The sequence below is a fragment of the Opisthocomus hoazin genome, chromosome 5, assembly GCF_030867145.1.
Source record: "Opisthocomus hoazin isolate bOpiHoa1 chromosome 5, bOpiHoa1.hap1, whole genome shotgun sequence".
Classification (NCBI taxonomy): domain Eukaryota; kingdom Metazoa; phylum Chordata; class Aves; order Opisthocomiformes; family Opisthocomidae; genus Opisthocomus; species Opisthocomus hoazin.
In genome coordinates this window covers 87175666-87245589 of record NC_134418.1, presented here as the reverse complement: position 1 = coordinate 87245589, position 69924 = coordinate 87175666, and the positions used below count along the sequence as shown (strand labels likewise).

Genomic DNA, 69924 nt, shown 5'->3' with positions numbered 1-69924 from the left:
AAGCCTCCGGAACCCTGCACAGGGCTGGACTGATACAGGTGTTGACAAAAACTGCTGTAGCTTTTTTCCCGTAAGGAGCCAGACACCCTTGTTGACCCTGACGTCCGCTGTTAAGGCCGTTGGCCCGCAGAGTCCTTTGAGGGCACAACTTCGTATCATATCTTTCTAGCATCATTCTGATTGTCTCTCTGATTTCTGAGCCTCCAGCTCACATTGCACCCCAGGTACGACATCTGACCCCATAGTAATTTCCCTGCCACAGACCCTCTGAGCTTTCACAGTATCACAGGGCTCCAACGTGCCAGAGACCCCAGAGCGGGACAGTGAATACATGCTAGAGAGGCCGTGCAGCCGACAGAGAAAAACCTGCCTCCAAAAGCTGCATCTGAAGGAAACAAGTGGACTCGTACAGCAGGTGCCCCTGATCCCGAATAGGCCTTCAAGGGATGACCATAATAAAAATGTAAGATAGCACCTAACAGCTGGAAATGCAAACACACATGCAGGCACTTACGTAGGGATGCAAGAAGTGACGGGAAAAAATCAAAATGGAAAAATGCGGTTTCTTCAGGCTGAAGTGAGAGAGAAGCAGCTCCTGTCTTTCCTGTGCTAACAGTGCTGAGCTGTGCCATACAGCATGTCCCAGCTGAGGATCCAGGCAGCAGCTCAGCCAGCACGCTTAACCAGATTTTCCACCACACCTTCGGGCTGCAGCACACTGTCATTATATCATGCATGCCTGAAATATCTCAAGTAAAGCCAGGATGAAGGAACCGAGGGACCTGCTTCTGACTTTGCTCGCTTTAGTGAGCAACAGCTCTGCGTGGTTTCTGGGGGGGCTGTTCTGGAGCAGCGAGGCCAGCCAGCCCCAAGCCCGCAGGAAGATGGGCGTCCTGGGGGGGGCACCTCCCTGCTGTCTCTCTCTGTGAGCAAGCCCGAGCATCTCTGCAGAAGGACTGAACCCTTACAGGCCAAGAACGCCGTTCTGGTGCACACAGGGCCTTTCCTTAACTGGGTTCAGCCTGTGGCACAGGTGAGACGTGTCTGCATACAAGTGTGGGAGAGTGCATGCATGTATACTGAGATACACATGTACTGCTGCTTAATTCCCTTGCAGACAGATCTCAGATTCAGAAGGACAAAAAAACCTCAAGCCCGGACAAATGCAGAGTCCTTGGCCAGTGCAGAATCTACTGGGCTTGGGGAAGTAAAACTGCAACAAAACATGTATGTGACTTGTATGCAACCTGAGAGTCAGCCTTCAGAAGCGATGGGCACTGCGCACACCTTGGGTAAGCTTCAGGGAGGCCAAGCCCACCTCCTGTACACGTGGCTGCACTAAAACAACAATACACGGCCTGCCTGTTCTGTCACCCCTGTTCCAACTGGCCCCTCACTTCACAACACTTTTCAACCATTTCTGAAAAATTTCAGGTTCTTCCCATTCCTGGAGAAAGGGTCTGGGGATTTCAGAGCTCATTCTTTGCCCAGCCCAAGTCACAATTATTAACGTGGCTTACTCTCCCAAGACCCACACAACCACCTTGATGGAAGAGCATGAGTCTTTCTATAGGACCGGCCCTGTCATTTGTATCAGGAGACAATGTTCTTGCTCTTTCCTCATTCCTTTCTCCTGAGTAATACCTTCTCCTGTAAATAGACATGGGAGGGAGGGAAAAAAGGAAGCCAAGCAATTCCTTCACTGCCTCACAAAATGTTAATATTCCCAGAATATTTGTTTGGGGCTAGTTCGAGCCAAATCAGATGGTTCACTCGACCAGGACCAAAGCCTTATCTCAACCTGCAGCTGGGCTGTCACAGTGCCTTTTGCTCTCCTTTTTGCAGCACATTCAGACCACTTGTAGCTGTCTGGCTGCAGCCCTGTAAGAAACATGGCCTGGCTGCACAGCTCACCCCTTAGAGCTGAAGGTCAGGCAGCACTGCAGCAACACTGCTGCATCCAGTTTAGGCCAGCAGTAACTAAATGCTTTGGCATCTCCAACTGGAACCTGCTGGTGCACAAAGCACTGTTCTCCTCCTGTTTCTCCAAGTCTAAGCCAGCACAAAAGCAAAACTTATGGGACCGAAAGCATCTGCCTTCGGCACTAGAGCAGCCTTGCGCTGACATGCAGAGGTATCATCCCTGACTCTGCCCGTCTCTTCAGTCTCCGCCTCTCCACTATCGTATCCCTCTTCTGTGGGCTGGCCTTACAGTGCTTGTTAGTGCTCCACCTCAGAGGTACTTGTCAGGTGGCATCACTGTGACCCTACCAACTCTGTTCCTGCCTTCTCTGCTTTTCAGTGCCATCCAGCCCTGGCTCAGAGTCTTGACATGTTTCCTCCACACCCAGACTCGCAGCAGTTCTTCACTGTCTCCTGCTGAAACCGAGAGCCCATTTGCATCCCGCTTCTGTCCTCCCAGCAGGGCTTGCTCCTCTCACGCACCTCATTCCTGGAGCACACCTTAAGAAAACCCCAGTGATCTGCACACAGGCACAATCATGGGGGAAACAAAGAACAAACCAACATCAGGACTCGTCACACTGCAAACTGCCCAGGTAAATCCAAGCAGCTCCAACACGAGTGCACTCATCTACCTGTACTTTCCTGCCTCCCCAACAAAGAACTGCATAAATCTCTGACAATACTTGTTATTAAGAGCTTTGGCCTTTACAGCAATCACACTGTATATTTATTTACTAAGCGGTATCTGTTAAGCACTTACACTGGAGACGAGTAGAGCTGCCAGGCCTTGCTGTCTCTTACAGTGGTGAAACATTACCGAGTTGGCAAGAGGCGACAGGACCAGATCCACAATTGCAGAGCAGTGTTTTCAATAGTCTTCAGCACGGGCCCAGCTCTGCCCTGTTGAGATCAGTGGGAAAGCACCACAGTTAGTAACTTCAGGGTGTGCTCCAGGCTTCTGAAAATTAACCATGCATTTCAGCAGGACTTCTTCTTCCGTCATCTGTGAAACTTGGACCAAACTATGTGGTTACACTGCCCCTGTATTTTGCCTTAAAGGATCCCAAACTATTTATAGTCACTTGCGTTTTACTTTGAGGTGTGTTTGGGTGGATAAGCAGCAAGGACAAAGCCGTACACCTAGGTCACCTTACCGTAAACAAACATATCTTCAGATCATGTGCAGCACCAAGTGAATGAGCAGGCAGGCACCTGTGCATACCTATTTTGTGTTCTGTCCCCACTGGGCACCCTGGAGAGCTCTCACCTCACAGCGGATGTTCCCCTGTGTGCTCGCCCAAATGAAAGCACACCCAAAGATAAAACCAGGTCAAAGAAAATGTCTTCTACTCAGAACAAAACTTTCTGTTTATTTGAGTGATTTCTTCATTTTACAAGAAATGATTTTTTTTTTTTGTAAAAATTAACTTATCATTTTTATAATAAATAGAAGATTTTTTTGATTGAAAAGGGTGAAATTGGACCTTTCTGCAACATTTCTTTCTTTCTGGACTAATTTCAGGGATCTGCTAGACAGCCATTCTGATCAGCAGACAGCACAGCAGTACGCTCCCCAAAATACCTCCTGCCTGTAGCCACGGTCAGCGATGAGCAGCTAGGCTTCACCAATAACCCTGTTTGCTGGTCCTAGGGCAGGACTTCCCCTGCAGAGTCTCCCCACGTGAGATCACAAGGTATTCAAAGGAGAGCACCTGAAGTACTAAACTGCGTTTCTTCACCTCTAAAACAAACACACAGATCACACCCGTTGTTTCGCATACCAGAACCTTCTCACGTGAACTCCAGTATCTCCTGCAGCCGCGTGTGCTAACAGCAGGGAGGTCACTCCGGGTCCTCGCCGCTAACGCGTGTGCCGCCCATCACATCGGCTGCACCTGGGACAGGGCTCACGGCAGGCAGGTAAGGAAGACCAGCACAGACCAGAGCAAAGCATCCTTTTGTCGACAGTGACAGTGGCCATTTTGCAAACTCCTAAAGAGAGCCCTCACCCTGAGAAGTTGCCCCTGTCTACGGGCAGAGGTCAATGAAAAAGTGATGGCAATAGCCACATACAGTTTATGCATGTAAGAACAAGCTCCTGATCACATTGTCTCAGTCAGGCTATGGTTCCTCACTGCCCCGACAGAAGTTGGTAAGTGCCACATCAGACTAAATTTCCTAATTTTGCTCCATGTCCCACCAACGGGAAAAGCAGAGAAATCCCAGACGGCACCTCTAATATTGTAGAGCAAAGGAAAAAACAAACAAGAATCCCCCAAGCCATTGTCTCTCCACTACAGGCTTTCCAGCGCAGTTCTCAACCACCTCACAGATCCCTCTATCTTCAGCCTCTGAACAGCTGCTCTTAAAGCAAAATCCCTGGGTCGCAGACGTGAGACTGTCTCATGACAGTGGAGACAGAGTTTTTGTTTCGCTATTTACACTAAAAGACTATGAAGCACCAGACGGGCAAAGTCACCTCTATGCCTGTTAACTGAGTCAAAGTGACAGCCAAAGCAGCAGGCAGGTCAGATCTGTGTGCAAGACACAGAATCACAGCACGGCTGGGGTTGGCAGGGACCTCTGTGGGTCACCCAGCCCAACCCCCTGCCCAAGCAGGGTCACCCAGAGCAGGCTGCACAGCACCGCGGCCAGGTGGGTCTGGAATATCTCCAGAGAAGGAGACTCCACAGCCTCCCTGGGCAGCCTGGGCCAGGGCTCCGTCACCCTCAGAGGGAAGAAGCTCTTCCTCGTGTTCAGACAGAACTTCCTCTGCTTCAGTTTGTGCCCGTTGCCCCTTGTCCTGTCGCTGGGCACCACTGGAAAGAGTCTGGCCCCGTCCTCCTGACCCCTACCCTCCTGATATTTAGAGGCATTGATAAGGTCCCCTCGCAGCCTTCTCTTCTTCAGGCTGAACAAGCCCAGCTCCCTCAGCCTCTCCTCGTAGGGGAGATGTTTCAGTCCCCTCATCATCTTCGTAGCCCTCTGCTGGACTCTCTCCAGTAGCTCCTCACCTTTCTTGAACTGGGGAGCCCAGCACTGGACACAGTACTCCAGATGGGGCCTCACTAGGGCAGAGTAGAGGGGGGAGGAGAACCTCCCTTGACCTGCTGGCCACACTCCTCGTAATGCACCCCAGGAGACCATTGGCCTTCTTGGCACCCAGGGCACACTGCTGGCTCATGGTCAGCTTGTCATCCAAAACACAGTAGGTCCCATGAATTACCAGGGTTTCTCTAGTTTGTTCCTCCTTTTCTGCTGGGAAATGGTGCCCAGGCAGAATGTGAGGCCTCTGGACATTTGCCCAGGATTTCTAGATGGCCTATGGATGAGTCAGGGCATTAGATCTCCAGAAATCACAGCCATGTCTGCGACACAGGTACAGACCGCCAGCCAGACTATCCGCTTCTGAGTCACGGTGAGAGACAGTATCTCTGTTAGTTATTTGGCTCTCATCTGAGTTCTATGCTCTTTAAATATGGCAGAGTGCCCAGAGGACTGGCCTCATAGCTAGACCCCAAAGAGAAGAAAGAGAGGTTCTGCTTTTCCTGCAGGGCAGAAGGGACTGGGCAGTTTGCTGCAACCCAGAGCCCCTGCAAGGACAGGAGGTGTCCGCGCGTAGGCAGAGGTGTTATTGCCAATAACAGCTCTTATTTTCAAACTGCCCTTTGTACTTCTTATTCTACTCAAGAAGTTAATTATTCTAGTTTATGTTCTAATACCACCAGCTTTGGAGTTTTAAAGCCTTGCTGGTTGTCTTTGGAGAGCTGGTGATGCAGAGAAGGCCTAGGCAGACACACCTCAAAGATTTCAGTAACTTGGGATCCTGCCACAGCTGCAGAAAGTCTGTGTCTTGCTTTTGCTGTGCTGTGGAGACCCAGAGGGACACGCGGAGGCCGTTACTCCCCGTGCCCGTACAGTATGCTACAAAGATAGGAGTTGGTCTCAAACCAGCAGCAACTTTGAGTGTTTTAAAATCTCTGTTCCTGCTCTGAGGACATATTTCAGGCAAACATGGGCTCCCAGGTCTTGGGCCATCTGCTCCAGCACTGGGGAGGCAATGGAGAGGGCGAGAAGAAGGGCTCCGGAGTGCAAGGCACAGAGGGGCAGCAGGGGGAAGTAGAGCTTGCTGGAGTTGGCTTTTAACCGCTGTGTTGAGAACAGCACGGGATGGGCACGGCTGGTTGGCCCAGCACAGCCCTCACTAATGGCACTGCACTTCAGCAACGCATGTGATGGCGTTTCTTTCCACGCAGACAGTATGTGCATAGCAGCAACAACTCAACGGCCTCAGCTGTGACTGTTGCCGGATCCATACAGGTAGCTGACCTCTTCCAGCCACCACCCACAGGAAACAGGATATGCCACAGCCTTCCCAAGACAAACCTCTTCTCCCGGAGAAAGAAAGCAATTTTTGCAGGACTCCACTCAGTCTCTTTCCCCTATGGAGTAAGCTGCGCCTTACAAAGACTGCAGCTATTACAACACAACACCTGGTGGCAAATGTCCCGTCACCCCCACCAGAACGAGCCAACCTGTGAAACCCAAAAGGACAACAATCTGCTTACAACGATCCAAGCACTGCAAACCGTTTGACAGCAGCACTGGCCACTGCTCCTGCATGACTTAATTTTCTAAGCAGCTTGGGACGTTAGGGGCTAGGCACCACCCTCCCTGCTCCGCCAGTAGCTCAGCAGGTATCAGGCGACTGAACCCTTCGGAGCTTCAGGTGTCGGCTGCGCTGGAAAACTTTACCGCAGCACTTCCTCTCCGTATTTAATTCACAGACAGAAATAAAAGATAGCATTTCTGTCCTTCTTCCTTTGGAGGCAAGCTAGACACAACACAGGGACACCAATCCACCTTTTGCCTGCCACCTTTTGGTCTGCTGCCCGACACCTTGTCGTGTCTCTATCTCCCCGGCTGGATGCAGAGCAGTCCCTGGCTGCACAGCACTTTGCTGGGTGCTTGCAGAGTGCAGGGACCAAAAGAAAAGCCCAGGATCCTGCCTCTAACAGTGCCCAAAAGCACGGGCCGTGGGACAGTGCAAGTACAGAGCACCGGGCCAGAGAGCCTCCACCGTTCGGTTTCTGCCATTGTGTGTCTCGGGGTCATCTTCAGAGGAAGGCTCTGCTTTTACCTCCGCAGTCAGCACCTTTCACTGGAGTTCTCCTTTCACTGGCTCTTTGATTTTAAAGCCATTTATATTCCAAGCCAATCCGTACTAAAAATAGGATTCCTTACTAAGAATGGCACTGGCATTACTCACTTTCTGCTACGTTCTCCTCTCACGCTACGTCGCCACACCTCCGGCTGGAGGAGTGTGCTGCAGTAATCATCCACAACTATGTGCTTCTGTGAGCAGGTTTTGTACCTCTGCCATCCTTTGGAAGCTCCCACTGTTTTTTATTTCATGTGCTAACACAGTTCAGTGGCTTATCTCCCTTCAGATCCTTGGGGCACACCTCTTCCAGACTGTATACTGACAACCCAACCAAGTGGGAAAAACACACAGGAGGTACAGCCGTCCCCTGTCCTCCCCCTTGCACTTCGGGCCAATCTGCAGTTCTCAGCTGAAGGGGATGCTGTTCTTACTTGCATTCAGGAGGAAGCAATTTGCTCTCCCTGGAAGCTACTGCATCCTCTGGCTTCGACAGTCAGCTGCTCCACTCAAACTGCTCGTCAGCCACCAGCAAGGAGGCTTTCAGGCTTTCCTGGTGGGAGGCACACCTTTCCAGCTCAGTTTTGCCAGGCGCTAAGCATTTCTGCAGGGTATCGCTCCTCCTCAACATGTCGGGAAACTGAAGGGTGTGGGAGGTGGGAGCTACCCCTGGCCAGGTCTAGCTGCGTAGCTAAATGAACCCTATAAAGGGTTTTGTTTTCTTTTTCAGCATTTTTTTGAGTTTTGCACACCACTTTCAAGTGCATGAACGTGTTTCCTCCTGCCACCCATGTCAGAGGTGCAGCCAGTGCCAGAGCTGACTGTCATGTATTTGCTCTGATAAGGGGTTAAATATGCACAGGTAAACCTGGGCGTATGTTCATAAAGCAGGTGGCAGTGATACTTTAAAGGAGGCACCTTTCTTTGTTCCCTTAATGATTCATTCATTGGGAGTGCGGGAATTAACCCATATAATTTTTTGCTACTAAGTAGATACACCTCGATCCTGAAATAGTGGATGGGTGAGAACCAGTTGCAGAGACTCTACACATTGCCCTGGTAGCACAGAAAGAAACAAACCCACAATGGTAGGCTGGGAATAAATGACTGCACAGCATTTCTTATGGCAAATTCTCTTTACATCCTGTTTTCCAGTGACTCACCAAAAAACCTGCGGGGCCGTAGCACACACCTCTGAGAAAGGCCTGACTTGACTGAGGCCTGTAGCTGGGCCCTCTCTTCGTGGGGCTCAGCTCTGACAGCTGGAACTGCACACGGGTGGAACTGATACGGCTTAGACTCAGCAGTGAGCACAGGCAGCCACATTTTGGTTGCACCAGCACTGGGAGGCAGGTGTGAGATTGCATCAGGAAGCCAGTATGAAAAGGGAGGCTGGCTTGCCAAGCCTGGCTCAGTGCCCCCTTTGTAAGCTGAAGCTTACACCTCATCAGCTGGGAGGTGGAGAAGAAACAGACTTCTATTTAGGCCACCTCACTAACGGAGAATCTGTCTCCCTCCCACCTAGCTAGAAGAGGAAACAAACCTTTCTGGGAGGCTGTGCAGAGTGGGCTGAAATCTCCAGACTAACTCTTGCACTCTTAGTATCTTCTGATTTTGTTGGAAGAACCTTTCAGGCTCAACGAACCAGAGCTGATCGGCCTAAGGTTCTTTACAGAGGACAGATCAATCCTGGTTCACCCAGCAGAAGTTATAAATTACACTAGCATCTGAGGAGCTGTGCGGGCTGACGGAAGCATGAGGCAACGGTCAATGCCCTGCTGCTGGTTTCCTACAGCTTTGAAAAGAGGTCACATAGCGCTACTGTTGCCAGTGTGATGAGGTCTTGGTTGCTTAATCTCTTCAAGGTAGGCTCCGTAGGGTGAGGTAACACCCCAGATACTGCAAAACCTGTCTGCATCTTGCAGGCACCTCCAGCCAACCTCCCCCTCGCAGCAACAGCCAAGAGCACGCTGCTTCAGACAAAATGTGGGGAAGAGCTTAGAGAGTGCCAGCCTGAAGGAGACAGCAAAGAGGTCCAGGAGAGGCATCACCATCACACTGCTGTTGGGCCAGGACATCAGAGCGGTGCTAAGATGCTAATGGGACCCTTAATGGTCACAAGTGAATCAGGAAAGTTAGAGATGCGCACACAGAGCTGAGTCTCATGGGACATCCTGCAACTGCCAGGGTCTTGGCCATGCCAGGGATGAATTCCCTGCTTAGCTGTGCCGATTCTCTGAGAAGGCGTCGTACATTCCACAGATCTGACCAAGGGTGCTGAGAAAGGGATGCTTAAAGGTGTGAAGCACCACCAATCTCAACTTCCTAAGGAAGAAAAAGAAGAGGGCTGGGGTTCCTGGGGAAACACACTGCAACTCACAGCTCAGCAGGGCACATGCGTTGGGGGGAGCAGCTATTCACACGCACAGCAGTACCACGCTGCCTACAGGACAGAGACTACAGCAAGAGCACCAGGAGGCCATACTCCAGGCAGGCTGAACCCTTCCCGGCAGGGCAGCGCGGAGAGACAAAACCACCTCCAGTGGCCCTCTCCCACCCACTGCCCTGTCACTGCACTCAGCGGCCCCAGCCACACTGGCCAGGCCTCTGAGCTGCAGTTAGCCACGTGAGCCACAGCAGCGTATCTGTGGGCTGCGAGCGAGTGTCCTCTGGGAGGCCGGGCAGACACGCCATGCCAGGTCACAGCAGAAGGCGTGTGGGCACAGCAACCCCATGCAAAACACTCTCATGTGTGGCATATCTTGTTTCTCCCCAAGACATCTACAAGGTCGCTGGCTTAGCCGCACTCATGGGTGATACCATCTGTGTAATCGATGTTCTCTGTGCTACAAAGTCATCCCAGATCCTCTGCATTGGAGACAGCTTTTCCAATAGCAATTAGCAAGGTAGAGGGGTGAAGCAGCAATTGTCAGGCTTATTTCTGCTTAGGTCATGGCATTAGTGGCAAACTGCCTCCCCCCCAACCCCTGCCTCCTCCTCCCCTGGTGACTTCACTTGGGGAGCTACTGTGCAGGAATATTTCATAAACAGGCCTGAGGGTTTGTCTGCTGCCTGTCCTACTTCCTTCAGAGCACCTGAGATCAGCTAGGCTGGAATGTCTGCCCATATCACGCTCCCGTGCTGCCTGGATTGGAGATGGAAACTTACCCACTGAGGCTGAAGATAGCTTCTCACTCATTGTCTCGGGCTTCCAGCTTGAGTCATGTTACATCTGGCAGATGGGCCTCCCAAATCACGACGCTGACTCTAAATATCAGGAGAGGAAATACAGTAAGTTTCGCTATTTTCAAAAGTGGTCAGGGTAACGTTTACTTCATACACTGAACTTCATCCCTTCTGGCCTTAAGGGCCATAAATGTTCTTGCTCAAAACAGGTAGGTGAAACCTTAGGTTCTCAGGCCATGCCTCCATGCCAGGAGCCAGCCCTTTGTGTAACACACCACTAAGCACCTCCGGGCACTGGGCCCCTGAAGGGACTGCCTCATCTAGTCCTCCACAGTACCAGGCAATTGTAGATACTTAGATCTGATGTGCACATGTACAAATACGTGTACAAAACGCTCTAAGCTCCTCCAAAGATTCATACTGAAATACTGTTAACAAAAGAGACCAAAAACTACAACAGTTTCCTCCCTGAAGCACCATCACTGATGGAAAGGTTCACAGTGAAGTCACGAGCGTTGATAACCCTGTACAAAGCAGTCGGTCCAAGACAGCCTTTCTGAAAGGCTGGAGTGCTTTCCATAAAGTTATCTCTCTCATCAGCTGTTAATCAGCACAGACCAATTGATTTCATCTTCCACTAAACCAGGGCCTGGCTCATCCTTGTTTTGGTAGACGTTCGTCTGTGACAGTTCTGTAGCCACGATGGTGAAAGATAGCACAGCTTGGTAGCATTTCTGGTGCTGTTTCACCTACCATTTCACTCTGTCACCGGGCTTGGAGCCCAGGGAAGGGTTAATCCCTTCCCTGCTTTTGCCAGGTAACAGCTGTTCTACTTTGAGGATCCCTGGATCACCCAGGTTTTGGTGAGGTAAGTGGCTGTCCTTGCAGGAGCTCCTGCGGGAGGAGCTTTGGGAAAACCAGTCAGGACTGGTCCTGCCAGCCCCGGGAGCATTCCTGCTCCCATGCTGATGCAACTGGATCCAATCTCCTGGCAGACCCGCTGGCTGCTTTCCAAAGAGCTCCCTCCAGACTGGCTCGCATGCTGAGCCGAGACTGGGGATGGCTGTGATGAAATTTAAGCAAGGGGACGAAAGGCCTTTGGCCTTCATTAAAGTTGTTCATCATCTTGATGAAGATAATGCTTGTTATTAATTGGATCCTCCCAAGACAACACGAGCTGCCTTGTTTTGCTGCGAGTTTACCATTCTGTGGAGCATCTCCCCAGCACCAGTGAGACAGTGGATGTTGAATCATAGTGTCGAACCGTAGCGCAATCGCTTGGGATGTGTGAGTGGGATTCATTCAGAGGCTGTTGTGCAACATCGGTGTGAGACAGTAAAGCACGGAGTTATTTTAGTGGCAACACTCATCCTACTCCCACTCGGGTCTCAGTGTGTAACAGCTTTATGTGACACGCTCTGCAGCAGAGCGTGGACTTAAATGCATCCTGGAGATGAAACAGCTGAGCGGTGAGCACGGCTTAAGTACACTCCAGAACCAGGTAAACCCAGAAACAGGGTTTTAACAGAGAGAAAGACGCAATTTCCAACCATGTGTTTAAACTATATTCCAGATGCACCAGGAGGGCCTTTGTTACCTATGTACATCTTCTGAACGAAAGCAGCTGTTAGCACAAGCCAAGATAATCTCGACAAAGAGAATTATGAAATCCTTTAATCATGTCTTCAAGCAGAATTTTTCAGGCCCCAGCAAAAGGATTGAGTCTTCTGCACACTGCTGTTTCCCTTGAGCTCCCGCTAAATCAATGACAAAACTCGCAGTGATGCTCCTGAGACCGAGATTAGACAGCGCTGATGGCTAACAAGGTCCCCCCAACAATGTTCACTGCCCCTTCCCAATTTTTCTTGGATACTTTTGCTAACAGACACACATTGAGTCTTGCACTGCTTGCTCATTAGCACTGCAGTAAGTGATTCCTTATGTAAATTGTGCCAGCCCACAGAAAAACCAGTTCAATTCCAGTCTGCACTGCTGGGATGGACACAGAACAGAGGAGAAGGTTTCCTGTATTTTTTTCTGTTTTTAAAAATAGAAAACCAAGGACCAGGCACAAAAGCAGTCACTGTGTATCTTCCACTGCAAGCAGAATTGCCCTCACATCTGCAGAGAGACTACTCCAAACGCAGAATTTCCCTGGCTACCTATTTGCAAGTGCCGTCACCAAGCTTGCGTGCACAACACCAGTTTCTGCACACCTAATTAGAGGTTTGAAACTGATAAGCATTTTTGTCTGCGGACCTCATGTCTTCTTTCAAATCTTAACTTCATCTTCTAAAGGCATGGCTATGTAGCTAATGGCAACATATCTTTTCTATGTCTCATAAACTTCAAGACTGTAAATGTGACTGAGAAAAATCAGTGTGTAGCCATGCTAAGGGGATCCTTTCCTTCTTAGTGCTGCTGCTAATACAAGCTGCTCAAAGACCTGGCAATGGTTTCTGGTTTTATCCACACCACAGTGTGCATCGCTGTGTCAGTGTCCCAGCAAGCCTGCAGACAGGTAAGAGGCGCTTGCTGCTGAGCCTACAACAGGCACTGGAACGCTGGCACTATGGTAAGAGCAGCACAGGGGCCATTCCCCACCATGACTTACTATGCCTTAATATTCCCTACACTCCAGTGGTGTGACAGAGATATTGGTTGGATTCAGCACTTCCAGAGCTCCTTCACAGGTGATAACAGAGCTCACTGGAATTATCCTAGATAAGCCTTTAAAGGGAAGTTACTATTTCTCCACGGCAGCGGTATTTGTTGGGGAGTCATGTAAAATCCTGTACTTCTTCTGGCCCATTTTGCTCTACTCTGCTACCCTATCCTTCCACCTCACTCCCTCTTCCAGCTGAAATCCCAGCTGCTACTGCCTTTTTCAGGCAATACACTAGTGCTTGCGTAGAGCATCTGAACAGGATTAAGACACATAGCTACTGTTCATGTTCTTGAAAAGCTTCCATCATAAATGAGAGAGGCTAAGACCTGACAGGACATTTGTTGCCCTAAGCCCTGGTTTGGTTTTGCTGCATTCTGCTCCACCCAAGAGGTGTCTGCCTTTCATCCCTGATGGTAATTATCTCTGGGCACAAGACAGGAAAGCACCTTTTGACTGGAAGGAGCCAGATCCACAGGAGGCAGATACGGAATGAAAGCAATGCAGACAGCTATCAACGGGAGCCACACTAACTCTCTGCCTATGGAAATTACATTTGAAAGTTCCATTTGCAACTCTTTCTACTTGCATTTTCTTTGTGCACCTTACCTCATTTCTGAACATAAACCACATTGCTTAGAAATGCGAGGGCAAAGGATGCAAGAGGAAGGGAAGTCTTGTGGCTAAAACCTGGGACAGCTACCAGGTTCAGCTCTTGTTCGACCCCCAACAGTTCACCTTACCATCCCAGCAGTGCAATAAGGAGTGAAATGCAGGTCTGACAGCACATCATACGCTCCGGATTGTTTCTGAGGTGCTCAGACCCTACACTGACAGGACCTGTGGACGCTCTAATAAAGACATTTTAAAGCATGTTCATCGCTTTAGACACCTAAGAGTCATTTCTGTTTCCACTGGTTTTTAACTAGTTACCTGCAGTGCTGAAGATATTTCCTTTCCTAAGCAAAAAGTACATAACTGATGCTGAAACATGGACCTCTATCTTCCAGAAAACTAGCACGTTCCAAGCACCACCTGTGAACTAATTCAGTCTGTGACCGCTGTCTGATATCCAGATACAAATTCATTGCCAGCTGTGTAAGAAAACCGGACTCAAAGAGGGAAGCTGTTTTCCAGTGTCTGAACCAGAGCATCAGCAGGCAAGAATCCAAAGGCAGTTAGAAGTAATGATGGCATTACCTGACTTTGTGTGCACGGCGCTGGGATGAGGGTATGACGCTGAGGTTAAGACATATTGGAAATGCTGGATTAGATCAGACTCTCGGACTGTTTAGTTTTGCTTCTTGTCCCAAAATGCAAAGAGAACAGGCTGCATTATTTCAGCCAAAAAATGCTGAGCTCAAAAGTGGCTTTGTTCTGAATTGTGTGCAGAAAGATATGTCTTTCTGGCACAAAAGATGCATGAGTGAAAATTCGTTTTTTCTCAAGAAAAACTGCTACTCTCCTTACTAGGAAAATATATTTCAAAAGCATCTCTTTACCTTAGACTTCAGATGTCCCACCTCACAGGTCTCCTTTGGTTGAAAAAGGCCCGAATCCTGCTTCCTTGGCTTTGGGCCTAGATCCACAGCAAGCAAACAATGGCTGTTTCCCTCTGACAGTCACAGGCGTAGCTGTCTCAGCCGAGCAAACTCGCCAGTCATAGGCAAAGCCAGACCTGCAGTCAGCGAGGATTACTCGCTCAAGGAAGGTGTAACCAGCAGAGGAACGATAGGTATGTACAGCTTTGTTCACAAAACGAGAAAGAATCAAGGTTTGCTTATTAAAGGCTGTCTGACGCTTCTGTCCTCTGATCTATCTCATGTGAACAGACTCCAGCACTGACACTGACAACTGGCCCTTGCTCCTGAGGCACACTCACTCACTGCATGCAGCTGTCACCAAGAATGGGAAGCCATCAATTCCCATCAACGATAGCGCCTCAAGAGCTGAGTGACTGCAGGATTGTTCACTGAAGCGAGACATACCGTTAGCGCACCGAGAGAAACCTCTTCAACAAGAGGCAAGCGTTTGTCCCAGTTAACAACCTTGCTTTCAGATATGTTTGCTCAGGTAGTTTACCAAAGTATTTGTACCGCTAACAGGCTAGGTAAGTATATCGATGTAAAAAACGCCCAAAGTTATTTTAAGAACTCAAAACTTCATACCAGTTACCGGAAGTGGTATGGAACAACTCAAAGGTGGATTTAGGCAAACCACTGCACAACTTCTACTCGCAGCCACTGCCAACACAAACACCTTCATAGATATCCATGTATATCCGGACAGACCGAGGAAAAGAAAACATCTTAAACTCGTAACTTTTCATTGCCACAGAGTAGAACTGGCCCTCCTATACTATCCAGCAGGCCAAGACTCAAAGCGACATCTGCTACTGTTCTGAGGGAAAAGGGGCATCGTGGGAGGAGGGCAGGAGGGGGGAAGCAAAGTCCAGAAGTAGACAGGAAGCTACTCTGGTCATAGACAACTGCAAAATACTCAAAATCTCCGTAAACAGACAATAGAGAAAAACACTGTGAGGAGTTACTATTTTTTTCTACAAAATGAAATAATTGTGAAGAACGAAACATTCAGGAGAGAGGAAGGAATTGTGCAAGCAGACATGACCCTCACATTACCAGAATTCCCGGATACTGACCTGGATATTGAAAATACCTTGCAAAATCAGTTGTGTGTGCACAAAATTGTGCAAGAACGTCAGGCTACTCTTCCTGGTCTCAGCTGAGGCAGGTACAAGTGACAAAGACACAGAAGCTCTCCTGTCAAAGCAACATTGCCACTGGAAGGTCAAGAAAAATCTGGAGGCATAGCTTGCTACTGAGATGCGGGACCAGAAACTGAGGTACACTTAGTGGAACTAAGGTAACTCCACTGTGAGGGGAGCAGGTTAAAAGCCAGATAATGTATATATCCTGAAGAGCAGAGCCGGCCACGTAGGATCACCAATAAAAATTATCTTTGGCCTTGCCCTGCAACAGATCAGATTTGCTTGTCACACATGTGCAGCATCCTTGGACAGCAAGAGACTTGCAGACACACAGTTCCACCCATCGGCCGTATTTTTGTTTTTTAAGCAAACAGCCCACTGGACACTGCACATCTTCATGGTGCTTGTGTATCAAATTCACATTAGGAACCCAGTGGCAAGCTGTTATTGGTCAGGGACATAGCTCAAGCAGAAAAAAACACTACTGCCAGCTAGCAAACACTATAGCAATGCTGGATGTGACTGACCCATAGCAAAAGTCTTCTCTAGGAGGGAGTTGCTGGCTACCTTATCTCTCAGAAAATGCAGCCACAACCTAAATCCTTCAAGGGGAACAAGACTTCTATGAAGCCTGCCCTCGACTGTTTCCAAACTTCCAGCTAAAGAGACTTGGCAAAATTCTTTTCCTTCCTAATTATTGATGAGTTCAAGTCCAAGTCAGGAGAACACCAGCTGACATGCAAATGTTCAAGACTCCAGCCTCCCAGAAATAGCTCATTTGGGCCTCTCCAGTTCGTAACTATCTATTTTTGGAAAATACCCTCCAGTCTGCTCAGTAATCAGCATGCAAAAGATACACAACAGACAGAATTTACAAGTTACACTAGCAGCTTCACTCCTGTTTGGCTTTCACGCTGGGGAGGGAAGAGGGAAAACAGCTCAGTTTTCCACACCAGCATTGGTTTAGCCTATCAAGTAGAAAACCTGGTATTTACCCCAGAAAGCAGACTAGAGATAGAAGAGTTTCGGGAAGAAGAGTCTCACGATGTTGGAATGGGAGTCGCAATCCATCCCCAGTCTCACTAGGCTACAGCTCAGTTACCACTGAGATCGAGCGTGTTTACTCCAAAGCAAAAAGCTTGGCATGACTTACAGAAACAGCTTTTCTTGCCAGAGCTCCAATAGCAAATGTCTGTGGAAAAGCCGCTCGGAGAAGTGCTGTTTACTTTGGTAATGAAGCAAGTTCCCTGGAATGAAGTCTTGCAATCTTCCCAAGAGATGTTGCAATACATTTACCTGTACCTCAGCTACATACCATACAGGCTGCTCTCAGAGGCAGAGGACTACCTGGCTAAGTCAGGAGGCCAAGGCAACTGTACCTCAGCTCCTCCAGACAGGAGTGCGTTCTACTCCTACACTGGGTACACAACTGGGGTCCTAACTGAAACTGCTGCTGCTTCTTTTCTTCTCTGCTTCAAGCTACGCCACAGGCAGCAACATTTCTTGAAGGCACTCTTGAGAAGAGCCTCAAAACAAGGTTCTTAATCATTACCTTTATAAGTGTGGCTTTAAAGCTGAACTCACCCCCTTTTTATTTTTTTAGTCATCTCTGAACTTAAGATCTCAGCTCACTGCTCGAAGTGCTCAGAGGGAACATCAGCATGCAGTTGGACTAATAACTAATTACCTGGGGAAGGAAAAGAAATTTAAGGTAGACTGTGGAGGCCAAGGCTCCCTTTCTGTTTAGGGAGTCAGTGGCCTGAGGCTAGTCTGCTTTTCCTCATTTACTTAAGACAGAGTTTCCAGCTGCTGTCCAAATTCTCTGACCACACAGAGATGAAAGGCCCTCCCCTCTTCAATATTCCCAGCTCTCAAGTCCAGTGCAAAGGGCTACTCATCTGCTCAAACTTCAGTTTGAGATTGCTTCCAATGAGGTGGCTCACTCCACCCCTCCCTAATCCAGTAACTCAAAGATTCCTTTGTAGTTGAATTAAATGAACTTCCTACTGAAACAGGTACTTGCATTTGCACATTTTGTTTACAAACAACTTGCACTCTGTGAGAACACCGAGCTCCTACTTCATGCAGGGCTGTAGCTCTTCACAGCCTTGCTTTGTGCTCTTAAGCGTTCAAATTCCTGCTTTGAGGAGAAACCAAGCTCTAATTTCAAGTGTTTACATGAGAGCAAGAAAAAAATCTTACCATGATTAGGTTATGTAAAAAGTTTAATTATAAAATAAATAAGTTTGTTATGGAAACATTAAATATTAAATACAGTAATAAATATTTACACATTTACAGATATGACTTGACAGTTAATGGTGTTTCTCTGCTACCAGAAGAGTTCTGCTCTGTGAATGAACACATTCACTCTCCAAGAAGAAACTGAACTCAGATAATACTCTGTGCTCAAGACTGAATGGACAGACAGTTCAAGAAACCAAGGACACTGGGGTCAGAAGAGTTTGAGGTAAGTTGAGTTCTTCACACCAGAAGATAGAGCACAGAGACCACTGCTTGCAGAGTGTCAGTGCATGAATTCTTCAAAGGAACAGGTTCTTGGTCAAGTTCAACTTACTGGATCTGATGTGAAGCATGGTATGCTTTAAGTGCTGCTTAAAGCAGCAGCAAGTACCCGGGTAGCAGAAGTAGCTTTACAGCAGATGGGTCCAGGCTGATCAGCTTGTTTGAGCGTGGATCTTCTCCTTCAGATACAGAGCTTCACATGTTGCATTTACTGTCTCAGCATCCTGAGTGACTGATTTTAACTCAGGCTATCATACACACGAATGGATAGCTCCACTCACAACCAGTCCTACTGAATTCAGAGGGATTACTTTCCACACATACAGTAACAGAACCCAGGTGTGGCTGACAAAGATCTGTCACCAACACCCTGCAAGTCAGAACTAGAGGTGAAGTTCTTTGAAGCCGGTATCAACAGCGAGCACAGTGACAGCAGAATTGGGTTTTTCATCCACTGAGGTCTATGGAGAGAAGCCATCCAGAGCTCTTCCCTTTTTAACTCTGGGAGAGGAAAGGGAATTTTCTCCCCCCATCCATTCCTGAAAGCCACAACACCTTAGGGTCTGAGCTGCCAATGGAGACTTGCTAACAGAAGAAAGTCCATCCACACTACAGCAGAGACTGATGCTCCAGGACCAATAGAGAGGGCTCAGTAGCAGTAGTCTTCAGCAGATCTTGATAGCAGGTCCTCTACCCCACCGTGGCAGCTCCTTCCACATCCCTGTGCCAAGATGTAGCGGTAACTGTCCTCCCCAGCAAGCAATTCAGCAGCAAGTGGCATGTTGACATCTCCTTGCAGTAGCCTCTGTCTTGATGAATCAGGGCTTAGCAGCAACAGCACCAGCCCACAGTGTCCAGGTGGATGTGTCAGGTAGCCAGAGGTACCCTGCAGCTTGGCAGTGGCCACATCAGAACTGTTCTGTAAGGGGCAGACCAGGCACATTAATCACCACCCAAGAGACAAGCACTCTGTGCTAGAACTGAGTCAAACCACCACCTGAGACAGGCAGGTTAAGTATGTGCGCACACCTGAGGACACCCTGCTAGACACTCTTCAGCTTCAAGCAAGCTTTAAGCTAAACACTCAGTTGTCACTGGACAAAGATTGGACAAAGTCTGTAGCTGGCATGCAACAAAGCAAAACTTCTGGGTTTTGCCAGAACTTCTCAGGACTATCCTCTATAGTTTCCTCCTTCAGCGTGCAGCATAACTCCTGTTCAGTACCGGTCCTTGAGCCTGCTGTTAGGTACACTTTCACTCGGAAGAGACCAACTTGCTTGCTCATCAAAATCCACTAGCTTCCTCCCAGGAGGGATCCACCTAGGTCAAGGAGCTTTAGTACTGGGCTGCTATGACAGTATGAAAGGTGACTGAGAGCCCATCTATGGTGCTCAAGAGAACTGGCAGCTTTGTCTTGGTCTACAGCCTCTAAGCACAAGAAACTTACTGATGCCTTGCAGAGAAGACAAGGAAATGGTCAGTGCTTCTCTTAGCAGGGGTGATGATCCACTTAGCTGCTGCATCATCTTCCATGATGGAAGTCTACCATGGTTTCTTGCACTAAACCTGCCTCTGCTCAGATACTAGGGTTTGGTTTTTCTTCATAGCCCACTTATCACAGTACAGCTTCCTATCCTCACTTTTCCTTTAAGACAGCAGCCAGAAAGCTAACAGCATTGCTGAAGAACTCACACAGCTCAGGTGGTTTCACAAAACCCAACAACCAAGCCGACCATTCACATGTAACCTATGTGTTTCAAGGCACTTCAAGTGTTAGAAGCAAACACCAGCTTTGCAAAACATGCATGCGATTTTCATATGGTAATTCCAGCCCAGAAGGACTGAAAGGCATTTCAAGTCAGCTTTCATACCTGCTTTCTCCTCGTTTACACACCAACATGGCCATTTCTGTTTTCTTGTCGAAGTTTTTTCCTTTCTTCTTTCTCTTCATACTGAGGACACTTTTTCCTGACCCTGTGGAATTATGGCATGTTAGAGGTCATTCTGAACCCTGACGTACACCCTGTTGTTAACAGCCCCCACATTGTTTGCACCATTTAGACTCATGTCCTTTGAATCCTCAAGGAACTCCTCAGTATCAGGAAGTTTCAAGCAAGCCAGTTTTTAAACATCTGGCATCAAGCAGTATCTGACAATAACATTGAGAAGCCCCCTGAGTTAGGCACTGGCATTTTCACCTCACAGCACCAGGGCTTCCTGGCTCCAGCCCAAACAGGCAGCAAGGTGAAGAGGGCCTCTTGCTGGAACTACGCAAAGCCCCAGGAGCCTTTCTGGGGAACAGCTTTTCCTGGTGCCTTGAGCAAACAGCTGCAGAGACCAGACTGCCTTCCTCCTCCCCACAGCAGAGCCCTGTGGACTTCAAGTATTTGAAGCCCCTGTTCCCTTGATGTGTCCCTTGAATGCATCATAAGCTACTTATTGATTTTCTCCCAATTTCTCAATCTTCTTTCTAGCAACTGTTCCAGACAGACCATCTAGCTTCTCTGGATGAAGACACAGATTAATGAACCTTGTGCTTCAAGCCTGTGAGGGTTCAGAGCACGAAACAAATGCAAATCCTATTCCATGGCTCACTCCAGAAACTAACAATGAGCATTTGCCCTTACAGAACTGGTTATCTCTCCTAGCAGCAAGGAATGAGGCAGCATTCAGATTCATCCCAGCATTCCTCAAGTTAAGATCTAAATATGAAGCAACAGTGAAGTGACAAACGCACACCTTGTTTCCTGAATTGCAGGAAAGCGTACAGCATGTACCCAATTCTGTTGATGTACTTCATCAAGATCTAAAATTAGACTGAACTTTTGAGTTTCACCTATAATATCCCAAGCCCTACTGTGGTGCAGCTGCAGTGTCAGAGCTGGAGTACTGCTCCAGTACTCCGGAAACACTGCAGCCGGGCTCCCCACGCTGACTGTCTAACCTCAGCACAAACTCCTGGCTGACACACTGGCAAGACGCAAAGGTACAGGCACGCATGAGCTGCTGCTGACTGCTAGTTAGCAGGCACAGAGAAGAGTCTGATATAAGGCCTGAAACACACACCCAGAAAAGCTCTTTCAATCCATTCACGGCAGGACCCCAGATTCTGATCACCCACCATGCTGAACTGCCAGCAGCTGGTTAGGCTGGAACGGTCACTCCCTCCACCTTAGCTATAAGCAGTGCAGTATTTGGGGCTAAGCGCTGGTTCTCCTATTTGCATCCCCCCAGTTTAAGTATTAAGCCCAGCGATCTCCACTAATAAATGGACAGCTGGAGCACCATTTCCTTCCCTCCAGCTGTCTCTCCAGTTGTTGGATAACAGCCATGCATGAGGCTGTTGCATTACTGCTTGCAGGCTTCTCCACCAAGCTTAGGGAAAGCACTGCCGTGTCAGCATTAATGCTCCTCCTCCACTCCCCACTGATGTTCTGCAGCCCTGTAACCATCCTGGTTGCAGCAAGAGCGGAAAGGCTCTTGTTCTAAAACATCAGGGTCCCAGGCTAGCCACAGACAACAGCATGAGGGGGTAAGTGAACACCGAGTCACTTAAGAGCTTCTCAGACCTTGCCTCTACCCTCAAGACAAATCTGAGCCAGGGTAAGACCAGAGCGCTTCTGGATGTCTTCCACACAGGAAATTCAGATGAGCCACGCACGTTCTGGGGCTACGGGACACAAGCCCCGCTCACATTTAAGCTATAGGAACACCAAAGAGTGTAATACTTACTGCACTATCACAATGATAAGTACAGTAACGAAGCTGATGCTTGAGAGCAGGACAGCTACCACTACCAACACAGTCTTCGAGTAGTCTGCCACCTCATTCTTCCTTTGAGTCTTCATGAACTGTTCACCACAGCGCTCACCAAAAAAATCCTGATGACACCTGCAAGTAAACATTGACACAAGTTCTTATCAGCTCCAGTGCTGTCTGGAGCCAAGGACACCCACACACATTCAAACCCAACTTAGACATCTTCAGAGTTTCCCATGAATCTCAAGATGCTCCCTTTAGAGTGGGTTCACGAAACGCAGTCACTGCTCTAGCACAAGGTTTGTCAGCATTTCAACAAGTCGAGATTAGTTTGGGCGTGATGTTCCAGGAAGACACGCCTTTTCATTCTTTTGGTTTGAGTTTATGACCAACTGATGAGTTCAGTGGCTAGTTACGCATCTCGGATTCCATCATCACTTAATTTACATGGCAGAAAGATTCTCAGTCAAAATACGGCAGGAGATGGATCTATGCCAAGTTGACACTGATTTTTCCTTTGAGCCCTCATACGCCATGGGCTCATGTCAATCACATCTAACTCAAAAGGCACAAGTGACTTACTTGCAGGTCACCATCTGGAGATGTTCTAGGTATACGCATTCACCATGGATGCAAAAGTTTTTGTATTCCATTTCACAGGGAGTCCCCTTCTTTTTGTTTTTCCCTTTGTTTTTCTTCCTTCTCGATTTGCCAGCATTCTTCTCACCCCCTCTCTTTGTTGGTTTGGGTTTAACCACAGGTTCAACTGAAAAAAGGACAAGATGACTCAGTCTAGCAATGCTAAAAAGCTGGATTCTGTGAGTACTGAATTACAGAACTTGGTGAGGGGTAGGGGGATGGTCACTGCAGGAGAATCTGTGACCAGGAAGCACAGGATGCACGTGAGCATTTCACAGCCAGCAAGCTTAGAAGCTCCTTAAGCGCAACTCTGCCACCACTAAGTCCCATGCGATGCAGACAAAAAGCAGTACGAGCAGATGAGCTAGGAGATCCACCAGAGATGAAAAGCAGAGTTGAAGGACCACAGCAGTTCACAGCATGAGATACTTGAGTGAAACTGTACAGGTTCAAGCTAAGAGCTGTAAAGAACATGGAGTTCACACCAAGCGAAGCCATCCACTAGCTTTATATCGACTCAGACACAAGGCTAACAGCCTCCATCGCTCTAAACTCTCCATTTGCATCAGTGATGAAAGACTCACTGGATAGTCCCAGGCACTTGCAGAAGCAAGACAGCTTGCTATCCCAGTTAGCATACTTGTTTCTCCCAAATAACCTGCAGTGCTGTCTTCAGCAGAAGATAGGTCTGTTCCAGTTCTCCTACTCTGAGAGAGATGCCGAGTGCACCGAAGGAGTGAAAGCAGGATAGTCCGCAAGAGTCAGGTTATTTGTTCGGCTGCTTACTGCTGCCCCTCATTATCCCAATTAAGACGAACCTCTAAAAGAGCGTGGTTTAAAATGCTGGTGACTTAGCAGCCTTTGGATTTAAGCAAAGGCAATCATCTTCCTTTTGCTGAGGAGAAGAAGCTAAAGCCAGTCACTAAGGGTCATATGCTATGTAGCTGCTCCATCCAGCAGTCAAAGCTCAACAGCATTGGTTCAGAGCAAGCTGGTAAAACCCTGGTTCTCTGAAGAGAACATCCCTGTACTGCTGGGCATAAAGCAAGCCTTCTCAGTACAATGGTGCGCTATTTGGGAGCACCAGTTACCCAGGTGAGTCTGAACAGGTCTTTAGAAGAGCTATTTACGATACTCTTCAGTTTCTCTATTGTGCTCTACAGACCTAACAAAAATAGTTTTTGGAGTATTAATATTTTACCTAGTGCACTATGCATAAAGGCAATCACCACAACAGGATGCAGCTTGATCCAACTACTTCATAACCCTGTATTTCTAGTGATGAGAAGAGAGCCTGCACACAGAAACAAGGTGCAGCTCACTGTTGTCTAGACATCTGATTGTTTTAACTTCTAGAGCAACAAGCCTGGCTTGAAGTTACTTAAAAGCAACGACGCCTTCAGCAACCAGAAGTCTGATTCAAATGGTATAAGCCATATTAATATGTAAACGAGGAACACAGTTCCTGCAGCAAGGTTTCCTGTCCCTAGAAGTGTGAGCTTACTACTGACAGCTGAGGCCCCTGTTCTGTCCAGTTTGACTTGATATTTAGGTTCATGCTTTCATAACCGAGCCTGTTTCCATTCTTCCCTCTTCAAGGCTCAGCTTGTTGGTTTGATCTCCATGTCCCTGTCTGCAAGCTGCACAGCCAGGAAAGCCACCCGCAGCTGAATCATAACAGCTTAAAGGCTCCACAGATAAACCTCATGCCAAGTAGAAGAGCTGGTCTACAAACCAACCACCTTTGGTAACAAGTTTCTGTGCAGTTATACAACACCTAAGCCACCAAGCCAGTAGTTTTACAGGCCAAACTGCTCAATAACTCTGACATTCCTGTTTCTCCTGCAGGTCTTTAACTCCTAAAAAAACTTCAGCAAGAGTCCACAAATTCCCCCAATTGAGTATCTGGAGCATGGTCCCCCTTCACTTGTGGGGTTCTTTAGTCTCATTCAAGCCTCATGGTGTTTCTGCAGGAAAAACAGGAGCCAGACACACCCTAGAGGGCAACAGCACCAGCCTACCAACACCTATCGAGGTAGAAATCACTTGCAGGTACCTGGCCTGTACTGCAACTGCACTTAGGCGAGAACCAACAACATCTTCCCATCCCCACAGTCAGGTGGGCTATTCACATCTCCTCACAGCTTACAAGCAGACAAACTACAACATGTTCACACAATAGCTACCAACAGTGAAGCATTGCCTGAGAGATGCTTAACAAACTCCCGCAGCCACTTAAGGGGTTTAAGTGTTTGCTTTGCCAGGAAATTTCAGTCAACTCCAAGCCAAATAAGCTATCACAAGAAAACACCCAGGAAATCCTTGGAGCAGGAAAGACAACCTGACGCAAACCCCACCGTTCGGGCCACACAGCACCCACAAACCCTGCCGAGGCTTCCACAGCAAGGAGGTGCTGGCTGCCCCGCTACAGCCCTCCTGTCAGGTTTATCAGGGCAGAGCCAGCGGCTAGCGAACCCACCGCTTCCATGCACCCCGGGTCGCACTCACGCAACATTCGTGTCCCCAACACCCTCGACGCGACAGCTTCGAGCCGGAGCGTGCCGCTGCCAGCCCGGAGGCCAGCCGGCAGGAAGGTGCGGCCCACTCACCTCGGATCAGGTCGTCCACGATGTACTGGTGGACGGGCGGCGCCTCCTCGTACTCCTCGTCCTCCTCGTAGTCGGGACCCGACACGGCCTCTCCCTCGCGGGCCCCGGGCTGGCCGGGGCCGCCGCGCCGCTCCGGCTCCGTGGCGTTGGGCGAGGAGGCGGCGGCGGGCCGGCACGCTGCGAGGAGAGACAGCAACGTGGGCATGGGGGAGCCACCCGCCGCGACACCCCCCCCCCCCCCCCCCTCACCGCCCCTTCCCGCCAACGGCCCTGACCGCCACCCCGCCCGCACCTGCCAGCGCGGCCAGCGCAGCCACCAGCACCACGGCGCGCATCAGCAGTCCCGGGACAGGCAGGCGGGCGGGCAGAGGAACCGGTGTGGCGCCGGCGCTCCATGAGGGGCCGCCCGCCGCCGCCCCCGCTTTATAGGCGGCCGCGGCCGAGCGTCAGCGGGGCGGGGCGCGGCGGCAGGTGAGGGCGGTGGCGGCGCAGGCGCACCTGGGCCCGCCGAGGCGGAGGGGCCGGGCGTTACCACGAAGCGGGGGGGGGGGTAAACCCGGGCGTTACCATGGAGCGGACGGGGGGCGGGGGGAAACGCGGCCGTCACCCCCGGCCCAGCGGCGAGTGAGTAACGGCTGAGTAACGGGCGGAAAGGCGGCTCGGGACCGCCGCGGCGGCCGCTCCGAGGGCGGGGGGAAAGCCTTGGCCCGGGGCGGGACCCCCGCCAAGCCCCGCCGGCGGCGGGCAGCGGGCCCTGGGCCGCCCTCCGCTGGTAACCGAGCTCGGGAAGCCGAGGGAGCCTGGGCTGGGGCCGAGCGGCTCCCGGTGCCGGGTCACTCCCATCCCGAGCAGCAGTGCCCAGGAGCTCTGCGAGAAGGAGATGCCGAGCACCTTTTTGCAGGAGTTAAAATGAGGTGTTTTGCCCAGTGGTTTTTTTTTTTTTTTTAGTCAGAGATTCACTGGAAACATTTTCGGTGGATTTTTTGAAGTGGTCCTGCGCAGCCCGCTCTCGGTGACCCCGCTTTGGTGGGGGGGGGGGCCGGATGATCCCCCGAGGTCCCTTCCAGCCCCAGCCACGCTGCGATTGTCCGCGCACACCGAGTGCTCACCACTTCAGCCCCGTGGCTACGCTTGGCCAAGGGCTAGTCTATATATAGAACCTTATATATATGTAACTTATAATATATAACCTTATAAATGCTTACAAATATCTGCAGTGTGGGTGTCAGGAGGACGGGGCCAGACTCTTTCCAGTGGTGCCCAGCAACAGGACAAGGGGCAACGGGCACAAACTGAAGCAGAGGAAGCTCCAGCTGAACCCGAGGAAGAACTTCTTCCCTCTGAGAGTGATGGAGCCCTGGCCCATGCTGCCCAGGGAGGCTGTGGAGTCTCCTTCTCTGGAGATATTGAAGACCCACCTGGACGTGGTCCTGTGCAGCCTGCTCTGGGTGACCCTGCTTGGGCAGGGGGTTGGGCTGGGTGACCCACAGCGGTCCCTGCCAGCCCCTGCCATGCCGTGATTCCGATTCTAAGCAGGGGTGGGCGGCTGGCAGCAGCAGCCCGGCAGAGGACGGGCGCGGTGACCCCAGCGCCCAGCAGCGCGGCTGCCCGCGGCGGCGGCCTGAGGGGCTGAGGGAGCGGGCGCGTGCTCGGGGAAGGCGGGAAGGAAGGGCGCGCGCCGGGCCGGAGCCGCTCCCCCGTGCGCAGAGCGCCACCTGCCGGCCCGCCGCTCCCGCGGCGCCTCAGCGCGGCCCGGCCTGCTCAGGGGGGAGGATGGATGGATGGAGGGGTGGGTGGGTGAGTGGGTGGATGGCCGGCCCCTCGCCTCGGCTCGCCTCCCTTACCCCGGGCTCCCCGCCGCGAGTCCTGACAAAGTTCAACAAGGGCAAGGGCAGGGTCCTGCACCTGGGGAGGAACAACCCCAGGCACCAGTACAGGCTGGGGCTGACCTGCTGGAGAGCAGCTCTGTGGAGAGGGACTGGGAGTGCTGGGGGACGACAGGGTGACCATGAGCCAGCAGCGTGCCCTGGGTGCCAAGAAGGCCAATGGGATCCTGGGGTGCATTAGGAGGAGTGTGGCCAGCAGGGCGAGGGAGGTTCTCCTTCCCCTCTGCTCTGCCCTGGGGAGGCCCCATCTGCAGTGCTGTGTCCAGTTCTGGGCTCCCCAGTTCAAGAAAGATGAGGAGCTCCTGGAGAGAGTCCAGTGGAGGGCTATGAGGATGATGAGGGGACTGGAGCATCTCTCCTACGAGGAGAGGCTGAGGGAGCTGGGCTTGTTCAGCCTGGAGAAGAGAAGGCTGAGAGGGGACCTTAGAAATGCCTCTAAATATCTGCAGGGTGGGTGTCAGGAGGACGGGGCCAGACTCTGTTCAGTGGTGCCCAGTGACAGGACAAGGGGCAACGGGCACAAACTGAAGCAGAGGAAGTTCTGTCTGAACACGAGGAAGAACTTCTTCCCTCTGAGGGTGCCGGAGCCCTGGCCCAGGCTGCCCAGGGAGGCTGTGGAGTCTCCTTCTCTGGAGATATTCCAGCCCCGCCTGGCCGCGGTGCTGTGCCCCCTGCTCTGGGTGACCCTGCTTGGGCAGGGGATTGGGCTGGGTGACCCACAGAGGGCCCTGCCAACGCCTGCCATGCTGGGATTCCGTGATCCTCCCGGGGGTGCAGACAGCGGCTGTGTTTGCTGCAGGGAGGCCCCGATGTGCCGAGGCAGCGAGTCAGCATCTCCTGCTCTGAGGGGAACCCCGGTGAATTCTGCTGACCTGACATTAACGCACTCTCTCCCCTTGCTTGCCAGCTCCCGTGCTCCTCGCTGACCACGGCAGTCACCCGGAGACGGCTGCGAAGGACGGATGTGCTGTGGGTGTGAAACTGCACGCTGCCAGCTCTGCTTCGTGCCGGGAGCCCCCCAGCTGGCACGGCATTTGCTTTAAGTTTCCTTCTGCTCCGACGCCGGGGACCGGGGCCAGAAGGCACCCTGCCATGTCACGGATGGAGTGGGCAGCGCATGGCCCGTCCCTGCCCCAGCCGTGCCGCGGCAGTCAGGGCCATCGGAGGGGACACCGGTGCCTCAGCGGAGCACACCGGGGCACCGCGTCTTCCACAGGAGCCCGAGGGCCAGCCGCTATCTCGTTATTCACTCTCTTTACTCCTGATAAAACCCCCGAGAAATGCACGAAGGGAAAGGAAGTATCTGAAATACCTGCCCATTATTTTTCTTCAGTGACATCAAATGTTTGCTTTGCAAGGGCGGGCACAGCTGGCCGGGGTGTCTGAACACGAGGGATCCTTTCTCATCCATCCAGCTGAGAGCAGGTGGAAGCGGACAGTGACTCAAACCGAGCGGTGATTGCCTGGGCAGCTCACCAGACTTTCACTGGACTTGTGATCTGCGGACGCCAGTATCTCCTGCTATCAGCAGCTCCTCGCAGGTGGGGAGGGAGCTCTGTGTGGCTCCGGCTCCTGCTGATGCAGATCAAGATTGCCGTCATAAAGAGGACGTGGATGCGTAGCCGGGGTGTTGGCGAGGCGGGAAGGGGAAAGGCCCGGACGCTGCCCTTCTGGGAATCGGGATGGACTCTGCTAGCCCCTGAGGTACGCAGATGTTCAGATGGCTGCACATCCCTTCCGTGAAAGCCCTCAGCAGGTATTTTTTTCCTAAGATGGTGACGTTCTCCCCGTGCTCCACTCCTCACCCCAAGACCTAGGCTGAAGCAGGGATTGCATGAGCAAAGACATGGTCACCTTTAGTATGTGGGACGTTAGCTATGAATCTGCAGTTTTCTTCATTCCGTGCAACTTCTGGATGACTGCTTTTTTGCTCACTGTAATAAAGTGACTTTCTGTAGGCACAGGTGGGTTTTAATTCTCACATGCTGACTGCGGTCCTATTTTTAAGGACACTGCATACTACAGTCAGGGCAAGTACAATAGCTAGTCTTAACAGAGGGGGAACAATCTTTGACAGTCACAAGGCAAGGCAGACTTCCTTGGGATGGTCTCGTTCGGATGGAGCGGCAACAGTTTGGGGTTACCCTTGAGGCTCCTCTAAGAGGATCCTGGCCGTGGAAGTCTGGCTGAACTACAGCGTGTCGGCACCAACGAAAGTGGCAGTGGGTAGTCTGACTAACTGGGTTTGAGAAGTGGGGTAGATGATCTGTCCCTTTCCTCACCTGAGTGGCTTGGGTATGAAGTCACCTCGGAGATGTGTATCACAGCTCATTTGAAAGCACACAGCATGCGAGTAAATTATACGGTACGGCACATTCTGAGGGACTGCAGTCTCACACGAGGACTGGGAATGTGTGACAGAAATAGCGTGATGTTTTTCTTCTGTCTCGCCTGTTGTTTCCGAGAGTGTCCAGAGTAATAGAGAAGTAAAGGACATGTGAGGATTGTTTGGGAATTTTCTCCTGGAAGCACAGCTCCTGTCTTAGCTTTTTACTCTGTAATCTTCCTTGCACAATGTTTCCTTCGAGCTGGTTCCCAAGTTGAGCAGCTGATGAGGCCGGCCAACACACACAGATGGACAGAGCGTGGACGTCCTCCCGTGTGAAGGGATTCCATCTCAGCAGGAAAACGCTGTGAGCTGCCTGGATCCGTCCCCTGCAGGAACCTGGGCAAGGCCCCTCGGCCGAGAAGGGTTCTCTGCCCTCCCAGCTGAACGCTTTGTGTCTCGGCGTCCTTGCAGAGGCACACAGAGCTCCCGGTGCGAGCGGGGCTGCCGCTTTGGCGCTGCACGCCCGTTTCTCCGCTCCGCTGCGCTCGTCGGTTTGCTGGTGCTCAGGTCCTGTCAAACACATGCCCCTGCTCTCACGTCCACTGCGGTCCTTGGGGTCACACACCTGGTCCGTCTCCTGCCTGACCGGAAGCGGACCCAGAGCCCCCAACTCCCTCCGATCTTAGACAACAGGAGCAGGATGAAGCAAAGGTCAATTTTGGGCCTGGTGGAGGCAAACTGAGTCGAAATGGTGGGCAAAGAAGTTCTTGACTCTTCTCTGAGCCAATGCAGCTTTAGCCTGGGGCTGATCCCCGGCTCCCTGCGAAGGGCCCTGTGCCCGGCTGCTGGAGGGACCCTTTAGGTCGTGCTCCCTGCAGCTGGAGCAGAGCAGAGGGTCTTCGGCACAAGCGAGACTCACGGTATTTGCCCTGATGCGAATGTTTTCCTTCTGATTCACCCCAGCGTCAGGAAGAGGACGGCATCTGGTACCGCCTTTCCACAGCTGAGTTTTTGTCAGTGCACCAGGAGGTGAATTTTCTTTACCTGTTTGAAGTCATTTCGTATGTGAAGAAACAATGAATCACAAAGAGAAGCCTACAGCAATTAGAAACTCCTTTCCTCTCACCTTTGCCAAAGCCAGATTTTTTCCCTAGAACAAAGCCCAGGCAAGCCTTCCTACGCACAACAACGATTACGTAGATCACTCTGGATTTTGTTTTTTTCACAGGCTGTGAGCAAGCAAAGGAGCTGAAGGAGAACGCTATTTCACAGGCACGTTTGTTACGCTTCCTTGGAAATCCCATTGTTCGCTGGCAGGGCCTGCTCTTGGCTACAAGCGCCGTGCCCTCCTGACATTGGCTGCCTTTAGTTGTGCCAGGGTGCTGGCAAATAAGGACAAAATGTGGCAAACTGAAAAAGCGCCGCTGGAGTAAGTCAGTCCTGGCAGTCTGGGCAGTTGCTTCAACGCTCTGCGGTGGGATCAGCGACCGAGTGCTCTGCGAGGGGCCCGCAGTCACACGTGCCCACCCGTCGGGGAAACCTGTGCGGGCAGTGCACCTCGTGTCCCCTCCTCCATGTGTGCTGCGTGTCCCCGGCAGGCGGGAGCGTGGGGCCAGTGCTTTCCCGGGAGACGACTGCTGAGACACACCGTATGAGTAAGGCCTCCTTTGCATAGCGATTGCACACTCACGCTGAAGGAGGTTTCCTAGGCTTAGCCTCATTTCCTTCTGCAGGGAGGTTTTCATTCATGTAGGAAAAGCCCTGTTCTTGAAGTCCTTGGACCGAAAGCAGTTTACGTCGGCGTGACGCAACGCCCTCCTCCTGGCAGGTTTGGGTCCGCCCGGGTCGGGCTGCACGGCGGCACACTCTGAAGCAAAACCCCAGCCTCTGCTTGAGTGGGACGCAGGTACCCCGCTCGTGCAGGCCGTGCTTTGCTGGCATGGGGCCCCATTCCGCTCCTGAAAGGCTTTCCAACATCACTGATGCACCCGCGCCCGCATGGCTCCTGCCCCCTTCTTGGGCTTCACCAGGAGGCTCCAGCGGGAGCAGAGGTCCGATGGGAAGGTGGAACCCAGAGGTGGGAAATGCAGCGCTGAGCACTTTGGTCTCCACCACGCCAGGCTCTCCTCAAAGCGTAGAGCTCAGCTCTGTTCCCTTGCCACGGTGAGAGGTAACTCAGCGACAGCCGGTGAAGGAAACTGGTTTTGGACTAGTGCGGGAGATAGTGCCAGAGAGCAGATGCTGAGAGGAGATCCTGGTAGCGAGAGGGATTTGTACCAAGAGCAGCTGCCTGGCGGGGAAGGAGATCGCTGCCTCTGCTTCCTCTCACCTGCGCTCGCTGTTCGGAGTTACAGAAGGGCAGGACGGATTTCCCTGCCGCAGGAACCCCTTTCGTGTACAGGCTTTTGGCAATAGGATTTGTGCCCCTCCACCCCCACCCAGTATCTTCCAAAATCTTCATTCAGTATTTACCTGCTTCACTGATAATGAATGATCTCATTCATCCTTAACTCCGGAAAGTTATTCCCAAGCCTGCTCGAGTTGCCTGGAACTAACGTGTTTCTGTGTGAAAACAGAGAGAAAATTCAGCGGCATTTGACTACACTTAAATTGTCTTAGGTTTAAAGACGTTTTGTCTTAGCATGCATGAAATAGGTCACTAAGCATTGCAGCCAGAAAGCCATTTCCCCCCGCATTAGCAGAGTGGTGGCAAACAAAAAACTTTTAAAAGAAGGAGCTGAGCGGAAAAAAATGCACACGACTTTGTATGAAGATTCAGAAATGGCCCTACAGTGTCCATGCAGGAGTCACGTCTCACGTATCCTGACCCCTGCGAACGCCGAATTCTTCTTGCCGCAGGTGCTACGCGCTCCACGTGAAGCGACGCGGTACGTAAACACACCGAGCGCTCAGGAAGCTGGGAGGAGAGCGCCGAGGCTGCTCGGGGCCCTGCTGACCGACACCAGCAACCGGCCCCGCGCTCAGCTGTAGGAACGGCTCCGCAGAAGCGGTTTTTGCACAGGCTCTGTCCCATCCCTGCTGCTAAACGCAGAGACAACACTCTCCCGGCTTGCGCCGTGCCGTGCCCTGGCTGGGGTCGTTGCTCTCCTCCCCACGGCCCTTCCCCAAGGTCCGACCCTGGGTCTCTGCGAGGATTTTCAGACCGACCGGGCTCTGCCTGCCATCCCGCTGCCTGCGGCTGCCAGGCACCGCACACCCACCTTGCGGTCCCTGTGCTCCGCGGCGCTGCCGAACCGGCTGTCCCTCGCCCGGTGACCCCAGGAGTGCAGCGAGCGGGGCATAGAGGCAGCCTCCCCACCGCCACAGAGCTCTGCTGCTGGAGACGGTGACTCCCTGCTTGCACCGAGGGCGAAAATCTGCAAGGGAGACGGACTGGTAAAGCATCCCTTCACCAGCAAGGAGAGGGGAGCGCGAGGGACAGCTCCGCACCCCACGCCACGAGAGGCACAAACTGCACGCGTGCCGTTTCCTTGCCACCCACGACTGCTGGGGTGCCGCGGCGGCAGTCGGAGGTCTCGCCACCCTGGGTGTCTGTTGGTGGGCTAAACGCATCAGGGCTGAGGTCATTGCCAAGTCCCTGGGAGGACTCGGTGACTCTTGCATTCTCAGGCCATGAGCCTGCGCAGCTTGTTCTGAAGTTGATGAATTTGCAGGAAGGGCGGCTGTGGGGTGCATAAAATCCGTCATATCCCTTGGCACCGCTTCCAGCCTCTGCCGAAGGCGGGCCGAGGCTCGGGGTAGCCGCGGCTGCGAGGGACAAGGCTGACAGACCGCACTCGGTGGCTGCACAGCTCCTCGGCAGCTGATGCTGGCCTTTGGGTTGGAGAGAGAGGAAGAGTCGGCTGGCAAATGTCAGGAAACTGAGCCCTGCGGCAATGATTAACCACGGCGAGGACAGCACGCACAAGGAACGGTGAGAGCCTTCTGCAGATGCCGTGCGCTTCAGATGGGGACCGACCAACGCCACGTGTCTGCCCCTTTGGGGAAGTCTGGCTTCTCCGCTGCCATCGCTGTTCCAAAACAGGGCATTACACCAAAAGTCTCATAATTATTTTTTCCATGTTGGGGTTGGCAATGCTCCAAATTTTGCATTAAGAAAATGTTGAAAGCCGTAATTTCCACTTTTTTTGATGCTTACAAAAATATCTGTTTTCCAAAGCTCAGAGTGTTCTCTGATGTTTTGAGGATGAGCACAAAACAGTGCTTTTCCACAAGAAATTTCCGACCTAACCCCCCACGGCGGGACGTGGCAGGGAGGCTGCGCTCCCATCCCCCTCGCTACCGAGCCCGATACCCCAGACCCACGCACACCAGCGTGGGAGGACGCTCACGATGCCCCACGCAGAGAAGGCGGGCCCTGGAAGGGGGGGATGTAGGCTCCGGGGTGACCGTCAGGTGGGAGTGAAACCAGTGCTAGAAATGCCGCGGGGGACTGGACCGCCCAGGAATACCGACTGACGAACGGATTTTTTTTCCCCTCTGCTTGGTTTGAGCTCATCGGAACAAAACAGCTTGGGTGAGCTGAAAAAACCCAACAAGTTTTGACTTGTGATGAACTGGATGAAATGAAATATCCTGGTTCCGTTATCCCAGCGGAAAGGAAAATGAAGTAAAGAAGTGAATATGTTGGGAGAAGAAACACCCCCAAGTCAGATTACTTGCCTGTTTCAAAACCTGTGTGTTCCACCAGAAAAATCCTTCAGGTGGAAAAATTCCCAGCGAAACTTTGCTGCAGAACGAACGCCCTGCATCTGCACGAGTGGAGGGGGTGACGTGCCCGGCCGTGTCAGGCTATCTGCGCGGGGACCTCGTCGTGGAGGCCACGGCTGGGGAGGAATGACGTGAGTCAGGACAAAGGAGTGGCAGCCACAGCTTCTCCTGGGACGGGGCCACTGCTCAGCGCAGCGGGAGGCCGGCCGGGGAAGCCGGCAGCGGTGACCAGGCACTGGCAGCCCTGCCAGCAACGCTTCCCCGCTGAGCCTTTGCGGCAGCTGAGGGTTGGCTTGGGAATGCCCTTTTCTGGGGTATTCTCTTCCCAGTTCAAAAGACAGATGTGTTACTGGTGAGAAGGACAGGAGCTCTCGGACCTTCCTAGAAACCAGGCTGCCTGAAAATGATGGCTCGGACTCACCCTGCCTCGGTTTTCCAGCCGTTGTTAATCCAGTCTGATGTCTGATCCTGGGCCTGCCTCATTTAAATGCTCCTGTCCTCCTGGTGAGCTTTCTCCAGGGGCTGAAATGTGCTGCACCTTGCTCTGCTGTCTCCGTGATGCTTGCTGTTGGCCTGGGTGGGCTGAGCAGGTGGACCTCCTGAGTGAGCTCCAAACGTCTGGGAGGCCAAAGGTACCCTGATTTTGCACGGAACTGAGCTCTCCTGTTTCCTCCTGACTTCAGTACTGTGTCCTTTTTCCAATTAGAAGTCTTGCCCCCATCTAAACCCTATTCGTCCCTGATTTTCCATCCCCTCATTACGAGTCTTCAGTCAAGTTTCCACCCCGCCCCCAGCAGTGACCTGAAGTCTTCCTCCCCTGCTGTTGTGTGTGTCCGGATGGATATCCACCTCCCGCAGTCAGCCTTCTCTCCTGAAATTAACCCCTATTTCCCTGCCTCCACCGCCCAAATGGCAGCGGTTCTGGGAGAGGCAGCTGAGCTGGCTTCCCTTCCTCATTCGCGTGCCTTGTACAACCGCCTCGACTTCCCGTTATAACGAAGCGCGTCGACAACCAGCCTGACAAGCCAGAACAGAAAGAGCCACCACCGCAGGACCACTGGGGACCACTCGCAAGCGTCGCTGGACAAATGACGCTTCCCAGTTGGGGCTGGAGCCTGCCCACTGCTGCATTGCGCCTCCTAAACTCCTCCTGGGCTGCCCTATCAAGAAGCTGATGCCCTCTGGTGACAGGGTCAGAAGGATCAGGCGGGCATCCATCAGGGTAGGGCAGAGAGATTTCTCAACATTTTTTGATCAGTTGTTTTAATCTCCCAGTTTGCTGGGAAAGCTTTTAATCATACAGGATGGAATTATAGAATGGGAGTGTTCGAGAAATCTAGGTTTGGCACCAGCTTTATTAAAATAATGATGGCTATTTGTGCAAGACCAAACGTCTACATTTACTGGTGGGACAGCTTCCGTCTATAATTCCTTCCATCCATCCTTCCTTCCCTCTTTCCATCTGTTCGTCGGTCCAGCCATCCATCCAACCATCCTTTCTTCATCATAAACACAAAGGTAGACAGCTACTGACCCGGCCCAGATCTGCAACGAGTGCCTGACTCGTGAGCCCATCTGACCTCCTCTCTCTCCTCCCTGTGCTCCATGCCTGCCCTTCTCAGGAGCAGCCCCGAGATGAGGTGCCAGACGCACTCTGCAACCCGCGGCTCGCCTCAGCAGGGACGGGGACCGGTCGTCCAAACATCCCCCGCCTCTGTGATGCAACCCAAGACCGTCACGGAGGCTTCCTCCAGCTCTTGGCAAACTGGTGGCCTGACCGGCTGACGCAGTCCAAGGAAACCCGCTGAGGGGACACATGACTCACAGCAGCCTGGGATCGCCGAAGCACCTCCAGTGACATTACCAGGAAGCACGCAGCAGGCGAGATGGCATCTGGAGAGAGAAAGGTCAGCCCCCCAAGCCAAGCACGTTGCCGTGTCAGCTGCTGTGTGGGCCGCGGATGAAGAGTGTTCTCAAGGAGGGTTGGCTTCAGCCCCTGCGGTAGCCACGGACATGGTGGTGATGGTGATTCCAGGTTTGGTGACAGTGGGCACACCACAGACGCTGGAGAAGAAACGAGAAGGTGATGGACGGCTTCAGTTACCGTGACTACTCCCATTCTGATCTCTTTGCAGTTTTGTGTCTGTCTGTCTGCTACTTTTGGAAAGCTGTTTCTTATAATGCCCTCTTAAAAAACATCAGATCTGTTGTGACCAGGGGGAATACTGGCACCAGTAACACCAGCACAGAAGCACGGCATATCAGAGAGTTCACAACAAGCCTCACTCCAGAAAAGCGCTGTCCTTCCACAGAGCACCAAGGGAGGAGTGGGTGCCGTTGCCTTCTAGGTCAGACAGCCCCAGGCTTGCAAGCAAGCATCAGCTGCCCTCTGCCTGAATTCCACGGGGCTGGAATGGCTTTCGGATAAAACATACACAACCCTGCAAGAACCCCACAGCAGGGTTACCGACAGGGCAGGCCTGGGGTGGGGTAAGTTTTAAAATGCTAGGGAGGTGCCAAACGGAGCACCGCCGCAGCTGCCGGGCGCTGCGGCTGCTCAGTCCTCCAGAAAGCTGCCAGCAAAAGCGTCCCGGGCAGGAAAACCGCCCAGCGACGCATCGGTGGCCCTGCGGACATGCAGATGGCTGCGGCACCGGCTGGGGCTCTCCAGTCCCAGTCTCCAGGCCCCATCCCTGCCTGCTTCACCCACCTCCTCGGCCCTGATGCGGCTGGACGTGGGCACGGGAGAACTGCCCTGGCAGGAGCCGGTAGTGCTCGTGCAGGAGGTGAAGCCGTCGGGTAAGGAGGGCTGGGGCAGGGCGGCCTCGCAGGCACACCGCCGGAGAGCTGCAGCCAAGGTGACTCCGACGGCGGGCGGCATGGGCGAGGGAGAGCGGCACCGGGGCGATGGAGGTGGTGCCGGCAGAAACCAGGGAAAGAATGAGGGAGGAGGTTCACTCTCTGAGACAAATTATTTGGGGTGTGTCGCCAGGACCCGGCTGCGCGGCTGCTGGACTGGCAATCTACGTCCAGCCGGTGCAAGCTGTCGAGGCGGCAGGCTGGTATGTGGGCCCAAGCTCTGCAGTTGCTCAGTCGTGTGCAGGAGTGAGAAAAACACCGGGTCTGGAAGGGCTGTTACGGGCTGAGAGCAAGATGAGCAACAGGATAGGTGGAGAAAGCCCAAGCCAAATCAAGACAGTCAGCTAAAAGTTAAGACAGATAGAAACAAACCAAACAGTGGACTGTTCCTCTTAGATTTGCCCGACCCAAGTAGCTAAAGGTGTGATAAACCCCAGGCGGTGCCGCCGCTGCAATTTAAAACCTCTGCAAGCGCAGCCCTGGGCATGCGGACGCAAGCGCTGCAGCGGAGAGGCGCATCTTCAGCTACCGTGGCTGCCGAGGTGCCGCGGGGCTGGCAGCGAGCCGGGCAGCGGCGGAGCCGGGCACCTCGGCCACGGCAGCTCCACTGATGGGACCCCAGACACATGGGGTCATCATTCGCAAGCGGTGGGGTGTGAGGACGGATTCCCCTTCCGTGATGCTCCTGCCCAGCGGAACAGGGGAGCGGAGAGGGCAGCGTGCGGGAGACGGAGCATAAGAGCGGCCGGGCTCGGCTGTGTCTCCCCAGGGTGCCCAGGAACAGTTTTGTAGAATCATAAATCATTAAGGTTGGAAAAGACCTCTAAGATCGTGAAGTCCAACCGTCACCCCATCACCACCATGCCTGCTAAACCATGTCCCCAGGTGCCACATCTACATGGTTTTTGAACCCCTCCAGGGATGGGGACTCCACCACCTCCCTGGGCAGCCTGTCCCAATACCTGACCACTCTTTCAGTAAAGAAATTTTTCCTAATATCCAATCTAAACCTCCCCTGGTGCAACTTGAGGCCATTGCCTCTCGTCCTATCGCTGGTTACTTGGGAGCAGAGACCGACCCCCACCTCGCTACACCCTCCTGTCCGGCAGCTGTAGAGAGCAGTTTGCAGAGGATGAGCAGGGACCGGCCAGGCGCGGAAGCTGAGGGGGAGACAAAGAGGTGTCACCATGTACCCTAACTGGGTCACAGCAAGAACGGATGGAGTCTCCAAGGACTGATTTTTGCCCCATCTTCCCCCTGGGAAAGGCTGCGCTAACAACGCGGCTGTGGCTGGGGTTGCCATTAGCTGTCACCAGCCACCCGGCAGAACAGGTTCCTGCTCGACAGCTGCCTTACAGGAGAAGAGAGGAAGCGCAGAGCTGAAGGGCAGCTAATAAGGGCCCTGTGACACAGCGTTAACCCAGTTAGCCGGGAACGACCATCCATCCCCTGCTAACTCGATGCTGAAGGGAGGCACAAAGGACCAGGCAGACCAGGGAATAATTTGTGCTGACCAGACCCGCCTGAAACATTGGCTGACCCGCACTGAGGGCTTGGTGAGGGCTGGTCTGCAGCACCGCCAGAAACGAGCGCCTGTTCTCTCAGAAGATGGCAGGAGGCAGCCACAGGCTGCGCAGACCCAGCACGCCGAGCACAAACGCTGCAGGGTAACCCAGTGTTTGAAAAAGGTGGGCGAGAGATCCCACGGCCAGGCCAACACCGGCTGGTCTGCGATAGACTGAGGGTCAGGCGGCGAGCGCCAGCTGGCCTGCAGCCATGGGGACGTGCAAAGGGGGTCCCTTCTACCCCTACGCCACCACACTTGATTTGGAGGATTTTCTTGTTGCTGGTCAGCGGCGCTTGGTCATTCTTTCCTCCTGAGAAGTGGTGATGAGCAAAGCATCGCTTATTTTGGCTGAGCAGGGCTGGGTCTCGATCCCACTCGGTTCACCTGCAGCCCTGTGGCAGGCAGAAGTGACCTCGAGGCTGCTGCGTTCAGAAGCTGGTGGTCTGTCTGCCAGAGAAAAACCACGAGGGCAGCAAGCAGGTCTAGAAGGCGTGCCTGAAGGTCTGCACCGGAGGAGACTCAACCCCAGGCCGTAGCCTTGCAACCAGAGCTGGCGTGCGGCAGCCTGGAGCGCCTGGGCTGTGCGATCTGTCGCGTGCAGCGCCGGTCGGCTCAGATCGCGCCCTTGCTTTGCTCAGTAGGACATCCCACCTCCGCATCTCCTCCCGCACGCCCCGCCGGGGACGCAAGCGCAAGGAGAGCTGGCAGGTCCTGGCAGAGCCACTCCATCACACCCTGCCGTGGCTGCTGCTTGTCAGAGGAAAGAAAGCGAGGATGGATCCGGGAAAGACGCAGAGCAGCCATTTCACGGGGCTCATCTTTCCCAAAGAAAGGGGCGCAGGCCGCACGCCCAGGGCAGAGCACCTGGGCAAGCCTTGACAGGGACCCTCCACGGCTCCCAGTCGCAGCCCCTCTGCTCTGCGGGCAGGGGACCAGCAGCTGTGTCCCCAGGGACCGGTGCTGGCCCCACGACCTGCCGCAGCGGGCCTCCAGCACGCGTGCGGGCGAGCTCGCCGGCTCCCTTTCATGGCAGGTCTTGCTCTGCAGGATGACGCAAGGCAGACTGAAGCCCCGGGACCTACAGGCCCAGCTGAAAATGGTTCCTGGACAACACACAGCGGAAAAGCAAGAAGTCACTTCTGAGAATAAGATCTCATTTGCTTGAGCTCAAGAGCCGCCAATACAGGAGGGCAGTTGAAGGCGAGAGGGAAAGAGCCGGTCTGTTCCCCCCCGAGGGCCCCTGGCTGACTGAGAGCTTCTGAAATCGAGCTCTCGCCTGGTGACGTCTCAGGTCCCACCGCTCTTCCTTACAACGATCCTGTTGCACAGCTCGAGAGATCAGAGGTCTCACACCCGTAAACAGCAAGCAGCGCGGGCCGACACAGCTCACTCGGGCCTTTGGCAAAGACCGAGAACGACGTAAGGGCTGTGCTTTTTCTGACCTCTTCAGAGAGTGTGAGAAGTGATGGGGTAACAGCGATGATTCAGATGCTGCAAGAATCCTGCCTGTTCCCGGGGAGCCACGCTGGGGGTCCAGCTAAACCCAGCGGGCTATTCTATCATTCTTTTAGGCCAACAAAATACCTACACCAAGACCACACTTTAAAACTTTCCTCTCCCCTGCTCCCAGCTGTACGACAGACACCGTGGCAGAAACTCTCCGGGGAGGACTCGAGTGCTGGTTCTGAGGGAGCTCTCTTCCGCGCTGCCCCGCGTTACTCCGCTGCAGAGACCGACCGACTCGTGGTGCCGCTTCCCCGCTGTAACCCAAGGTGTCCCCAACACGACTTCCCTGAGGGCGCGGATGGGCCGCACGCCGTGCTGCCGCCGCACAGCGCACGCTGGATGGGCAGGGCGAGGAGCGGGGCTCTCCCTGCCCTGAAGTCCTCCCCCCGTCACACCAGCTGACAGCTGTGCTCATCGCAGCCAGCGCGCCTCGATACGTGTTGTGAGCGATACTAAGGTTTCTCTCTCCAAAAACGACTGCTGGGGCTTCAGCCATCCTGCTCGGCCAGGCTGTGCCAAGTCTCACTCCAGTCAAACCACGCAGACATTTTGACTCCGTCTACAACTTTTATTTCAAGGAGCAGAATTGTTGTGAGCATATTCACAAGAATAAATATAAAATTACTCTTCAGAGTAAGAAGATGAGTTTTTATAAAAATATATCTCTATCCCACAGAACCACTTAGGTGGGGTTCCCGTTAGGAAATATTATTCAATAAAAAAATAAAACACTGAAAATAAAATGCTTGACCTATATTGACTGGATCACCAAACAAGTGAAATTTTTAAAAGGATATAAATATTGCAAATATTATTAATAAAAATAACATTTAAATAGCTGGGAAGCCACCGAGTCCACCCCGATGAACAGAACACTGTAGGAAGCCGCCGTTCCTTCTACAGGGCACCAACTTCCTTGTATTCGCTGGAGTTCGCTTGTCTCTTCCTGCTCCGGTACCTGGGAGTAGAGCAGAGAAGCGTCAGCTCTGGGGAGCCAGCTGTTCCCAAGGGCTCTTTGGGGAGCGAAGGGAGGGCGCAAGAATTAAAAATCCACTGTACGACCTCCTCACGTCTGTTTTCAGCCTCTAGCAGCTACGCTCTGTCCGTGCGCACTTCCAGATCCGAGACACCTTGTACGCGGGGTCTCATTTCCCGACCGCGCTGCGGTCGCAGCCTCGCTGCTGGCGCTAGGCTCGTCTGAGCAGCCCTGCTGGGTCCCTCCCGGCGGCAGGGCCGAGGCCCCTAGCCAGCCAGGCTGTCCCCTCTCTGAGGTGACGCGCTGTCGGGACTGCAGGCAGGGCAGAGGGACCATGGTGGTTACCATCTAGTCATCGGGTCGGGGAGGCCGAGCTCTCCCTCCGGGGCTGTCCCACCTTCTCGGCTCTCCGACAGCTGCGTACGACTAGTTGTTAGCCTGAAGAAGGACTCCTGCTGCTTGTGGGTCTGTCAGTGGAGAACACCATCCTCCACGGGGGAGCAGTGCTCGTGATACCACCGTCACCGCGATAACGTGGCGGATCAGTTCGCTGGGATTACTCCCGTTCCTGGTGGCTGGGGAAATGGCATCACCAAGAACAGGAACCAGCGTTTTCCTGCTCCCTGTCTGCTCTCTCCTTTAGGTCGGCACTCCCTCCCCGACAGCCGTGAACTGAGCTACACCGTCCTCCGTCAGGGTTCAAGGCCCCCGAGGGTCTGCTGCCCAGCCTGCACCCCTCGGCACGCTTCCCTTGCTGAACACGAACTGCCGGCCAGCAGGTCTGGGCCTCGGGCTGCCTCCAGCCCGGCGAGCGAGCGTCGCTGTCCCAGTCCAACTGCAGGTACGCAGCAGGCACCGCACGACGCGTGCGGCTGACTCGCCTTCCTGAGCCACAGAGGAAATCCTCCTTACCTTCTGCAGACGTAGTAGGCTGCAATGGAGACGGCGGTGAGGAAAAGCAGAACTGCGATGACCGTCAGTGCCACGTACTCCTTGCTGAGGGGCTGTCTGACGAGCTCCGAGTGCACGCATCGGACACCAGAGAAGCCTACGTCACACCTGGGGGCGGGAGACGCAGAGTTAGAGACGTCGCCGCGGGGTTACACCTCAGCAGTGCACAAAGCACGCCGTGCTGCTGGCCTGCTGCTTCCGCGGGGACAAGCAGTTCGAACTGACGTCACTCCAGCCCATGAGGGCCTAGAAATGGTTTCAAATTCTTCAAGTAAAGGAGCAATACCCTTAGAAAGGCCTAGAGGGACTTCGCTTTGTGGGCTGAAGCACAGGAGAGACCTTGCTGCTTTGCCTGAGGTTTGGATCTCACACTGCTGTGAACACAGATGAACAGGGAAGCACATCAGCATGAACGTCCCAGGTTCACGCTGGGCTGGTGACTAATTGCGGGTCTCTAAGGCTCTCACCCAGGTTTCACCAGAGCCAGCACATGTTCTTAATACTTGCTTAAATGCAGCTGAGGCCTAGTTTAGACATACTGCTCCTTCCCAAGCTCTGAGAGCATCTAAATGCTCGGCTGGCTTCGTGTTCCAGCCAAGCGTCAGCAGCAGCCGGACCAAAGGCCGGGCGCGGCTCCTCTGGAAGCCCACCTCAGGGAGGTCCGCAGCCCTGCCCGTACCTGCAGTAGTGCTCATCCAAGTCCACGATGTACACGCACTGTCCGTGGAAGCAGTAGTCCTTCATTTCAGGCTTGCACCGAGTGATCCCAACTTGAGCCACACGTGGACTGTCCTCTGTCTGGACTGTAAGGAGGCTTTGTTAGCATCTCAGCAGCCTTCTGTTCCCCTTGTATTTCCCAAACAACACACAAGCTTTATGAGTACGACCAATAGTCTTGCTACCAAGAGCCCTTCAATGCAGAAGGAGGTAAAGCAGGAGAGCCTTCTGAACGGGGGGAGGATTTTCCCAGGCCAGAGCGATGCTGAATTCTCCTTCAGGAGTTCCACATAAGCTGTTTCTGCTTTTACAGCAGAGTTCTCACCTAAGACAGAGCCCTTCTGCTGAAGAAGCAGCACTAAAGGAAATGCAGGCCAAAAGCTGGTTGTTGTCCAACAAGGACACTTACTCAGCGCTGTTGTGCAGTTCTCCATCTCACCCGGCCCACATAACGGGATCACTGTTGTGCCCAGCACTGCTTGCAACAGGTAGCCTACAAGAGAACAAAAAGAAGCGTCAAAACCAGATGCTTGTCAAGTATTTCAGCTGGTGTACTCACCAAGTCCACACAAGAACAGAAGCTTTTTACCTTAGTAGGAAACACCTAGTGTTGTAAGCTGAAAAAACATAAGTCTGAGAGATCTGCTGCCTATATGAAACAAGGCAGCCCGAAGAAACATCTCTGAAGCACAAACTTGTAACGTAGAATAGAGACCAAACAGAAGCTTGGTGCTTGTGACCACCTCTCACCCACACACTGTGTGAAACTGGCAGCAACAGGCTTGGAGAGGTGGCACTGGAGAGGCAGAAATCAGCCCAACGCGATTCTGTGAGGTTTCTGACTGGCCTGTGCCAGGGACACAGCCAGGGTTCCACAACGAGGAACAACCACACAGCGTGCAGCACAGGAGGAGTTCTTCTGGTGACTGAAATCAAGGCGTCCTTGCGTCACACCAGTCCACGGGGAGAGGACTTGCTAGGACGCAGCACGCCCGGTCCGTGCCGAGCCCGGCTCCAGAGACCACGTCCTGCTCCAGGCAGGCTTAACGCAAACGCTGCTCTTGGGCAGCAAAGAGCTTCTGCCGCCGCCTGCCTGCCGGGCCGGCCGGAAAGGCCGGACCATTCCTGCACTGATGCCCGCTCCTGTGCTGGAGCGTTTCAGCTGAAAGCCCGCTTGCAAAGACAGCCAACACGAGATACCAAACCCTCTTCAGCTGGTCACTGGCTCCGAGGGGCTGCTGACCACTTTACGGGTCCTGGACCAGCGTTACTTATCTCAGTAGGACCCCAGAAGAAAATGGGTACATTTCTGTCCTTCCTTCACCACCCACACTAAAGAAAACTGGAGCTCAGCAGCCTTGCTGCAGGTACCAGACGTAACGGGGGACTGCACCAGGCAGGCTGAGGAGCCTGGCCACCAGAGCAGGGGCTGCGTTTCCTTGGGGAGCAAGGGCCCTCCTTGCCCTCTCTCAGAGATCCAGCTCACGAAGCACTTTGACACCTTTCGGGCTGTAGAGTGCTGCACGGGCACGGCTTTCAGGTATCCTCCTGGTTAAATGAACATTTCCAAACAGGACTTGAAGACCAACACAAGTACTCGTAGCTTCACCCTAGCCCATGAGGAACAGTCAATGTTTCCCCAGCTGGCCATGAGATCCACTTGGCTCAGACTCCTGCTGTGGTCACAGACTAACCTGCTCATGAACTGCTTAGTCATCAGCCCCGCTCCACAGAAGTCTGCAGTTCGTGTCTTTGGGCTGTTTGCCTCTATTAACCTGTCAGGTCATGCATGTCTAATGGAGGGAGTGTGCTTCGTAATTTCTTGATCACTCTAATACAGCTCCGGTTGTTAGAAAGTTTCATTACATCTGACTGTCAAATCTAGCAGTGATTTATGGGTTTCCTGCAGCTCGTCTCTTTCCTCGATTAGCAGGCTTCCTCTGAGCTTTAGTCCAGCTACATACAAGAACAGCAGGAACACCCATCTTAGGGGGACAGGGTTTTTTTTTTTGTGTTGGTGTTTATTTAAAAACACCATTCCTCCTAACCTCCCTCTCCACCGCATTCCTTGCAAGCCAGGTTTCCACCAAGCTTTAGAAGAAGAGACAACGGCTAGGTCTGCCAAAGCGGGAGCCGCAGTGGCAGAGCATCTGCGCTTGCACAGCAGACGACGCTGGAGAGATCGGCGCCTGCTCGCACGGCTCAGCAGGACCTGCCTTTCACTGCAGCGGGGCAGCACCAGAGGTTTGCTTTCAGGGTGGGATGATTCCTGTCCCCCCTCCCCGAACAGCACTGTGCTCACTAGAGATCTCACCAGGAGAAGCAGTTTAACCTTTCCGTAAGGGCAATTTGAGTCGCCACAACAGAAAGTGAGTGTGCAGGACAAGGCCACCAGCTGACAGAGGGTGGCAGCTCGGTCACTGCTGCAACAGCAGGCTTCCAGCTGCAGCCAGGGACCCGCGGTCCCAAATGATGCCAGGAAAAGATGATTTACTGCCCGTCCTTCCCAGGAACTAGAGGGACGTTTGAGCAGCGCTCCACGGACTAAGCTGTGGTGCAGGACAGCTCTGTCCCACTGAGTGTACACCACGCCATGGAGAGAGGGGATGCCGAGCTCCTGAGACCAGCGAGAGCTGGTGACCCGAGGGTCCCTCCTGCTCCCCACGTACTGCTGCTGTCAGTGAGAGCTGGTGACCCGAGGGTCCCTCCTGCTCCCCACGTACTGCTGCTGTCAGTGAGAGTTAGTGACCCGAGGGTCCCTCCTGCTCCCCACGTACTGCTGCTGTCAGTGAGAGCTGGTGACCTGAGGGTCCCTCCTGCTCCCCACGTACTGCTGCTGTCAGTGAGAGTTAGTGACCTGAGGGTCCCTCCTGCTCCCCACGTACTGCTGCTGTCATCCCTCGCTGCGTGACACACGATGGCAAGGTTTGGTCTGGGGCCACGTGACAGCAAGGAACGTAGGTCAAGGCAAAGTATGCCACAGGTACCCGAGATACCTGCTTCTACCGTACTGCGTTCAGGAGACGGATTAAGCTACGCGACGGCCTCTTTCAGCCTACATATTTCTGTTTCAGCTTGCACGCTTCCTCGATCTGAACACAGCCTGAGCAGCTCTAACCTAAAGTTTCCAGTTTTAGAGTTACCAGAACCCGGCTTTTGTGTTTGAGAAACTCAGGCCTAGGTAGGAGGAAGAGATGGGGCCGCTCTCCCTCCTGCTCCAGGAGGAGGCACCACTTTCCAACTGGAGGAAAGGCCAAAACCCAGACACCTGCGAGGGACAAATGAGAAACAGCCTCCTCCCACAGCAGCGAACAGAGGCTTGCCCCATGCCAGCCGTGCGCAGGCACCGATGGCCTCCTCCGCCCGACGGGCCGGAAGGGCTGGCGCGCAGGTGTGGGCATCTGCTGACACCCAGCAGCATTCTCCGCGTTCGGGCAAAGTCCTTCCTGCTCCGCTCTGCTGCATTTTGCCCTTTCCCCCCTGCGCATATTTCTGCTCTGACATCAGCGGGAGGGGGATCCGGCGGGAGGGCAAGGGATCCGCACACCGCAGCGGCGCAGGACAGCCTTTCCCAGAACGACTATCGGGTGATGCAGACCAAACACATGACCTGGGAGAGGCACTTACACTTCCATTCCCTCGCCATTCGCTAAGCAAGCACTCAGCAGGGTACGAGATAACAGCAACGAGACGCTGGGTGTTGGTGCGTGCCTCGCCGGAACGCGAGCGCTGCGCCTGCTGCTACACCCCCAGCACGCACACGCGACACCGTCGGGCAGCGCAGGTATTCCCGTGGGGTGAACACGGACAGCGGTGGCTGCTACCGCAGCGGGAACGACGCTGCTGCTCACTCGTCCTTCCACGAAGGGTGAAAGTGAGGGATGGAGACTGGCAGCCTTCATCGGCTGGCATGCAAGGGCTGAGTACCAGCGCATCCACCGAAAGCCGGCCGTCGCCTCCAGTTACAGGACGGCCGCTGAGGGTGAAGGACACGCGTAACTGAGAACTACTCTCTTTGCGAGGTTTATACACGTTCTGAAGGGGAACCGTCAGGTTTCTGAGAGGTCAGGTGTCACTGGAGTTGGCCTTGCCTGTCACCGAGGTCACTAGTCTTGTACTGGTTCATCTGAAGAAGGCCCCACGATGCCGCCTCACGCCTGGCGTCTCTGCCGTCTCCCTGCCACCGCGGTAGCGCCCACGCTTCTCACGAGGGTTGCGCTTTCACAGCGATGCCAAGCGCAGAGGCGTCCAGGCGACACGCACCTGGAGGATCTCAGCCCGCTTTAACTCTAGAGACAGATCAAGGTGGATCCCCGACACCTGATTTTGGACACTCAGAGCACGTCTGACTGTCCAAGGCCTTTGCAGGAAACATCGAAGTTAGCCGGCCTGTCCTACTGGCTTTGTGAGCACCGCTACTGCCACCAGTTAACTCCAGTGCATCGCCTCCCGTGTGTCTCTGCTAGCCTCCCCAGCTGGCCACAGGAGTCTGCAGGCCAGCTCAGGCAGCGCAAGCACCTCTGGCCACAAGGGCTAGGTGCCTGGCTGCGTTTTAGACGAGGATCACGGAAAGGTGTCTCCTTCTCTGGAGATATTCAAGCCCTGTCTGGACGCGGTGCTGTGCAGCCTGCTCTGGGTGACCCTGCTTCTGCAGGGGGTTGGGCTGGGTGACCCACAGAGGGCCCTGCCAACCCCCACCATGCTGGGATTCTGTGAAAGGTAGAGTTCGCCAGGAGAGCCTCGCAAAGAGCCTACTCTCATTCAGCGTTTGGCTGTGCAACCACACCTCTGGCTCCCATCAAGCACAGCATCTCTGGAGTTCAGGTTACCCACGCAGGCTGAGCATCTTTTCCTGGGAAAGGGGAAGCGGTCACTCGAGATAATTTCACCCCCCCAGACAGAGCACGCCTCCCCATCCCTCCAGGCGGGATACACAGAATCAACAGCATGGGCTGGGCTGGAAGGGACCTCACCGACCGTCTGGCTCCAAGCCTCCTGCCACGGGCAGGGACACCTCCGCATCACCTAGCTGCTTCTCGACGTTTTGGGTAGGAAGTGCCTGGTTGCCTGACCATGCCCATCCAGGCAGGGGCCCGACACTCCTCTTCCTGCGAGGAGACGGACAGGACGTACAGGTTGCTCTTCTCACCGTGCGGAAGGAGATGCGGTCAGCCCTTTCCGCCCCTCATCCCCCTGCGGTCTCCGTACGCTTGGCCAAGCGTCTAAACAGAGGCACCAGAGGTGGTGGTACTGAGAGAGAGGGGCTCCAACAAACTGCCCTCGGGGCAGCTGGACAGCAGCATCACAGAATCACAGAATCACAGCATGGCAGGCGTTGGAAGGGACCTCTGTGGGTCACCCAGCCCAACCCCCTGCCCAAGCAGGGTCACCCAGAGCAGGCTGCACAGCACCGTGTCCAGGCGGGTCTGGAATATCTCCAGAGAAGGAGACTCCACAGCCTCCCTGGGCAGCCTGGGCCAGGGCTCCGTCACCCTCAGAGGGAAGAAGTTCTTCCTCATGTTCAGCTGGAGCTTCCTCTGCTTCAGTTTGTGCCCGTTGCCCCTTGTCCTGTCGCTGGGCACCACTGGAAAGAGTCTGGCCCCGTCCTCCTGATACTCACCCTGCAGATATTTGGAGGCATTTCTAAGGTCCCCTCTCAGCCTTCTCTTCTCCAGGCTGAACAAGCCCAGCTCCCTCAGCCTCTCCTTGTAGGAGATGCTCCAGTCCCCTCACCATCCTTGTAGCCCTCCGCTGGACTCTCTCCAGTAGCTCCTCATCTTTCTTGAACTGGGGAGCCCAGCACTGGACACAGCACTGCAGGTGGGGCCTCACCAGGGCAGAGCAGAGGGGCAGGAGAACCTCCCTCGACCTGCTGCCCACACTCCTCTTGATGCACCCCAGGATCCCATTGGCCTTCTTGGCACCCAGGGCACGCTGCTGGCTCATGGTCACCCTGTCGTCCCCCAGGGCACCCAGGTCCCTCTCCGCAGAGCTGCTCTCCAGCAGGTCAGCCCCAGCCTGTACTGATGCGTCGACACGCATCTCTGGGAAGCAGTGTCCAGCTTTCCCCACCTCACGTTTTGTGCCGGTGACTTCAGAGCTGCCAGCTCAAAGTCACGGATGCCCAGGGCCGCTCCAAGGCAGCCCTGCAAACCCCAGCCTGTCGGCAGACCGCCGCTCCCAGGTTGCCACAGACCCACGATCGTCCGCAGCGCTGTGCCAGGACCTACCCCGCAGCAGAGACCGTGCAGATAATTACCCGCTCTGCGCACCCGGTCACCTCAGCACCGCTCCCACCCCTCTGGAGACCGACGCGCCGGGGACCTTACCCAAACGCTACCCCTGTGCCCGGGCCACTGCTCTCCACCGCACACATGGGGCAGAGGTCCCTCTGCCACACCAGCAGCAGAAAGCCGTTGCTGCCTCCAGCCAGACGCGCTGGCCACCGCCACGTTCCACATCTCCAGACTCGGTGACCTCTATGCTCGGCCCGCTCGCCGACAGCCAGGCAAACGCCGCTCCAGAGAGTGTGGAGATGGGAGGCCTGCCTTCCCCGCTGGGCGGGCATCACGGTGACAGCAAGGAGACCAGCGCCGAGGCTCCCGCCGTGACTCAGGGAACGGCAGGGCCGGGGCTCGGCTCCGTCGCCGGGGCTGCTCCGGGGTCAGCGATGGCCTTCCTGCTGCCAGCCCTGCCACAGCCGGCACACGAAGCTGACGGCGACTGTCACTTCAGCCAGGCTTCAGCCACGAGGTCTGGCGCAACGCCGGCTGCAGACAGCGGCACCCGGCTCTGCTCACACCGCCGGCCTGGGAGGGGAAGGCAGCGAAGTGCCCGTGCGGTGATGCCACCTAGCTCTGACTAACCTGTCCCTTACTACTGGCTTTAGTGCCTGCCCCGGAAACGGACAAACCCGTGCGGACACACCAGTCCCCTCCAGTGCCAGTCCTGTGCCGGGCGCGGCTGAGTCAGGGGCTGGGCGGTGCTCAGCCTGCTCTCCTGGCAGGTGCGGAGCTGCGCGGCGGGTGACCCGTGAGCTGTCACCGAGGCCCCTGCCCGAGACGAAGACAGAAACTCCCGCCCAGACGAGGGAACGCCTGCCCCAGCAGAGCAGCCTGGGGAGCCGAGCTTCCCTGCAGACCGCGACCCCGCGCCCCAGACCGCGAGAACACGCTCCGCCGCCAACGCGGCGTGCGGGTGTGCCGGGTCCGAGTCCTGCCGCCCGCGCCGGCTCCCGGCAGAGGCGTGCGGTGCGTGCCAGCCACTGCCCCGCAGCGCGCCCGGGCTCCGGGAGCCGTGATGCTCCGAGCCTACGCGTGTGCGCTCCGGGCTGCGGGGCGGCTGATGCCTCGCAGCAGAGCAAGGTGCTGCCAGGGAGGAGATGGAGAGATGTCGCGCAGCGGGAGCCCGCAGCCTGCCCTGTTCCCGTGCGGGACACCCGTCCCCGCGGCACTCACCGAGGCAGAGCAGCAGGCTGCCGGCGCCCATGGCCCAGTGTCCCCGGAGGAGGAGGATGAAGAGGAGGATGCGGAGGCAGGCGCGGAGCAGCGGGCGGCCGGCGCAGCGCTCTGGGTGCCGCCCGCGCCGCCCCGCACCTTTATGGGCAGCCGCGGGGGCGGGACGCCGCCGCCTCCCCGCCCTCCCGCACCGCCCTCCCGCACCGCCCGGCCCTGCCGCTGGTCACCCCGGCGGCGGCTGCGCTGTCCCAAAGCTCCCCGCGTCGCGGCCCACGCGCCCCGTCCCCGCCATGGCACCGCGCGACGGCCGCGGGACCCCCGGAGCCCCGCGCCCCGTCCAAGCCCCCTGCCCAGCCCCGCAGCTGCGTCTCGTCCCTGCGAAGGCAAAACCCCTCTCCCCCGCCTCGCCGCGCTGCTCGGCCCCTGGCGCAGCGTGGGGAAGGCGAGGGCCGAGGGCCAGGCAGAACGCGATGGGCTGCGTCTCCGCGCTCAGATCGCAGCGGTAAGTAACAACCACCATAAAACCCGGGAGCTGGAACAGACCTGGCACTCACTGATCGCTCTCCTCCTGATTTTGGGAGCGTTTCCTTCGGTCCATGGCAGCGTGGGGATGCCAGAACGGAAAGAGGCAATGTGCTGCTATAGAGCTGTGGGTCAGCACCGTGCGTTAATTACTCGAACGCTATGAGCTGGCGAGATGAATGAAGCACAGATCAGTGTGAAAGCAGCGTTCAGACGTTCGTCCTCCACAAGCGAGTGGGACGTGACACAGCCGGAACCCCCCTTCCCCTGGCTCTGGCGTGAGAGTCGTGGCTCCCCCCCATACAGCCAGTACCCTGCCTGAAGATTAGCAGGTGGTAGCTTTTTTTGACACCACATGACTCTCTTCCTTGCTTCTTTAATTTGGGCTGATCCCCCTTATTAAGGGTTTTATTGTCAGGGATCATAATGAGTAAAGGCAGGAACGGCAACGATTAGTAAAGCATTTCTGTGTGTGGGCATACAGATGCCTCAAAAAGCAGCATCACTATAGAACTTCCACTTTATAATTAATTTCACCCTTAATTCCTGCATGATTTATCCTCTGAAAGAGAGCATTTAATTATAGTCTTGTACCGGTATCCAGATACCAGGTAACACTGACACAACCGGAGCAATTCATTGGAATTTCCTCTCTCAGACCTGAACGTACGGAAAACAAGTATCACACACGCGTCTTTGTTTCGCCTTTATGCAACGTCCTCCGTCTCACGGTACGCGATGCCGCGCCGGCGGCTCTCACCGCCCTCCCCTCCGCGGGGAGGCTGCCTCTCCGCGCGCGGCCGACGCGCACCGCGAGAGCCGGTTTTCCAGAGGCAGCGAGGCTCGCTGCGAGGCAGGGTGGCCGCACCCCACGGATCTGGGGCCCAGCGGCACGCCTGCGCAGCGCTGAGGGGTAGCGCGGGCTGCGCCGCAGAGCGTGGCGGGGGCAGCCCAGCCCGGGCCCCCCACTTCGGCCGGGGGGAACCGGCACGCCCGAGCCAAGTCAGTGATGGATTTTGCGCCACGTGACACTGGACCAGCGAGCAGCCCCCGGAGGGCTTTGACGTTTCAGCATTTTCTCCTTTACAAAGTGTAACAAGTACACGAGGAAATACCTTAAGAACTTGTGCAGAAGGCGTACTTGCTTTTATAACCTTGCAGTGGCTTAATAACCACCTTTCAAGAAAATCTCTATTTACAAAGTACGTCGGCTCAGCTCCAGTCCACGTTGTGCTTAATCCTCTTCCAATGTGACAGGCACTCACCCCTCCTCTCCGCAGACAGAGCCGCAGATTCATGGCAGCGATTATTCCAAGGGTATGGACTGAGCTGTCGATTAGCTTATCTATCACTGATGACACCGAGGGTTTTCCATGAACACCACACGCTTTTCAACTTGGAGAGGAAAAAAATAGGTTAAAAGTACATTTTTCTGTGCTTGAAAATACTTTTCCTGGCGGTGATGTGCTGCAGAGGAATGCAGGTGCTCACAGCACTGAACTGCCGCTTCACGTCTGCGTTTCTGTGTAACTAAAGCCACGCGTGAGGAGTGACTGCACTACCTGCGTTAGCTGCTGTCTGCAGGACCCGCACCCAGTCTTCTGCAGTTGCTGTTGAGGGGATGGATCTGCCCTGTTTTTGTCTTATTGTCGAGAATAAGACCTATTTGCAAAAGCAGCATTTTTGAAACCGGAAGAAAATCATTCCTAGTCTTGCACTGAAGCACTTGGCACTGTTACACACGCACGCGAAGTAACAAAAAGCAGCATTTTCAAAAATCCTTGGGAAAATTGTTGCTGCCAGCAGTCTTGAAAACAGCACGAGCGCATACGTCAGTACGTGTGTAAGATGAATTTTTGTATACAGCAAGCTTTCACTGCACAGCACGAGAGATCCTCAAGAAATACTCTCAACAGATCAGCTAACCGGAGTGCCGCTCACTCGACAGCGTTTTCATCTGAACTGCGGAGGATTAATAATGAGCGTGAAAATCTAAGGGGCAAAAAGCCCAGGGCTCACACGGGAGCACAAATGCCCCAAGCAGGGAACACATTTCGCTAGGATGCACAGATGAGGCAGTCTGGAGGCAACGGCGTAAGGAGAAACCTCGAGGCACATCGCTCCCCATGCGGGCCAGCTTCCCTGCGCCCTGTGCGAGAGGGACGGGCTCGGTCAGCTGTCCTGAACAAGCCGGCTTTCCGACAGACCACCAGAGCTCAGACCGCTGCCCCAAGGCTGAGAGCGCCCGATGCCTCTTGCTGGGAACGTGGGCTGAGGCCAAAGCCACTGGACAACGCAGATGTTTTGCCATTTTAAAAAACACAGTCCTCTGAATTCACTGATTTCTCAGCCAACTTCTTGGATCAGCGTTAACCAGCAATTTAAAAAAGAAAGAAGAAAACCCAAACAGCTAATTCTCGTCCATCTCAACGTGTCGCGGAAGCTGGAGATGAAAGGGGTCAGATCTGCCAGTTCACGCTGGATTGCTCCCTACAGGGCAGTTTTTAAAGCTTCGTTCTTCTGGCTTGCGTGACATTTCCATTTCTCTCCCCTGGGCAACTCCTGCATGGCTCAACACACCTCGCTGGCAGGAAGAGCTTCATAATGCCCAGCTGGTGTTTTCCCTTTCCTAATTACAGCCCAGTGCTCCACGCTAAGTGGTTTCTTAACCTCTGAGGGGTTCGTAGCTTTTTTCGCTTGTGGAGTCTTCTCCTGGCTTCTGCCTTGACTTGCTGCTAAACAAACCTGTGCAAGCATTTCATTTGTGCCCTTGTTATCACAGGGTGCTGTCAAACCAAGTCCCTCCCGTATCGCTGCCCATGCATCTAGGTATTGCTTCTCCTTGCTCCAAGTGATAAGAGCACGAGAAAGACCAAGGTGGAAGAAAAGCGGTTTTCCCCACAGCATGCAACAGGTTGCAAGCAAGCTAGGGGAAGAACACCCACCCGTCAGTCCCGTGTGCTGTCCCACCCATTGGTCCCTCGTTCGGGTTCGTAACATCATCTCGCCAAGAGTATCTTTCCTTCTCCAGGAAGATGAGAGCTGACCACCGAGAGAGAGAACACAGGCAACAGGCAGGCTGCCCTCTGTAACGGTTCACACGTGTGCAGGCGGTGCAGCATCTGGACCCCTGACCAGCGGCCAACACAGCTGAAATCCTTATGTGAAAGCATGTTCCTGGCGGCTGACCACGCGGCACGTCCGCTCGACCGCGCGGCCCGGGGAGCCGCATCCGCCTCGGGACAGCGGAACGCCCGCAGGAACCACCAGCGTGGGGACCAGCGTCACTCAGCAGGCACTCGCCGGCTCCCGTCATGCTCTTCCCACAGCAGCCTGTCCTGGCTAGGGGCTCTCCGCCACTGCCTTCTGCCCCTCTCTGGCATCTTCTGCCCGGACAGCTGGCGCCAGCATGGGGAAGACAAGTGGAAGAGGCCGTGAATACAAGTGCCATGTCAGAGGGAAGGGCTGGAGCAGGGCCAGCCTCCTCAGCTACCCTGGCTTCAACCCCCCCAGCAAGCCCCTTTTGCTGTTGCAGGGGGTGAGGGGACAGAAGCAGGGCAAGGGCAGAGCAAAGTCAGACGTGCGGGCTGTTTCCCAGCCTCGGAGCGCCTGCGCTCGGCCTGCTGCGCTGGAAGAGGCAGCACCGCGCTGTGACTCGCCCCGTGCTCCGGGCCTTCAGCCATCCGCAGACTCCGCGCTTCGGCCGCGAGGCGCTGGTGACTGTCACCTGCCCGCCAGCCACGCGCACGAGATGCTGGGGCAGCCTCGAGACGAGCAGTGTGTCATTAGGGATGATGGCGCAAACAGCAATCCGCCTGAAACCAGCTGGTCCAGAAACCAAATCTAGGAAAGAGGCACGGGTCCACGGCGTATTTGTTTGGCCTGGTAACCAGCGCTAGGCACGGGAGCAGATGCACTTAGTGGAATTCCCCCATCCACTAGCATTATGGGACACTCCCATTACTGTTCTGGTAATTACTGTTAATCATTACTATTACTGAAGTGACCAAAAAAAAAAAGGCCGTCAGGATCAGGCCCTTGTGCTGGCTGTTGTCATGCGGAGGGGATGAGACAGCCGGCCCCAGGGGCCTATAAACACGGGTGCCCAATTCGTCCCTACCGTCATATTCCAAACTAGGACGCCGTGGTCTGCAACGCGGCTGCCCTACGGCTCGAGAAATAACCCATGGCACTCCCTCGCGCTCGCTGCCTGCTGAGGTGCACCCAGAAGGGATGGAAGCTGATCAGCAATACTTCGGGGCTGCAACACTCGGCAAGGTGTTCCCGCTCTGTATTTTCCCTGTCCGGGCCCAACCTGCTCCAAAACTCCCCCCTCTTTGATCTCCAGTGAATTCAGCAGCACCAGCTCCTGAGAGCCAACTGTGAGTCACACAGCAAGTGCAAACCTCTGGGGCTGGGGCTGGGAATGACCAGGACTACGTGAAATCACCTTCTAGTCACCTTCTCCTCCCATCCACGGTCTGAACATCACCTCGGGTACCCAAGCCTCCCTAGACACCGCTCCCAGGTCACAGACTGACGACACGCATAAGCCAGCTCAGCCACGGCCTGGGTACCAGCAGGGAGCCCCGGGGAAAGACTCCAGGTCCCTGTGGGGCTGAGCAGGGCAGAGAGCTCCAGCACAGGTGGACACCGTCCGCCTGCAACGCTGACGTGCAGGTCTGGCTGCTGTCAGTCACCGGGAGAGGAGTCAGACCCCAGATCTCCGTCAGAGCTGGCTGTTCCCCAGCCCGCCTCGGGGCCGCAGCCTAGATTCCTCCCTGACTACAAAGCAAACCCCCAGAACTCACCCCTACCTCTCCACCCGTGGGTAGGGAGGGTGCTGGTTGCCCACTGCGTGCACGGGAGGTGGGACGAGGGGAGGAATCTGCAGCTGGACGTCCTGGGGGAGAGGTGCCAGCAGCCGGTCGGCTGACTGTGACACCTCCATGGATAACATCCTCTGCGTGGTGTCCACACACCCACCCCCTCGTCCCCGTTCCTGCAGCTTGAGGTTATTTAAGAGATGCGGGAGACTTCCTTTATGACACTCGGAGCGCATGCGTGTAAATGAAGTGGGTCAGGACGAAGGCCAGGGCTGGGTTTAATTAGATTGGTGTCGGTTATTAAATTACAAACAGCACCGAGCTAGGGGTGGCAGTTCTTGACCAATGCTCCTGCAGCTAGGGTCTTTGTCCTTCATAGATGAAGAAAAGGGCTACGGACAGGGGTCAGTTAGCCAAAGCTGCCCAACACAAGCTAGGTCTCTGCATCTAGTTAAACACCTCAATAGAAGCAGTCCCCCTACAGGACTTTCCAACAGGCATCCCTGAAAAGTACGTTTTTGTAAGACTCCAAGCGGAGGCTGCGCACTAGATACTCACAGTGAGACACCCGGTCACGGACTTGCAGCGTGCCTACGGCAGAGGTCACCCCTTCATACCCAACACCCGTTCCAGCTCCACACCCAGATTAACCTACCCTGCCCAAACTCAGCGCACAGCAGCCTGACATCAGCCGAAACAGAGACCATGAAGCTCTGGTTGATGTCAGGCTGCTCGTGTGGAGACAGCACAGGAGATGGCCGGCCTTGGGAGACGCATGCCAGACACGAGAGCCCGAGCAGAACATCGCCCGCTCATGGATCTCCACCCCGGCTGCTCAAGCCTTCACCCTGGTTTGTGCTTGTAACATTGCCCTCTGTGAACCAGGAGAGAGATTTCCAGGAAGGGCTGCTGTACGCAAAGCTAATTATCCGTCTTTCCAAATCAACCACTTTAAGGGGTGCATAGGTTAACTAAACTGAGAAAAAAAAATAAATTTCTCTGCCTGCATGCGAGTCTCTTTCCCTCTCTCCTGGAGCACTCTTATGCAACGCGCTGCGCACTGCCGCGTGCGTTTGATCACGCTGGGGCAACTTTGATTACCATGTCGCATACCACCGGAGCTGCTGGCCGCACTGCAAATGCTGGAATTGTCTTTTACGTAGATTGAAATTCTAAATAACATGGGAGCCTTTGGGCAATGGCCTTCGATTGTTTACACGGTTTTCATAAACAGGATATTAGCAATTTGTAAATATCCTGCTGGAAATCCCTCGGCTGCACTTGCAAGCTCCCAGGAGACCAGTCTGATGTATGCCCATCCACAAGAAGCATCTCTGCTAAAGCTTCGCTGGTAACATTGCACAACTGTCACTGACCTCAAGGACTGCCTCCACCTGCACGTCGCGATGCTTCTACGGACTGTTTGTGGAGTTGGTACGTCTTCAGAAAGTTTGCTGGGGAAGCATAAACCAAAGAAAGAATACGTTATTGTCGTCATCATTTTCCACAGGCTTACGCTGGGGAATTACACGGCTCTGAACCCTTGTTGCTACATCTTACCTAGAGGTAGGGTTTTTCCCCCTTTGTGTAAACTTCCACTCCAGCTGAATGATGACGGTGACACACGCATGTACGCACAGACACACGCACATCGAAAATCTAAAATTTTCTTAGGAATTCCTTCGATGTCGCAAAATAGGGTGTTTCGATGGTCAGTAGTTAGATACCTGTCCACAATCCAGCAAATTTCCTGCAGTAAATCTGAAAACAACTTTCAAAAAGAAGTCGCAACACGAACCTCTTGTGCTTTAGCAGTCCACCTCAGGACATATCCTCTCAGCAGAGCTGGAGAGAGGCCGAAAGTTCCTTCTAAGCTGAATACTGTATTAAAAGCAACGCACGCCTGCCCTGCTTGGCACATACCTCACTACCTAGGTAGCTAGCTCTGGGGGATGGAGCCGCTGCCTTCACGCAGAGGGAAGCTCCAGCTTGGAAGCGAACTGAAGAACAACACTAAGAGCCCCTGGTGTAGGAGAAGTAGAAGCACCAAGTTGTGTCGCTCCTAATCCACACGCAACAGAATAACCCACTCCTGGGAATGCACTGATGCAAAGCAGTCTGACAGGACGTCCTTAGCTCCAAAATACGTGCCTTCAAGAACTGTAACTCCAGGCTACAACTGTGCTAGCGTAAGGTCAGATGCCAGTAAAGCATTCGAGAAAGAATAGCTGACCCAACCTTAAATACTACCTGGGCAGGTGAGGGAGTCCTTGTAAGAATGTGTATTGTTGCTGTCTCCAAACATGTTGCATCTAAAAGAGATGTTGTCTCAGCTACCTGGTGCCTTCTGAAGCTGGGGCTGTTTCTTACCAAAGCCCTGGGGTCCGCACATTGCACAGGCCCTAACACTGTCCCCATGGGCTTCAACGCTTCGCTGAGTCAAGCCGTTTCCCCCAGCTCCCACACCCCTCTCTCTGTCGTACCCTTGACCAGAAAACAAACCTGGGCCACATCTAAGATGCTACCTCCCACACAGAGATGCTCAGTCCAGCCGTGCACGGCAGCGACCGCTGTCTGTCCTCACTGAAGACAGTCCTGAAGGTAAAGACTGGGCACAGCCTACCAGCCCGGCCTCTTCAGCAGGGCCATGACAGCCCTTAGCCACGTCTCCGTCCCTGAGCTGTGGCTGTATTGTATTCCCAAGCCTTGCGAGCTCTTCTTGCGCAAAGCGGTCCCGCTCCTTTAGTGGCCCGTGCGGCATGTAGCCGTCCTCGGTGGCTGCTAGCTGGGCCCACTCTAACCCCCAGCCTCTCTCTTCCCCTTGTTCCCAGCTGGACGCTGCAGCGCTCATCTCCCAGCCACATCTGCTCTGTCACCAGCACCTTTCCATCCTCTCCCACGTCCAGCTCCAGTCCCCACAGCCACCTCCCTCCCTTGCTGCTGTGATCACAGTCCTGAAGCGCGGCTGGGGAGAACGGCAGTGCAGGAAGCCAGGACTGCCTGGCACAAACACGCACTGGCACCTGGTGGTCTCGCAAGCATTTTTCTTCCCAACAGTCCTCAGTACGTATCAGGAAAAGGCACTGGCCTTGCAAGTCTTGTTCATGGTGCACAAAACTCCCGGGAGACCGAGATAAGCTTTCCTACGTGTCACGACCTTCCCATCCTGCATCTCCTCCCCCCTGCACACACACTTTCCCCAGACGTGGGTAAAAAGGACGTGAGTCACACGCTGTGTCACAAGCGAGAAGGAACTAGACCTTGTCCCATTTGAGTCCCATTCCCTGAATAACCTCAGTGAGGCCAGTGCCACCAAAACCTTCTCAGACAGGACCCCGTTTCCTCCTCCTCGCCCCCTGTGCCAGGCGCTCGGGTGGGAGGCACGGGAGGGACTGCTCCTGGCAGAGTCTGAGCCCCGGTGAGCAGCCTCTGCCCCGGCTGCTAGAGCTGCCTTGGCTGTGCCCATCTGGGGGCACAGACTGCTCTGCTGTCATTCCTGCTGCCACCACAAGCAGGAAAGGCCGGGCCTGCTTTTCACACCTCCAACCCGTCATTAGCACCGCCTGAACGCACACAACCACAGCTGAAAAAGGTGTTTGCTGTAAATGAAATGATCACAAACTTTTTCTTTAATTTAAAGCAATGAGGAAAAGGCAGTAGCGTGAAGTCCTGACGCCACTTGTTCTAAGGCAGATCACTGTGTATTGCACTATGAACTCAGCTGGGCTTCAGATTGCTTTGCAGATAAAGCAGGAGGAAACTAACTTACACCCACTGCAGGCATATCTATAGCTAAGGAATGAGATAACTGAATGCCCTTGGGGAGATATGAGAGGCATTTAAAGCGTAAAAATTGCTTACCTTTCCCTTACCAGGCAGGCAGATAAACACAAACGCCTCTGTTCAATAGTGCCTGAGAGTCTGATGCAAACCCTGAAAAGTGAAGGAAACTACAGCTTAGAGGCGACCATGGCGCAAGGATGTGCAACCCCAACGACAGAACATTCCCCATCCGCTCAAAAATACGCGGCCCTGGAGAACCGCACGAGACGACGGGTAGCGTGAGGGTGGGAGGGAAGCGGCTGGCGCTTCTCTGCCGGGCACGGAGGCCGGGTGTTTCACAAGGGCATTCCCAGCTCACCAGGCGCTGCGCGGCATTCCGACTTTCAGTCACGTGGCTGCTGGGACAGACACTGCTTACCGCATGCTAGGAGAGGGTGGGGGCAATTTGCTTTACTGCTCTTGCCAAAAGCCTCTATTAGTGTATGTTATGAAAGCTCCAGAGAGGCAAAACATTCCTAAAACCACTTTATTAAAATAAGTGACACCCGAAACTCCCCCCAGTTGTTGATGGACGGTAGGGCCGAAGGAGGCAAGCAGCAGAAGCAAGGGAAGGGACAGCGCAGCCTTCGCTTTCCCCGCGGCGCGATGGGCCAGGGCAGTCCCTGAGTGCTCTCTGCTGCGGAAATGCTGCCTGCTTCCCCCACCAGTTTTCCAGCGGCAGATGCAAAGCGTTACTGCAGGACTACGTACTGGTTTACCATTCCCCGGCACCTGTGAACCACCCTCACCGCCTGCAGTACTTCTGTCCCCACAGCATCCCTGCAGCTGTTTTGGTACTTCCGGCAGCGCCGAGGCCCGCAGAGCGTCTGCAGCTCACCGAACGCACACGCGTGGGCAGGGACTTTACCTGCGCCTCCCGTGATCCGGCCTCCCGCCCTTCTCACAGATACCTCCTCCGTGGACGGCGAGCTGGAGCAGCACCGGCTGCCTCCCAGGCTCCTTCTCCTGATGCTACAGCCCCCATCCGTGCTGTGGGAGAATGAAAATTTAAAGCTGACCAAGGAGAGAGCAAAACTGTCTGATCATTATATTCAGATGTGACAACTGCTTTGTCCCTTGGGCCTATTTACCCTGCAAGCTGGGACATGTCAGGTCCTGTGCATGGTGGTCTCAGCATATCACCCCAAGCTTTTGTCCCTTTGCTGCTTCCTCACCCTCAGCACAGGCCAAATAAACTTTTAGCTCTCGTCCCCAGGTAGCTTCTTGCTTTACAAGAGACAGGAGAATTAGAAGGTCCTCAGTCTGAGACAGACCCATGTTTGAGCTCAAGCTTCTGAAATAACAGGTCTCCTGAAGCAGATGCAAGCTTCTTTTGCACCATTTAATTGCCTGTGATACGTGGAAACCTTTGCTTGGATTTCTTTGGCAGTGACTTGCGTTAAATCATTCGGAATTATCATTTTGTAATTATTTCTATTAAGTTATCATTTTTGCATTCTGCATAGGACCATAAACTTTAGGGGAATTTATCGTGTGAAAAGGAGCGGTCTGAAGATTTTGTGCAGAATGTGAAGGAAAACCTGTCAGCATCATTAACTTCCACGCTGCCTGGAAACAGAAAAGGCTTTACCTCAGCAGCCAGCAGCTATCAGCTATTGATCACAAACAGTGTCTGAGGGCTTTTCCACGTGGCCTCCAGAACGCCTCCGCACGCCGGGGGCTGCACAGCCCCCTGCCCCGCTGGTCAGCGTCACCCCTCGCTGCTCTCTGTACGCAGGCGAGCGCAGGGCGCCCGCACGCCGACGGGGCCGAAGGCTGCAGCCAGCCTCACGCGTGCCCAACACGCAGGCCGTGGGCTGAGAGGTGTCACCTCGGCGCCACGCAGAGCCCCGCGCTCCCAGCACGCGCTGGGGCTCAGCGGGCACACGGCAGCGGGCACGCGGCATCCGGCCCTCCCCAGCACCGCTGCGACTTGGGGTTTGGTTCTTCCCCTAACTGAGTTCTTCCAAGGATAACGGGATGTTTCCTGCAGGGCCTTCTGCACATGTACTGATCAGCCTGAACCCAAGTTCTAGGTTAACGAAGATTATTTTTACGAGAAATAAAAGACAAACTTGCTGTTCAGCATTACCACAACACCTGAAATCTACGTCAGCGCCTCAGCTCTGCATCAGCACAAGGCATGGCACGCACATTAACGTCAGACATTTTGTCACACGCACAGGGCACCTTTCTCAATATTTGGCTATGTATTTCCACGTCAGCTAGACACTGATCACAGAAAATATCATTTAACGCAACAGAAATTCTGCGTGCAGCAGGCAGCTGAAGAGCTGAAGGAAGAATTAGCAAGTAACAAGGCAATGCACACTCTTAAATATATTCAGATGTTTCAAAAACAAAGGGAATTTGGCTCATATCTGCGCCATGTTTTCTTTCAGTACAAACAGATCCAACTATTTGTACTGAAGGAGAGAGCACTCTCACTTTAATTCACACTTCAGCCATGGATAATTCACGTGGTCTCCAGAAGTCCTGTGGCAGGCATGAAGAACTGATGGATGGCTGGTACAAAAGCCTCACGAAACCACACAAAGCCTAATTCCCACCGCTGTCCGGTGTTACTTCACCCGTCACTGCTCAAAGTCAACAACGCTCATTCTGCTACGCTTTCACCTGCGCGGGCAGGAGAGGCAGAATCGCCCGGATGTGACAGATGCCCCCGGGTTCTCCTGTGCCACAGGAGCCACTCGCGGCCTGCCCCGGAGCCTAATGAAGCTGAGGGATAAATGCCCAGCATTTCAACAGGCTCTGCCCAAACTGCGCCCATCTACACCCAAGTGCTGCCGAGTTTTCTCCTCCTCTTGGGGATTTTTAACTTTCTAGTAATATTCGAGGCATGCTTACACTTGGGAGCTGCTGCTACTGAGTAGCACGCAGGCTCGTATCTCTCACCTCACTCTTCTTGTATGTCACGGTACTTCTTCCTAAAGAAAACACCACAAACAAATGGGAACTTCTAAGAATCCCACGGCGCTCAAAAGACTTAAAGGCCTGAATACCCAAGGACTCAGACGGTGCGAGCAGCCGAAGTCTGCAGCCACTGAAGTCAACAGATGTTTCACTATAGCCTGCAGCAGGGCTTGGAGTTAGGCCAGAGCTAACTGGGAAAACACAGATCCCTACTGTGTGATTAACTCTCTCAAAAAGCCTTCAGTGGAGGCATTCAGTTGCTCCATGTCACAAATACTCAATGGTTTAAAAAGCAATCAAGCTTACTCTACTTAGAATCCTCTCAAATACCCCTTTAAAGACTTTCCAGACTGCAGTTTGAGTACAGTGCCTGAATTACACGAGGGCACGGCACAAGTTTATTGTGGTACCCCACACAGGGCTACCTTCCCTCTGCTGAAACGTACCGAGGAGGACCAACCCGTGCAAATGTGCCCCGAGTAACAGGGGAGGAAAGAGAGGACAGAAGGCTCCATCTTTCCCCCCAACCCCGGACAGCAGGCTCCATTTTTCCCCCCAACCCCACGAGACCTCTCGCAGTTTCCTCTCAGTGGGGCGCAGCTCAGCCCTTGGCAGAGCTCAGAACTGGGGTTAAAATGCTCCTTTGCAGCTCTTCCCTGCGCCCGTTCAAGGGAAGAGTGTCCACACAGAGTAAGCCCAGGTGTTCTGCATCGAGGAACTGGCTTTTGGTGGGAAGAGGGGACACCTGCTTTGGCTAGGCCAGGAAGGACACACCTCAAAGGAACCGTGCTGGACCAGAAGGAAGGGGTCAGGGAGGAACGCAAGGGGCCACGCAGCTCAGTCCGACTACCCCTGCACTCACTGTGTCGCTGAGGTCACGGCCATTGCCGTGCGGGCCTCGGAGCGTGTGCGTGTCGGTGTAAGGTCATGCTCTTTGCCTGCGTCACTCCCCGTTCTTCTTGGGAACAATCAGGAAGAAACTTCTGGTGTATCTTGGCTCCTGCACACATTTTTCATGCACAGGGGAGCACCTAGGCCATAGAGAACATTTTTTTGGTGCTGTAATCTTGATGGCAAAAGTAGTTAGTGATGGAGGAAGGAATGGCTGAGATGTGCCTGAGGGATGAGAACTTTCAAATGTATTTGCACATGAGAAGTTGTGAACGTGCCACCAGAAAAGTCAAGAGAAGTATTAACAAGGCAAGGGGCAAGGGCAAGAGAATTTCCTGCCTCCCAGAGCGCTGGTTCACTCCGGTAAACCCGGAAAGGGCACTGCTCCAAGAGCGGCAGCAGCCACCACACAAGTCATCCACGGGCAGTCGGAGCTAGAAAATTGCTTTCAGCTGGAGAATGAGGAATCACTACGCTCTAACCGCTAGCTGTTGGACACACAGGGGAGCTCATGCAAGTAACGCTCAGTGACGACAGCGCGCAGCGAGCTAGCGACAGGCGCTGCTGCGACAGGGCCAACGTTCTGCCTGCTTGGCGACCAGAGCAAAACCAGATGCGCCTTTGTTCACGCGGATCCTTTACACCACCGGCCCCCGAGACAGGATTTACAACACCGCTACCAGAGCCAGCTCTACTGCGGGCACCTGCGTCCCCTGACCAGGGGTCCGCGCACCCAGCAGGGAATGCTACAAGCTGTTGTTGCAGGCTACGTAAACCAAGCTGCGCGTGCCCACGCTGGCGTAGGGGCTACGACGAGCTGTTCAGCTGTCGGAGCGTAAGTGGGAAGCTGGAACACAGCTGAACCAGAGGCCGCTGGAGGGAGATACGCATCTCCTGCGACTTTGCACAGATCTTACTCTGCCGTTTGTGGAACTAGTCAGCTGTCCCCACATGTAGTTCTGGGTCTTGAACTTCATTTTGCTTTGAAATACTCCGTCCTGCTTCTTTTGACTTGTTTTACAGGATCAGGTTGGAAGGAACTGATTTTACCGGTTCGTTAAGCACAGTGCCTTCCGTCAGACTCAACTGGCCTTCGCCTTCTTGTTCATGCTTATCTTGAAATTCATGGTTCTGTGCCTCACCACCGCCCTGAGCATAAGGCAGCGCAAGGAATTAGCAGAAACTCCTACCTGAAGGTTTCCACAGCCACCACTCTTGTTACAGTCACCAGGTATCAAAGGATTTGCTCCTATGTGCGGACCCAGGTCTGATCTTGAGTTGAGCAGAAAGACCAGGTTCCACAGCCTAAGCAAATGGGAACGGTGCATTCAATTTCTTCCCTTGCTGGAAAAGAAAAATAATAGTATATAGACAGTCTGACTACGCCCCTAGACCTGCATTACCCATTGCAAGGGAAATCCTCAGCACTCACGGACCAACACCAACACTGCCAACATCAGTAAGGCTGCATTTGTTGAGAGCAGCCAGGACGGGGACCAACACAGACCTAAGCCCTGCCATCTGGACAGGGCAGACACAACGTCCCGTTCAGCAGTCCAGCTGCAGCGCCTGCCTTCCCACCCTTGCCTGCAGCTCCTCTCCCTCCCCTGCTCATGTCTACAATGATGGTAAACCCCAGCTTGATAAGCTTCGGTGCTTGCACTGCTGGAGAGAGAGGGCAGATTAAGCTGCCAAAGCCTACCAAGCGTCATGCCAGAGTTACAAAGACTTGCACCCAACAAACCAGCACTCCAGGTGCTAAGAGTTTCCAAAAATCACACAGGTAAGTCCCCTCGGGGGCCCTCCTTGCGTTCCTCTTCCTGAGCAGCATCCCTCCAACAAACATCCATGAACACGTGATGCTGTAGCCTTGAAAAGAGGGGAAAAGGCACAAAACTCTTAGCCAAATACCGCACATTCTGGCTACACGGCCTGGCCCGTGGCTCGAGGTCCCCCCTCGCTGCCCCTGCCTGCCACTGACTCATGCCAGCCTGCTGTGCCCACCCAGCTGCTGGGCCGCCTGGCTGGGAAGGCAGGCACGCATCGCAGTGCCCAGGCCCTCCCTGTTACGCAAAGCTGTGCGCAGCTACGGCGAGGCCCAGCTGTTGCCCCGCAACCTTCAAGTTCTGAATTAGTATCTATTAAGACAGCTTCCTGGAACAGTGCTCATACTCAATTCTGCTGCCAGGCTCTGTCAGACGGCCGGCAGAAGGCAATAAAATGCAGCTCATCACGGGATTTGCCATAACAATGGGACACAAACAGACTTAGTCTTACGTATAGAAATTATGTCAAGCAAATTAGCTTTGCCCGAGTTAGTCAGACGCTCTTGCAAAGCATGGCCGTGTCCTCTCCCGTCTCAGCCCTGGTTGTGCTGCTGGTCAGAGGGAGCTGCAGAGAGGCATCGTCACACACCAGTCTTGAACATGGCAGACAGGGGAAGGTCCTCGCGTTTCCGCTTCCCCACGCTGGCCGCCTCACCATCAGCCAAGGGCAATGCCACCGTGCCGCATTTCGGACAGGCACGACCAGGAAACACAGCTTGGCATTGGAGCACCGGGTATTCAAAGCACGGTGAACCGTGGTTTTGCTTATTAAAGAACAAAAGGCCGTTACAAAGAAACGTCACCAGGGAATCTTTACAAGGAAACTTGTTTGCCAGCATTCACCAGATAAAACCAACATGAAGTTTTCATTAAATATTAACGTTTAAGTGACTCAATGTTAGATGTGGAATCAAAACCTCACATTTGGATACCGCTGGCCTTTTTACGAGTTGGGAAACCGAGTCCAGAGCTGCAGCTCAATTTCGCTGGTGGCTTTATTTCCGCGATAGAGGAAAAAAACCCCAAACCATCAGATGGAAAACTCCCCCAAAACGGCTATGCAAGACGCGCCTTAACTCCCAAGTTCAGCTCATCTCGAACTGCTCTAGAGAATGAGCATTTAAAACAGTTTGTACCTTAATCTGTCTGTGAAATTTTGTCTCACAGACTATTTTTATGTTTATATTTTTAAAAAATAAAATTAGAATTTTTGACTCGAACAACCTAACACATGGTTTGGACCAGCTATACGACAGCCTCTATGTTGCGATGTGAATGGTTGCTTCTACATGGACTTAATAGCAGAACATGGACCATAACTGATCTTTAAAAATCAGCTACATGGAAAACCCCATGACGGAAATCTTCTGAGTGTTATGCTCATCTTTGTGTGCCACTTACTGCTTACGTTTTTACTTCCTTTTCTGTGTGAACATTTATCAACTTGCAGCTCCAGCAAGACGGACAAAAAGATTTAGATTTGGTAGTACCAATTTCTATCCTTCCACTCACAAGATGTCCCCCAAACCCAGCAAACAGCAGCTTGGTGCTCTTTCCAGGTCTTAGGCCTCGGTTTTAAACAAAAAGGCAAGATGCTGGTCTGCAAACAGGAGAAAACCAGTCACCTACATCCCGGATGGGCAGGCCAGCGGTCCAGGGTCTATGCCCATGTCTGGCTTCATGCAACTTCAATAAAGCAGCCTGCCCTGGAACGGGTTGCCCAGAGAGATAGTGGAGGCCCCATCCCTGGAAACATTCCAGACCAGGTTGGACAGGGCTCTGAGCAACCTGATCTAGTTAGTGGTGTCCCTGCTTGCTGCGGGGGGGTTGGACTAGATGACCTCTAGGGGTCCCTTCCGACCCAAAACTTTCTATGATTCTATGATTCCTCTTGTATCACTTCATCTGGCCTCCTAGCAAAGAGGCCATTGCCTCCTCTCCCTGCAGTTCTCCCACCTCTCCTTCAGGGTTTGCCTGCCCGCACTGGCAGTGGGCTTCCACACCGAGCCAAACTCTGCTCTCCGCCAAAACCCGTCTGCGCCCCAGCAGCCACGCGAACGCGCGCTCTTCCCGTCTGCGCAGCAACGGGCGAACGGGGCCGGCATAACCGAGCTCCCAGCAACAGCACAAGCAGCGCTCTCCTCTGCTGCTCAAGCCAGTGGTGTCGGCTGGGCTCCGACACCTCCTTCATCTCGCCGAGAGCTGCTTGTTACAGAGCCTGCTCCTGCTCCCATTCAGTTCAGCGAGAGCAGGGGCAGCCCAGGCCTAGTCATAGCACAAGATTTCATTGCTGTCATGATAATTAATGACTACTTACACTGAGCTTTTAATGAGTACCTGCACTTTTTTTTGTTTGTTTGTTAGCTGGGTCGTAAAGCAGGAGTCCCCAACGATTTCCCGGATTTATAGTTCAACAGGGACCTCTACAGGCATCTCCCTCTTCAGCGCAAGGCTAACGATGCAAGATGTGCGAGCAGCCACGCGTCCCTGCAGAGCCAGCAGAGCTCTGCCGCACGGCGAGCCCGCAGAGCGCGGGGCTGCGCAGACCGCACGCTCCGTCTCTCCGTCCGCAGGCCGAGACTTCGGGTCGCCGAAGAGACACCTTCAAACGCAAGCAACAACCAGTGCCTTTTTCCCCACTCCTCATTTTCCAGCCTCATTTTTCTAGAGGCTGGATCCAGCTACCCCACTGCCACGAAGCTGTTCGGTCCCACGCCAGCAGCTCCCAAAACGAGCAGGGCTGGTGAAGACCCTACCTATGACGGGCTGGAGTTGACTGAACACAGCCTGGAGATTATTTATCTGCACCATGCAAATTGTCTCATTTCCAATACTGATGTTCTGTCACGATGCTTCTCTGAATAGCTCCAAAAGTTAAAACACAAAAAAATACGCACTCATGTCGTACAAGATAGAGTCGAAATCAATATTCAAAAAGAAACTCCTGCTGTTTGCCATCAAACCTTCATTTTACCAAGACTGACCCCTCTTTCCCCTCTCTCAAAACCGCCAGCATCTTACTGATCTGCTTGAGAACCGTTGCTTAGAACAACTCAAAGGAGCAGAAGTGTGATCTCTCGGCTGCAGCACTATGAGTGGTTTGAAAAGTTTGATGCCTCTCCTCCACGTGACTTTCCTCCCTCCCTGTCTTAGTTCTCTGCAGCACATCACCCCCAAAGCACTGCCTTGCTTCACAGGGATGCTCTAAAGACAAAACCATTAAGGACTGCAAGCTTCAGGGGTCATGGGAGCTATTCTGAACTTAATTAAATCAATTATTTTGCCAAGTTAGCCTTCTCTTTGTGTGATGCTTTTCCAGCTACAGTGCATTTCATGGACCAGAGATTAAATAAAACATATAAAGGGTATAAGGAACGATATAGCTATAAAACTTTGCTGAGGGCCATACGATATTTTGGGGGTTGGTTTGGTTTTTTGGTGGTTGGTTTGTTTTTCTTTTTTCCGTAAAATCCAGAATCACTAGCAAGTAACCAGTTTCCCAGCTAGTTCTTAGGACACAACCCAGGACTGATGCTAGTTAGCCTTGTGCCAGCCACATGGGCACCGATCAGTGTCTCCCTTCCAATGTGCACTAGAAGCAGCTGGGTTGCCATAGTAAGTGGGAAGGACCAGAAACCCTGCTGTGCCCTTATGCAAAACACACTCTTGGTTACCACGAGAAAAGCCTCTCCTACCTGCCAGCCTGCCACCCGACCTGTAAGGCCTTCTTCAGGAACCTCTGGCACTGCGGTCACTGGCTGGCCATCGGGCTGGACGGACCCGTGGCCTGGCTGCTCCTGCGCCCGTGCAGCTCAGACTGCCGAATCAGCCGTGTGCCATCACGGCACCGCTGCTAATCCGCAATCAGCCCATCAGGCAGGCAGGACAGGGACGCTGCCTGCTCCCGACATCAGCCATCAATACACTTCCTTCCACGATTAAAAGCAGTATTTTGCAAGGACAGCCATCTTTTCCACAGGCTCGCATCTCACCATTTTAAATAGATGTTGCTGGGCTCAGGTAAACTGCAGGCCACCCACACACTTCAACAGAAAATGGGTGTCCACTTCACGGGAGGCACTGAAGTCACAGCCAAGCATTAGCAACAAGGTACAGCTGCACGGTGACTGCAGATGCCAGTGAAGCAGGCAGAGGGCTGGGTGGCTTAAGGGCAACTAGGCTTGAGAGATGCGCTGCAGGAAAAGCCAGTGTGGTTCCACCCGCCAGGATCACACACAGGGCAAGTGCTCCGTCCTTCGGAGAGGCAGGTCCCAGTCTTTAACGTCTCTTTCTTGGCCTCGCTGAGCTGGTGCCCTGAGAAAGCCGATGCAGGACTGCCTAAAGGCCAGACAAACACAGGGTCTCCTCTTGAAATGACAGTTTTTGGCATGTGCAGCTAATAGGAAGCAGAAGCTTACGACTCTGTTAATTATGCCATTACAGAAGGAGTCTGAGCCTGATAAATGAGCCAGGAAAGCTGATCCTGATCCTGCAACAGGCCTGTTCTGCAGGAAATTCAGCACCGTAAGCAGCAACACGCCATACTAGCCCACCAGCATCTGTCACTTATCAAGGCAGGGCTCAGCACAGCTGACTCCACGAAGCAATCTGAGGCAACGCAGACTTCCTCGGCAGGGTCACTGCATCAAACAGCAGAGTGATTCATTCATGCAGCGATGCCTCAAACACAGCTCTGGCCTGATGAAATCCCTTAAAACTGCAGTGACAACACTCCTCTCCCACACGGGCCACAGCCTGTAAACACTGCAGACTGATGGAGAAAACTGTCATCTGTGCTGGTGCCACCAGCTGTGGATGTCCAAGCAGCTGGCAGCCTGCTCCGAAGTTGTGCTTCAGCACGAAGGGCGTACAGCACCCGGGTGGCG

At 53.8% G+C, this 69924-nt stretch overlaps 2 protein-coding genes across 3 annotated transcripts; both read right to left on the bottom strand.

The window, feature by feature from the left end:
• Positions 1 to 17991: 17991 nt before the first annotated feature.
• AREG (amphiregulin) lies at positions 17992 to 32775 on the bottom strand. 2 transcript variants are annotated; one of them, XM_075420157.1, is made up of 7 exons: positions 32675 to 32775; positions 31926 to 32015; positions 25239 to 25415; positions 22573 to 22756; positions 21964 to 22122; positions 20103 to 20205; positions 17992 to 19150 (listed from the first exon to the last, which is right to left on the bottom strand). In XM_075420157.1, exons 2-6 carry the CDS (start codon positions 31951 to 31953, stop codon positions 20118 to 20120), a joined length of 636 nt encoding a protein of 211 aa, XP_075276272.1. In that variant the 5' UTR covers positions 31954 to 32015; positions 32675 to 32775; the 3' UTR covers positions 17992 to 19150; positions 20103 to 20117. The 2 variants fall into 2 exon arrangements, with proteins under 2 accessions (XP_075276272.1, XP_075276271.1); XM_075420156.1 differs by lacking the exons at positions 31926 to 32015; positions 32675 to 32775 and adding an exon at positions 25531 to 25595.
• Positions 32776 to 40672: 7897 nt separating this feature from the next.
• EREG (epiregulin) lies at positions 40673 to 50311 on the bottom strand. The gene is made up of 5 exons (XM_075422062.1): positions 50218 to 50311; positions 43170 to 43253; positions 42723 to 42846; positions 42005 to 42151; positions 40673 to 41074 (listed from the first exon to the last, which is right to left on the bottom strand). Exons 1-5 carry the CDS (start codon positions 50246 to 50248, stop codon positions 41014 to 41016), a joined length of 447 nt encoding a protein of 148 aa, XP_075278177.1. The 5' UTR covers positions 50249 to 50311; the 3' UTR covers positions 40673 to 41013.
• Positions 50312 to 69924: the final 19613 nt, after the last annotated feature.

What these genes read in the sequence shown, in the direction of transcription:
- EREG (XM_075422062.1), bottom strand. Translation starts at nt 50,248, where the DNA reads ATGGGCGCCGGCAGCCTGCTGCTCTGCCTCG. An exon ending in CAGCCTGCTGCTCTGCCTCG is followed by an intron (nt 43,254 to 50,217) that starts GTGAGTGCCGCG and finishes GTTCTCTTGTAG; the next exon opens with GCTACCTGTTGCAAGCAGTG. An exon ending in TTGGATGAGCACTACTGCAG is followed by an intron (nt 42,152 to 42,722) that starts GTACGGGCAGGG and finishes TCCCGCCCCCAG; the next exon opens with GTGTGACGTAGGCTTCTCTG.
- AREG (XM_075420156.1), bottom strand. Translation starts at nt 25,573, where the DNA reads ATGCGCGCCGTGGTGCTGGTGGCTGCGCTGGCCGCGCTGGCAG. An exon ending in TGCGCTGGCCGCGCTGGCAG is followed by an intron (nt 25,416 to 25,530) that starts GTGCGGGCGGGG and finishes CTCTCCTCGCAG; the next exon opens with CGTGCCGGCCCGCCGCCGCC. An exon ending in CTCCAGATGGTGACCTGCAA is followed by an intron (nt 22,123 to 22,572) that starts GTAAGTCACTTG and finishes GTTTACTTGCAG; the next exon opens with GTGTCATCAGGATTTTTTTG.